The sequence below is a fragment of the Heterocephalus glaber genome, unplaced genomic scaffold (genome assembly GCF_053883595.1).
Source record: "Heterocephalus glaber isolate CG9 unplaced genomic scaffold, H.glaber_assembly_v1.0 deba00001564, whole genome shotgun sequence".
In the NCBI taxonomy this organism is placed as follows: Eukaryota; Metazoa; Chordata; class Mammalia; order Rodentia; family Bathyergidae; genus Heterocephalus; species Heterocephalus glaber.
This window is the reverse complement of record NW_028258351.1, coordinates 1,362,490-1,434,578: the sequence shown is the minus strand read 5'-3', so window position 1 is coordinate 1,434,578 and position 72,089 is coordinate 1,362,490. Positions and strand designations below refer to the sequence as shown.

At 38.5% G+C, this 72,089-nt stretch overlaps 2 protein-coding genes and 1 pseudogene across 3 annotated transcripts in view; 1 reads left to right on the top strand and 2 right to left on the bottom strand.

Annotated features, from left to right (window-relative positions):
- Nucleotides 1-6,355, bottom strand: part of Cltc (clathrin heavy chain) — a 67,043-nt gene extending 60,688 nt beyond the window's left edge. For both annotated transcript variants that reach the window (XM_013067688.3, XM_004870358.4), the window contains exon 1: nt 5,879-6,355. In XM_013067688.3, coding sequence (XP_012923142.1) covers nt 5,879-5,920 — 42 coding nt within the window. In that variant the 5' untranslated portion in view covers nt 5,921-6,355. The remainder of the gene's footprint in view (nt 1-5,878) is intronic.
- A 4,544-nt stretch (nt 6,356-10,899) lies between these two features.
- LOC147823771 (U2 spliceosomal RNA) lies at nt 10,900-11,040 on the top strand (annotated as a pseudogene).
- A 9,226-nt stretch (nt 11,041-20,266) lies between these two features.
- Dhx40 (DEAH-box helicase 40) lies at nt 20,267-61,501 on the bottom strand. Its single transcript, XM_004870356.4, has 18 exons — nt 61,305-61,501; nt 60,306-60,473; nt 57,996-58,141; nt 56,696-56,815; nt 56,276-56,503; nt 55,888-55,954; nt 52,205-52,336; nt 46,453-46,552; nt 44,601-44,687; nt 44,290-44,472; nt 36,686-36,766; nt 35,944-36,101; nt 26,557-26,671; nt 25,978-26,086; nt 24,199-24,293; nt 23,379-23,448; nt 22,924-23,152; nt 20,267-21,563 (listed from the first exon to the last, which is right to left on the bottom strand). Exons 1-18 carry the CDS (start codon nt 61,414-61,416, stop codon nt 21,424-21,426), a joined length of 2,340 nt encoding a protein of 779 aa, XP_004870413.1. The 5' UTR covers nt 61,417-61,501; the 3' UTR covers nt 20,267-21,423.
- Nucleotides 61,502-72,089: the final 10,588 nt, after the last annotated feature.

Sequence of the window (72,089 nt, the reverse complement as noted above, 5' to 3'; positions counted from 1 at the left end):
AAGTATTCCCAATAAAAAGTCTGTATGTGAAATCTTTAAAAAAAAGACATGAGGGGGTTGGAATTTAGCTCAGTGGAGCCACCCCTGCCTTGAAAGCTCAAAGTCCTGAGTTCAATTTCTGGTACCAAAAAAAAAACATGAGCTAGGCATGGTGGCACATGCCTGTAATCCCAGCACTCGAGAGGCTGAGGCAGGAGGATCACCAAGAGTTTGAGGCCAACCTGGGCTACACAGTAAGTTCAAGGCCAGACTGAACTACTGTAAATATCAAGACTCTGTCCCAAAAAACAGCAACAACAACAAAAGGTTAGAAGGTGGGTTATTAGATGAGAAGAGGGAGTAAGAGGAGAGATGATTAGATGTAAAGGATAATGAGGGGATGGAAATTATCAAAATGTTTATACATGTATGAAAAATGGCACAATGAAACCCAGTATTTTGTAATGTTATGTGCACTAATAAAAATACATATTGAAAAAGAAAACAGGAGTCAGGCATTGTGGTGCATGCCTATAATCCTATAAGCCTCGCATATGGGAGGCTGAGGCAAGAGGAGTACCATGAGCTCAAGGCCAGCCTGAACTACATACCAAAACCATGTCTCAGAAAACAGGGAGCTAGATGTGGTGGCACACACTTGTAATCCCAGCACTCAGGAGGCTGAGGCAGGAAGGTAACTGAGAGTTCAAGGCCAGCCTGAACTACATAGTGAAACTCTGTCTTAAAAAAAAAACCCAAAAAAAAAAGGGAATGAATTAAGATGTGTTCTAAATGTAAAATACACACCACATGTTGAAAATTTACTGCAAAAATCGTAAAAGAGCTCATTAATAAATGTTATACTGGGCCAGGGATTTAGCTCAGTGGTTTTGCCACCTGCTGCGCAAGCGCAAGGACCCGAGTTCAATCCCCAGTACCAAAAAAATAAAATAAAATAAATGTTATACTGATTCCATGTTGAAAGGATAACCTTTTTTGGCATAATGAATTTAATGAGATATATTAAAAAATTAATTCTACTTATATTTTACTTTTAGGATGTCCACTTCAAAATTCAAAATATTATGACTCATATAGCTTTTCTATTAGGCAGCACTGGTCTCCACAACACCCAAACTCCCACTCTGTCCACTAAATATCACATCATTAATCACATGTTAAGAAGTAGAGAGAAGCCTCCACTCTAGGCCAAAGTCCAAAAACACAAGAAAAAGCACACTTGGATGGAGAGCCATCTCTTCAAAATATTCTGTTACAAGCTCCAAGCATAAAACCCATCCTGACACTGTGGCCCCTGGGCACTGCATTGAGTCTTATTTTGTTAGGAAAGGTGTGGGGAGAGGGTGGATTAAGTAAAGATCTGAAAGTGCCCAGGCCACACGAAAAGCACTAAAAGGCTCCAGAGGTCTGCTCCTCTCTACACTCACCAGTCATCATTCATCACCATCTTCTCCCAAGAGACAGTATTCTGGAGTATGTTTTAATTTGGAGTATGTTTTAATTTTAGCTAACAAAATGATCTCAGTATATAAAATATGGGTAGTTTATAAATCTTCAGTTTTACAAAGCACATCAGTATTGCTTATAATTCATTGTGCAGTTTGATATTGTAGCCAGTAACTATATTTGACTACCTAACATTTAAATTAAAAAGAAAAGCAGGGCCAGGGATTTAGCTCAGTGGTTCTGCTGCCTGCCTCGCAAGCGGAAGGACCCAAGTTTGATCCCCGGTACCAAAACATAAAAAGAAAAAAAGAAGAAAGAAAATGAAAAGCAAAACTTTAGCTTCTTAGGCACACTAGCCAAATTTCAAGTGCTCAATATCCCTATATGGCTAGTAGACATTTCCATCATTGAAGAAAGTTCTGTCAAACAGTAATTCTCAAAATGCAAAAAGCCACATCACTGACAGAAAAAAAAAAGTATTATTTAAATGCCATATAGGGTTGAACATATGCATTTAAAAATAATTTTACAGTAGGGAATGCAACTCAGCAGCACTGCACCTGCCTGGCAACCACAAGGCCCTGAGTTTGATTCCGGGTACCAAAGAATAAATAAAAATAAACTAAATTAATTTTACAAAGAAGCTAAAGACTTTTAAAACCCAAGGTGTAAATTCCAAAAGTAGTGAGAAACAACTGTTCCTAGAGCAAACCCTCAAGGTTCCTGAAATCATAAATTTCACTGCACACTAAAAATGAAATGATTGTAGTTCTATACACAGTTCTGACTTGAGTTACAGTATTTCCTAACCAGGGTGAAAGTACTTTCATTAAAATTAGCCACACCCTGTAAAGATGAGTAAACTGACCATTATGAAAATTTTGAAAAATTTAAGCTTAGAAGCTACTACCAGACTGTAGCAGTTCTAGCTAGTACACCTCTTCCAGTCTAGCTACATATATATCATATACTTAACATTATTTCTCTGTGCAAACCAAAATAACCTTAGCAAGAATCCCTATTATTCAACTTAAAAAAAAAACATATCCCATGCCTGCATTTTGTTGTTTTGGTTTTTTAAGACAGGGTCTCACACTATGTAGTTCAAGTTGGCCTGGAACTATGTATCTCAAACTGGCCTTGAACTCAGGATCCTCCTGCTTCAGCCTCCTGAGTGCTGGGATTACAGGTATGCACCACACCTCACTCTACACCTCCATTTATGCAATGTAGGGAAAAGAACAGCATGGGGAAATTTATAGTTAAAAACCCAGGAGGGCCAGGGATTTAGCTCAGTGGTTCCGCCGCCTACCTTGCAAGGGGCAAGGTCCCGAGTTCGATCCCCAGTACCAAAACAAAACAAACAAACAAAAAAAAACCCCCAGGAATACAACCACTTAGCATAGTTAATATATCAAAAATTGAGATTTGTGAGCAATATTTTATATGTAGCCTAACATTTCTTCAGAATTTGCAACCCCCCCCCAAAAAAAGAATTTGCAACCCCAGAAACATCTTGTCCATACAGGTACTTTTTAAAAATGGTGCCAAAAAAGTTTATTTGAAAAGTGCGGGGGTAAATGGGTATGGGAGAAATTGGCTCTGCAGAGCAAACGGGCTGAACAGAGAAAAAGAGGGTAAAAGCAAAAATAAAAGTACACGCCGTGTCTAAGAACAGACTACGGTGGAAACCCATGATCAATAGCCAGGCATTCTTTGCTGACTGCTACCAGTCTAAAATCTAAAACAGGAAAAAAAAAATTTCTTTATAACTTAAAATATTAACATTCATTTGATGTAGCTCCAAGCCTTGATGATGAATCCTGCAATTGGACAACGGAGTTAAGGGGTACAAAATAAATTCATTTCCAGCTCACCATTTGAAGTTCCACAAGCTAATTCCATACCCAAGTTTCTCATTTCTTGTTTAAAGTTTTTATACCAAATGTTTCAGGATGTTTTCCGCTACTCAGCAAACTGGCAGAGGCTCAGAGACCTGTGGTGTCAATTAATTCTTTTTTGCCTGTTTTTGTTGAGACAGGGTCTCAGCATGTAGCACAGGATGGCCTTGATCCTGCAATTCTCCTGCCTCAGCCTTTTGAGTGCTAAAATAATCCCTGTTAATTTTTTTAAAATGAGGAGATAAAAATGTGAAGTCAGGAAATATATTACCCTGGAAGGCATTGGTAATTTGGGCTTTCTATGCAATTAATAAATATCTACTACAGCACAGTCATACAACATACAGTTTAGGTATGACACAGCACTCCAAAAAAAGATCAAAAATTTTCAAATATTTCTGCAAAGCTGATTTAGACTCAAAATCTTCAACTTATGTGAGAAGAAAATCATTCCACTCAAGTATTCCCAGAAACTTTGAATCACTTGGAAATCAGACGCATATCAATCTGCCATTAGTAAAAAGGTTGAATTGAAATCTTTGGAACCACTTAATATTTGTCTCCTCTTCAACAAAAATGAAAAGCAATGAATTAATGAAAATCAGCACTGGCCAACAAGATTTACCAGTGGTCTAGTCTTGCCATGTAAAATAAGCAGCTGCTGCCCATTTCTCTCGTGTCGCGTTTGTGTGCATCTGTTTGCAGAAAGCTATTTCAGGTACACTACAGTGTGAGGTCAAGCCCATGTTTCTCTTTACATCCAGGAACAGTACCCTTCTCAACCCTCCACATCCATTTACCATCCCACTGAAACACAGGTAATCACATGAATTGAGCATCAAAATAACTGGGCTATATTCACTATCACTTAACATTTTTTAACCTTTTGTAAAACTATTTTTACTGCCAAGGTCAGATAAGTAACAGTATTTGAAAACTAGAGATGAAGAAAGTTCCATTTATTCATTTTATAGGTAAAGATTTATTATTCTTCATAAGTTTTTTTGGTGGTGTTTTTTTTTTTTTTTTTGGCAGTGCTGGAGATTGAACCCAGGGCTTTGTGCATGCTAGGCAAGTACTCTACCACAGAGCTACATCCCTACCCCTCTTTATAAGTATTAAAGGAAAATAATTTCTTGCTGTTGCAAGCAAATGTGACAATACCTGTGAAGAAATATGAAATTATTTTACTCATAGCCTGGGTATTAAACTTTATTAGCAAGAATCCTTTATGTATGTTATACCAATGAGAGAAATCAAATAAACTGGCTTCAATAGTAAGTTCAATAGGTTACTAATATTAATACGTCAAACTACTGCATCTTGTATCATAAAATTAGCCCTCAGGCTTCTTTCAGGGATACTGGGGGTATTGATATGAATAAAATTTTCCAGCTAAAGTAAAAATCAGGATTGCTGAACCAAGAAAATCAGCAGCTCAGAAGCAGCTTAATTTAGAGAAGACCTTCCAATGGTCACCTGCCTATGCAGGCCACTGACACGCTGCATATCTTTAATTTTCCTTTATATTTCCTTTAATACTTATGAAGAGGCATATCCTGTTGCCTCCAGGATAAAACTCTCGGGGAAAGAACTCTAGAACCCACTAAAAAGCAGCCAATTACAGATCAACTAACCCCGCACGAATGCGCCGCAAGTGTGCTCTATTCCCAGGGCCCTTTTCAATTCCAGGCAGTCCTGAAGGGGGTACTCAGGCCACGATCCCACAACTACCTGCTAGACTCCAGAGGATCCCAAGAAAACCTCCAGAAAAGCTCTCCCTATCTTCTAGAATTGAAGAGGGATTAGGAGTCACACTACTCCCCAGGAAATCAAGAAAGGGAAAAAAATTAAGGAGTTCCCTTAGGGACCTTGATCCTACACACTCATGAGACTGACATGGCCCCGATAAAAGCGTTCCCCAATTCTATCCTCTTTCTGTTTCTTCACTGACCTGTTTCTACCGCCTCGGGAGAGGCCAGAGACAAACCACAGCCTTCCCCCCCTCCCCCCGGGGAAGGTGCCTTTCTCAGCTGCGAGCCATAGAGGGAGGAAGAAAAAAGGTTGCTCCTCCCCAACCCACCCGCCACACAACTCAGGGTGCAAACCTGAAGGGGAAAAGAGCAAGGGAAGGTGACAGCCCTGCACTGGCCCAGGGGCGTGAGGATAGTTCTTGCTCCAGGAGAAACGCTGGAGAATCTCCCCTCTTATCCCTCTACCCAAATGAATGAAGCGAGTAAAATGGGGAGGGAAGAAGTTAGTAAGCTCAGTTCTTGCCACCTAGGAAGCAAGACAGAGGCCCTCAGACCCAGGCCCGGCCTCGGCGCCGTCTGCACCCAACTTGTCACTTTCAACCAAGGCCCATATTATTTAACCCTTTAAGCTTTCAAGATAGTGCCCATTTCCTTCGTTTATGCCAAAAACCGACACCCCCCACCCCCAACCCGTTCCTACTCGAGCTCAGATTCCAGCTTCTTCATTCCTTCCCACCACCCTTACCAGAGCCCTCACCAGCCCGGGCCCAGCCGCACCTGGAGATGCTCCTGAAAACGAATTGGAAGAATCTGGGCCATGGCGCTGTCGGGGGTTATGGTCTCCTCCTGTCACTGGGGCTGCAGGGCAGTAGCTGCCCGGGCTCTCCAAGAGAGAGGAGGAGAAGGGGAAGGGGAGGCTGGGTTCGGCAGGATACTGTCTGGGGAGGCAGGAAGCTGGCGGACAGACGAAAAAGCTCAGGTCGGGGGCGGAGGCTCCAGGGGCCGAGAGAGCCGCAATGGCGGAACCGGGCGCAGCGCAGACTCCGGAAACGGCTGAGCCCTGCGGAAGGATCCTGGCGACAGAACTCCGCCCAGTCTCTTCACGCCCTCTGCCTTATGTACCCCTCCACGGGGCGCCGCGCTCGGGCGCAGGAATTCGGGGCGCAGTGCGCTGAGAGCCTCAGTGACTGCGGCGACACAAGGGAAATAGAGGAACCAAAGGGACTACTTTTTCAGACTCATCACTTTCCCCAATCTCCTCTTTTTCCCTACCCCCTCCTTTTTTTTTTTTTTTTTTTGCATTTTGCCACATCATGCGACTCGGGACGAAGGACGTCATTTCCGTAGGCGCCTGAGGTCCCACCCACGCACTTCCAGGTGCACGTGACGCTGCCGGGGAAGGGTCGGCCGGTGGCTGCCAGAATGGACAGCGGGTGCTAGGGAAGTGCTGCGTCTTCTGGGAGTTAAATTGGTGTCAGGCCGCCGGGAGGCACGGCTGGTGCTGCTTCTTTCGCCTGCGGGCCCTGTCTATTTCGACTGAGTCCCTGAGGAAGAGGACGTGGCTTGGGCAGATGGCCCTGCCTCCCGCCCTGTAGGTGACTCAGGGAAACGGCCTCGCCGCAGAGCGTGCCTCCCCCGCCTAGTTTCATGCAGTGGGTGGTTTCTTACATCCCAGGGAGAGGGAACGGAATGGGGTTTCAAATCGTCCCTGCCCTTACACACGCCTTTCTGATGGTTGGAGAACCTGACGCGCGGATTCTAAGTAGAACCAGCCTTCTCTTCGGATGGTACTTAATTAGCTCGAAGGACAGTGGAGGCCATTTGTAAGTTATCTCAAGCTGGCCTTGTGATAACCTTTTCCTAGGCTTTCTGCGGACATTTTGGTGGACTTGGCATCAGCCTAGCTGAGTGATCAGAATTTTGAGTATCATAAATAACGCTTAAAGATTGGTCCAAAATTGTAACAGGAGAAAGTTTTAGTCACATAAAATTATGAGTCTCAAAGATAATTAGGTTAAGGATGATTGGTTAAAAAACTGAATTCTTGGAGGAAAGGGATTATTAGATGTGTATCTCAGTGGGACCACCTCAACATTGCCTGTAGGTTAGCAGTGGGACTGTAAGCACTTCAAAGCCGGATCATCGTGTCGTCCACAGCATTAAGGTACCTACGGCATTCCTTATCGATTAATATCTCCAGTACTTTCTATGTGAGCTGTACTATGTCATCATTGCACCAATTCCATGAAAGAACATATTTCCGTGTCTTTCATCTTTATAAGAGATGTGGGTTTTTATTCTTCCCCAGAAAGCTCTTGAGAAAAAAAACTCTAAGTCCTCAATTATTTTCATTTAGAGAACATGATATCCTATTGAGTATAAAATAATTTTGTGTGTTAAGCAGTTTTGCTTGGATATGTTTGCTTAATCATCTTAGTTGCTTTTCGTGTATTTCCCAACATACTGTCATACAGAGGATGAGAAGAATCTGGCAGGTAAGAGGGCAGTTCGAGACTGTTCTGCAAAGAAATGCCTCGCCACCATGTTGTAGGAGTGAAGATTTATGCTTGCAGAATTTCATGTTTGTCAGACCAAATACATGAAAGTGTTCTGTGGGCGGCAACATTTGAATGACCTTTATAGTACCAGTCTAATAGTAGCTGCTTTAAATCCTTTTAGGAAGTGGACAAATTCTAAATTAAAATTCTAAAGGAATTAATGTTTTAATACAGTAATACATTGGCTTATCAAATTACATTTTCTTTTCTTTGGGGGGGGTACTGGGGATCGAACTCGGGAACTTGTGCTTGTGAGGCAGGCACCAGAACCACTGAGCTAAATTTCCAGCCCAATATTAGAACACCAGACACATTTCCCATATGTCTTTTTTTTGGTACCGGGGATCAAACTCGGGTCCTTGCGCTTGCGCTTGCGCAGCAGGCGGCAGAAACCACTGAGCTAAATCCCCGGCCCCCTCGAATTACATTTTCAATCTCAGAATTAAGGATACAGAGCCACATCATAAACAGAGCTACCAAAATGTAGTGTCTTGCATCTTCATATATACCATGTATTTTAAGTACATTTAGAATCCCAAAAACAACTTTTTTAGCTTAGCTATTTGATGTGGAATATCTAACCAAAACGTGCAGTGAGATTCTATTAAAGTGGCTGCTTGCTGTCTCATCACACATAAAAATCTAATGAATGCACTGTTTTCAGAAATCATTTAGAAAAAAAAGGTCTAGATGATAAAGTTAAAAAGCCCATATGCTTTTTGAAAATAAGTAATTTGGTGTGGGGTAATAAGCTTTTTATAGGAGTATATTAGCCTTGCTAAGGGGATAGAAGTGGAGAAAGGTTGTCAATGCATAATTTAGAAACCCCAAAGGATGAGGCACTGTCAAGTTTCCTAAGCTATACCTGAATGACATTGTTTTGGGGCACTACTTTAAGAGGAGTGAAAATATAACCTAATAAATTCAAAAAACAAAACCTGCTATCCAGAATGTTTTTTTTTTCTAACAGACTACTACAATGTATGAATCATCACCCTGGCTTTTAAGAAAATGTTTAAATAAGGTAGCCATGTTAATAAAACAAATGGTAAAGTTCTTTCAATCTGAAGGGTTTTTTTATCAGACTGTTCATCAATAGGTCCTTTGGGGCCAGGGATTTAGCTCATGCGCAAGCGCAAGGACCCGAGTTTGATCCCCGGTACCAAAAAAAAAAAAAAAATAGATCCTTGCAGTGAGTCATAGCACGTGCCATTAGCAAAAACGATGCTTGGTCTGTTTAGAAGTGCGTTTCTTAAATCTATACAAGAAACCTGTATTGTGCCATCAATTTTGTATTTTATGTCAATAACTATGGTGATGTGTTTATATGTGTATATTACCCCCAGTGGAATGATACCTCAAAAAAAAAAAAACTTTTATGGCAGGATTCTTCTGTAACTGTTTATCCTAAAGCAGACCTGGCACCAAGGTGTCCATTAAATTGACCTTTTAAAACAGCTTGAACTGAGTGCGCACACCCCTACATCATCCACTTGCAAGTCTGAGACGAGGATTACAAGTTTGAGGCAAGTGTGGGCATCATAAGGAGGGGAGACCCTATCTCAAAAACTGAAAAACAGTTTGAGCTAGCTGCCTTGCAAGTCATAAAGCAAAGTCATTTCTCAGATATTCAAAGGTTATTTTGAAGGCAGAATTTTAAAACTAATCCTTTCTACTAAATATTTACAATTTAGATTTTAATGAAGCTGCAAGAGATAGGGTTTAGCATTACCCATATAATATAACTGGTTTTGCCATTTAAACAACAGCTTTGAAATATCTCAGCCCCTGGGGGTACTGATATGAATCTTAGCAGGATTAGATCATGTCTATCTTTTCAAGCAAGATAAAGAGCACTATATCACACGCCAGTGACAAAATGAATATCCCTTGGATCTCAGCTGCTGGTCAGCTTACTTTGCCTCTGTATGAAGCAGATTATAGGTAAGGCTGCACACACAATATGAAAAAATACAAACATTTACTAAATACATAAAAAAACCTTTAGTGGCCTTTCTATTTTAGTATAAAATGGACCTCAGCTGTATACTTCTGACAGCTTTCACTTCTCAAGCTTGTTTTAAACCTTTTATCGTGGGTCACCATCCAGAACAATCCAAATGAAAAGTCTGTGGGGATCCACCCTGGAATCTAGTCACATTACACAGGTCCCTCCCATATTTTCTAAATCACATCCCAGCAGAGAATGAAGTGGCTCATGACATTATCTTAAAAGGGCATCTCGGGAAAGTTGGTTTAAATGCCGTGATTTACAGAACATTGTGGACAGAAAAATCTAGAAGCATTTTAATGTACTGATCAATCAATAGGGAGTGAGATGCCAAATCACAATATTCCTTTCCCATCCAAAAACAAGTCATAGGGAGCTTCAGAGGATCTATACAATGAAAAGGCAATGAGGGTAGGATTGTTACAGGCTTTTCCTCATTTCTAAATATGTAGAATTGTCTTTTTTTCATCCTCTGTAGTTACTAGTGCCACCAGCTCAAAGCAAAGCATGACCCACATGTGTGTTCAAGAATCTTAAAAATTCTGTCACACTCTAGGGATAGTTCTGCTGGCAGCAATGCACACACCTGATTAATGGTAGTAAACTCTCGACTTTCTGAGAAAAGAATGGTTAAGGACTAAGACTTGGTAAATACATTTTGGTTAAATCAGCAAAAAGGGCTCCATGAAGTGAGTAGCTTTCTTCTCCATGCCCTGATGCCATCTTTCTGAAAAGCCAGAGGCCTAAAAGCAATGTAGCCAGCTGACCATGAACTGAAGCCTTTAGGCAAAAGGAGCCTTTCTTTAAGCTGCGCTTTCCTCAGGTATCACTGGACGCGGAGAACCACTCATTTTAACCTGTCCTATCTCAAGGCACTGAAGCCAGGCATGGTGATGCAGGCCTGTAATCCTAGCTGAGGCAGGGGGATCACCAAGAATTTGAGGCCAGCCTGGGCTACATAGTGAGACCCTGTCTCCAAAAAAAAGGAAGTCACTGAAGTCCCAGCCTGTAGTCACAGTGGAGGTCAAAGGACATTTGAGTTCCAGCTTATGCCAGCACTGGCCAGCATGCTCAGAAGTGCTAATTTAGGTCTTTCAGTGGAATTTGGAACAATTCTAGTTTACACAAATGAGAAGAGTTGCTGGACTCAGAAACATCAGACTCTCACGGAAGAAACTTGTATTATACAAGAAGACCCAGATGATTTTATCTATACAAGTAGTTATTCAATCGCTTCTCGGCCTTTTGGCTAAGATCAAGTGTAGTACAAGTAGTTATTCAGACAAAACATTTTAATATACAAAATTCAGTTTTTAAAGTGTGAAGGAATTATTATTTATTCAACAAGTATTTTTCAATACCCACAATGTAAAAAATATTCTATGGTAAAGGCTTTTTTGGTACTGGAAATCAAACTTGGGACCTTGTGCTTGTGAGGCAGGCAGTGGGATCACTGAGCTAAATCTCCAGTCCCTGGTAAAGGTTGTTTGAAGAAAATTGATAGAATGCAGTTCTGGATCTTAAAGCCCTCATGTTCATCACAGTAAACAGTTTTTGTATAATATGCCTTACAAAGATAGCCCAATCTGAATCTATTCCAAACCTAAGACACACCAGGAATTACTTAAAAATGCCTTACCTTGTCCTGTCATTACTGATAAAAGTGGATTATGAAAAAACAAACCAAAATCCTGGTTATTTTTCCTTGTGGTCATGTTCCAAGTAACTGAATTTAGTGTTGTAGAGATACAGCCATGTAACTACTATTTACTCCCTAACACTTCAGTGATAAATATGTAGCACTCATATGAGTCCATCTTATATTTAATAAAAACCTGATAAAGATACTCTCTTATATTTTAGATACTGTCTAGTTGAGCCACCAAATCAGATATGAAGATGAGATTATACTCGTCATTATTGAGGAAGGCTTTTTCTTTACAAAGAATTAAATGGAGTAGCAGACTGGCACAGAGTGGCAGTCCACAAATGCTGTATACTAAATGAAAAACCCAGTCCAAGATGATTTTTTACTTTTTTCTATCTGTAAGAGTGGTATTCAAATTTTTCTTCATTTGACCTACTTCGTGATAACCTAAGATACAGACTGGCCATTGCAACAGCCTTCAGAAAAGCCCTTCTTAAGGTGATACAAATAATCTTTCCATTGTTTAACTGCTATCTCCAACTCCCCTTTTTGACTCACTCTAAGTCTTACTCTTCCTTGAAAACTCAAAGTCAACTTACTCTTCTAGCTATTATTTATTGGCTGTACTGGCATTCCTATAGGGCCTAAGGAGGTCCCCCCAAAAGGAGATGGAGAACTCAACTTATCCCACCCACAGGGTAGATTGTAGGTTCACAAACTTACATCACAGAAAAGAAATTGCAGGACGCGTCAGTGATGGCATGGAAAGATTTATTAAAAAGAAGTACACACTCAGAAAGGAGTGCAGGCACTCATTGAGTGGGCACTTCATGGTCTGGGACTAGGTGCTTTTCTGGAGACAGGCAATCTATTTTCCTTGGGGATAAATGTGGGATTTGTGAACCTGTAGTATCTAAAGGAAGTGCAGGCCCATTTACAGGCTTCTTGATATCTTTTTTTTTTTTTTTTGCTTGTTATCTTTAACTCCCTCCACTTTTTAGAATTCTTGGAAGGTAAAAAGGCAGTGTAACCTTGGATAACTGTGTCTTGAAGCCGTAATTTTTTTTTTTTTTTGAAGCAAAACATTTATTAGTACATTTTAGATATACACAATAACATTCATCATAGGGAATTTGTACCTGAACGTGATATATTTTGCTGCTGTTATTCCACCCCCTTTCCCTCATTTACAAAAGCTTTGTTTCTGATTTTTCCTTCTATTCTTTTTTCTTGTACCTTCTTTCCTTTCCCCCTTCCTTTCCCTTGTTCCCTTTCTCATTGGAACATTTTCTTCCCATTTCCCAGTATCTGTTACACATTTTGGTCCTTATTTACACTTTTTTTCCTCACACCAGAGAAACAATGTGGTATTTAACACGTGTGTCCAATTTATTACACTAAGAGTATGGTCTCAAGGCATCCATTTTGCTAGAAATGTCCCAAGCTTATCCTTCCTGGCAGAGTAGTGCCCCAATGTATAAAAAAACCACATCTTCTTTATCTATTCATCAGGTTGATGGACACTTGGGCTGTTTCCAAGATTTAGCTATTACAAACTGTGCCCCTATAAAAATGGGTGTGCATATATCACTGTGGTATGCTTGGGAAGATACCCAGAAAGGGAATAGCTGGGTCAAATGGAATCCCTAGTTTCAGTTTTTTTCAGGAATCTCCACACTGATTTTCACAGTGGTTGCACCAGTCTACACTGCCACCAACAATTCCTTTTTTCTCACAGCCCTACCAGCATGTGTTACTGGTTTTTTTTTTTTTGGTATCCGGGATCGAACTCAGGTCCTTGCGGTTGCACAGCAGGTGGCAAAACTAAATCCCCGAAAAAAATTTAGCAGGTGAGCTAAATCCCTGGCCCATATTGGTTCATTTTTTTGATAATAACCATTCTTTCTGGAGTGAGATGGAATCTCAGCATTAATTTGCATCTCTTAAATGACCAGTGATGTTGAACATTTTTTCATATTTATATTTGCCATTTCTACTTCATCTGAGAAGTGTCTATTCATTTCAGGTGCCAATTTTTGGATTGGGTCTTTTAACTTGTAGGGGTCTGATTTTTTTGAGTTCTTTATATATTCTAGATATTAGTCCTTTCTGAGGAATACCTGTCAAAAAGTTTTTTCCACATTCTGGTTGACTCTTAACTCTGGTGGTGGTTTCTTTTGCTGTGCAAAAGCTTTTTATTAAGATGAGATCCCAGTTGTTGATTCTTTGTGATATTTCCTGTGCGACTGCAGTTTTGTTCATAAAGTCTTTGCCTACACCAATGTCTTCAAGAGTTCTACCTATTGCATCTTCCAGCAGATTTAGTGTTTGTTTGGGTTTTTTTTTTTGGTACTAGGGATCGAACTCGGGACCTTGTGCTTGTGAGGCAGGTGGCGGCACCACTGAGCTAAATCCCCGGCCCAGCCATAAGTTTTGATATGTTGTGCTGGCATTAATTGTAGAAAATGTCTAATTTCTTCTTTTTCTTCTTTAATTTCATCTCTCACCCACTGGTTGTTCAGGAGGGTGTTAATTTCCATGTTTATGAAATTCTTGTTTCTTTTGCAGTTGATTTCCAATTTCATTGCACTATGGTCTGATAATATGCATGGGATAATTTCAATTCCTTTGCATTTACTTAAGCATATTTTATAAGCTAGTATGTTGTCTATTTTGGAGAATGTCCCATGTGCAGCTGAGAAGAATGTGTATTCTGATATTGTGGGATGGAACACTCTATAGACATCTCTAAGTCCACTTGTTCAAAAGTTTGGTTCAGTTCTGGTATTTGTTGATTTGTCTAGTTGACCTATTTGTAACATTGGGTTATTGAGGTCCCCATTACAATTTTATTAGTGCTTATTTGATTTTTCAGGTCCATATTTGTTTTATACAGTTGGTTGTGCTGGTATGTGGTGCATATATATTTAGAATTGTTATCTCTTCCTAGGGCTGGGGATGTAGCTCAGTGGCACCACACCTGCCTGGCAAGCACAAGGTCCTGAGTTTGATCCTAGGTACTGGAAAAATAACAAAACAAAACAAACCTCATCTCTTTTTCTTGGATTGTTTCCTTTACAAGGATATAGCGACCTTCTTTGTCTCTCTTAATCAGTCTTGGCTTGAAATCCACTTTGTCTGCAAATAAAATAGCTACTCCTGCTTTTTTCCGGTTTCCTGTCGCATAGAGTATTGTTTTCCATCCTTTGACTTTCAGTCTAGAAATTTCTTTTTTAATTAAATGTTTGTGTGCAGCATATTGTTGGATCTTGCTTCTTGATCCACTCTGGCAGTCTGTTTCTTTTGATTGGTGAATTGAGAACACTTATACTGATAGTTATAACTGGTATGTATTAACTTATCCTTGTCATGATATTTTCCTGTTGTTGGTTTCTCTTTTTTGTCCCTCCAATTGCTTCCCTTGCCTGGTACATTCATTCTGTTGGGGTTCATGGTGTTGTAGCCCTCATTATCTCTTTGTTGAATGTCCTTCAGAACATTTTGGTGGTCATTTTGGTTTGGTGATCATGAATTTCTTCAGGTGTTTTCTGTCACAGAAGTGTCTTATTTCTCCATAAATTTTGAAAGGTAGTTTTACAGGGTACATCAGTCTTGGCTGGAGGTTGTTTTTCTTTAGGGCTTGAAATTCCAAAGTTTCCTTGACTTGAGGGTTTGTGTTGAGAAGTCTGCTGTGATTCTGATGGGCTTTCCTTTTGATGATTTGTTTCTTTTCCCTAACAGCTTTTAATATTGTTCTTGTATTGAATTTCTGTGGAGTCTTGACTATTATGTGTCTTGGATCATAGCTAATTGGAGTACTATATACCTCAATTATCTGTATGCCAAATTCTTATTCCCTGGTTCAGAAGTTTTCTGCCATTACTTCTGTAAACAGGTTTTTTATGTCATTTGCACGATCTCCTGCATTTTCTCTGATCAATCTTGTTATTCTTCTTTGCATCATATGGCACCTGTTGATTTTTCATGGTCCCTTGCTTTATTAAATTTTTCTTTTCATGGTTACTTATCACAGTCCTGTCTTCTATATTTGATATTCTGTCCTCATATTGGCTCATTCTGCTGCATATACTTTCAATGGAATTTTTTTTGGTACTGGGGATCGAACTCGGGACCTTGTGCTTGCGCAGCAGGCGCAGCAACCACTGAGCTAAATCCCCGGCCCTGTTTCAATGGAATTTTTAATCTCCTGGATCTGTTTGAATCTGTTTCGTGGTTTCCAGCATTTTCCTAAGCTCCTCTGTATTTTTTTTATCTGGATCTGCTCTGAAGTCACTAACCATGTCTTTCATTATGGTCACCATCTCTGTAGTTATTTGAGAAACTATTTCTTTTTTTCTAGAGCCTCATCTTCTTTGTTACATCCACTGTTACTTCAGAGTCCAGGTGGGTGGGTTTCAAATTGTTCCACCTCACTGCCCACTGGGTATACCTTTAGTAGCTGGAAGTTTGGGGTTGCATCTTGCTTAAGTGTCATGTTTTGTTTTTGTGTTTAGTTTAATTCCTGGTTTGATGCTTGTAAATTGCTTATGGCAAGTAGTTTTATGGCTAGTATTTAGAACTCTTAGGAAATGACTACGTCTCAGATGTCTTCCAGCTTTTGGGTATTGAATCTGTTGCAAGATCTTACCTCTTCAATTTATTGAGGATGAGAAGTTGCTGCCTAGTTGGCCCAGCCCCTGGTTCTTTGGCACTGTTTATGACCGTTAGGCAATCTCAGTCTTGGCACACCTAGAAGAACAACTGATTAAAGCAACTATGTCACCTTGGCCAAAGTACAATCAGCAACAACGATAGCATCAAATACAGGTAGCCAATACAGTCTGCTGCATCCACGGCTCCATTCCACTGATGTGTTTCTCTGTGGAGGTCAGTAGTCATTGTGTGGCTGCAGGTTTCAGCTGCACCTCTCACACAGTGAGTCAGGGCTCAGCGAGAAAGCACCACTTGCCGCCTCCTCCTTCTTTGAAGTCTCTTTGCTCTCCCTGTGGGCTTCGACTCTTGCTTCAGATCCTTGCTAGGTTCCAGGGACCCACTTTCCTCCTTCTCTTCCTCCCACTGCTATATTCTGGCATCTGGACCCCAAATCTTGGAAAGGCTGCTTTCCTGCTGTTCACTCTGCCATCTTCCCAGAAGTCCTATAATTTTCTTAAATGTACAATTTAAAAATTACAATTTTCCTTCTCTTTTTTGAAAACCTATATTTCTGCTACCCTATCTCAGCACCATTTACTTAATTTGAAGCCCAGGCTAACTTAGATTGTTAATAATCACACCTTTAATTAGCATAACAATCATCTATAAATACTTCCCATAAACCAAGCATCAGCCTGGGCACAGGGCTATTATTTTGTTTAACCCATTTATTTCCTGTTTTAGCTATTGTTAGGGTTGGAAAAATATGTGGGTTTTATCTGGACAAGTAATTATTTTAAGAAATAGATTCACAGAGAATTCTGTATTCATATTTTAGGTCTGAAAGGACAGCTAACAAGTAAAGATTACTTTGCAAATCTTTGGGAGAATAAAAATTGTAATTTAAATTTATTTATCTTTAACATTACAGTCAGTCTCACCAGCTCTGCTATGAAGAAAAAGTAAAAGCCCCCCATCTGACATTTCATTCTTGCAAATGAAATGATCATTTAAATTAACAAGAATGTGAAAGGAAGTTTTACTGGAATCAAATACAGGGGGTAAAAAACTGAAATCAAAATAGTAGTTCCTGACATGAAAATTATATGCAATCTGTATTTAATTCTCCATAATAGTTTTATTGGAACATAGTAATATTATTTGTTATGTACTTTCTGTGGTTGTCACACTACCACAGAAGAGAAGTTAAAACAAAGTATGTGTGGCTGCAAAGTCTATAAAATATTTACTATCTGGGCTTACAAATTTTTAACCAGATACCTTTATTATTTCTTGTAGACAGTTTGAACATATGAAGTGTTTTAAATACCTAAATATTTAAATTAATATAATGAAGCACTGTTTTTGTTATTAGAATATTCATGAGAAACCTCAAGGGTTCAGTAACATAAACACATTTTGAATTGGTTCATCTATTTAGGAGTAGGTATCAAGAAGCTTGAAAAATAACTTGCACTGCTGTACAGAATTTAACCAGAAGAACACTGTTACAGTGTGTTCAACCATTCTCTATTGATAGCTATGCATACATGTACCGTTTTCAATTTTTTTCTTTTTTTGGTACCAGGGAATTGAACTCAGAACCTTGTGCTTGTGAGGCAGGTGAGCTAAATCCCCAGCCCATTTTCAAATTTTTACTGTTAGAAGCATTTTTATAGATGCTATATTTAACATCAATTGATGTTAAATCTATAAGAGTCAAAGCTTATGAGGAACAGAGTATTTTATTATAATCTCAAAAGTTCCTATGACAAATCTAGAGGTAGATTCACTGGGTCACAGGATAAACACATTTTCAACTTTGCTAGGTATTACCAAAATATTTTCTAAAATAAGAGAAATTCAAAATGTATTACACACATTGAAAGCCCGCCAAAAATATGAAAACTTGGGAGAGGGAGGGGCAAGGGCAATGAAGGAATGAAAATTATCAAAGTATGTTATGTGCACATATGAATCCACCAAAATAAAACCCATTAATCTGTATAACCAATATGCATCAATAAAAAAAGAAAAAAAATTAAAACCATTTATTCTCCCACACCAACACTTCTCAGGCATATTAACTGTTGACAATCTAATAGGAGGAATGGCATCTCCCTGTCATTTCCATCTGTATCTTCCTAATTATTTGGGGGTTTTTGGTACTGGGGATCAAACCCGGGTCCTTGCGCTTGTGCAGCAGGCGGCAAAACCACTGAGCTAAATCCCCAGCCCTGCATCTTCCTAATTATTAATGAGGTTCATTATGTTTCATTATTTACTGACCACTCATCTCCTTGTTTCATGAAATGTCTGACCATGTCCTTTGCCTAATTTTCTATTATAATATTTTTGTTTCTTTATTTCGCTTAGTAATTTGAAGAATTCCTATTTTAAGAAAAACTCCTCTTGGGCCAGGGATTTAGCTCAGAGGTTCCGCTGCCTGCCTTGAAACCGGAAGGACCCAAGTTCGATCCCCAGAACCAAAACCAAAAAACAAACAAGAAAAACTCCTCTAAAACCACCACCTTTGCTCCAAGGTTCTTTCTACCTTCTTTCCTTAACTAGATCCAACTTCCCTTAATGCTATATAACCCTCTCAGTGGAAAGTGAGAAATGGAATTTTTTTTTATTAATTGCCACAATTATCTCAAAGCTGTAATGTCATTCCCTTATATCAAATCCATATACTTCAAAAAATAATTTCAAAATCCACAGGTTGGTTTTCAAAACTTTCCATAACATGATCTCAACCAACATTTTCATCCTATTACTTTCCTATGTATACTCTGTGCACCAAAGAAACTGGACCCTCTCAAATACCCACTGAGCTTTCCAGTTCTGTCTTCATCCATGCTGTTCCTAGCATCCATCTGTTTACTGGAAATTGATTCTTTTTTTTGTTTGGTACCAGGCAATGAACTCAGGACCTTGTGTTTGCGAGGCTGGCGGCGGCACCACTGAGCTAAATCCCCAGCCTGGAAATTGATTCTTTGGGTTTTTTTTTTTTTGGAACCACTGAGCTAAATCCCTGGCCCTGGAAACTGATTCTTTAAGAATGCTCTCCCTTGTGATGTAATACTAACAAACACAGATTTAAAAAATCAATATGCAACCATAAGAATAAAATTGGTTCAGGCAAAAATCAACTGACAAATCACTATATCCCTCCTCAAACTGCTTATGAATTGTAAAAGCATGTAGGTTAGAGAAAGTTTTTTTAAAAACAACCCTATCCAGTATGGTGGCACACACCCCCTTGGGAAGCTGAGGCAGGAGGATGAGTTCATGGCCAGCTTTGAACTACATAGCAAGACCCTGTATCCTTAAATAAAAATAAAAAACACCCTAACCAGGGCTGGGGATTTAGCTCAGTGGTGCCGCTGCCTGCCTCACTAGCACAAGGTCCCGAGTTGGATCCCCGGTATCCAAACAAAAACATAAACAAACAAAACACCCTAACCAAAGTTATTATCTCCATTAAGGAGAAAATACCATATACCTCCAGATGTGATACCCTGGGAAAACCACTGTATCACTTACGCAGTATTCCAGTCAAAATACCTGTGAGGAGACAGAGAAATTCATATTGAGGGCATGCTATAAAATAAATAACAAGCCTGCATTATTTAAAAAAAGTTAATCCTATAAAAGACAAAGGAAGACTGAGGACCTTCTCCAAATTAAAACAGACTAATTGCAATACAGGATCCTTGACTGAATCTTGAACTAGAGAAAAATCCTATAAAAGATATTGGAAGCTGAGTGCGGTCGTGTATGCCTATAATACCAGCTATTTGGGAAGCTCAGTCAGGAGGATCACAAGTTTGAGGCCAGCCTGGGCAACTTAGTGAGACACCCCAATATCAAAAAGGGATGGGGATGTAGCTCAATGGTAGAGTGCCCCTCAGTTCAATCCCCAGTACTGGTAAAAACCAAACCAAACCAAAAAAACACTTTACAGAATTAAAAACTCCTTCCAAAAATCCACACCTTCCCCCTACATCAAGGGAAATGCACTGCATACACCGGAGAAGAACTGATAGGACTGAATGATTAATGTGCTGAAATCCTGTCTAGAGCACTAACAGTGAAAGTAAACAAATTAACAATTCTAGACATGTTCAGTGAGAAACCATCACCACTCACCTTCAAGGAAAAGTATATGGATTTGGATCCTATGATTTTTCAAGTTTTTAGTACGAAGGATAAAAATGTTTAGATGTCAAAGGAAAAACCTGGAGTTATTTAGGCTTAGTTTTTACACAAAATATCTAAAGCACATTATACTGTCTGTTTTAATGACACTAATAGCTTTATTTAACAAACATTGAGTGACTATTATGTGCAAAGCACTACGCTAGATGCCATGAAAGATACAAAAGTGAAAAAGACAATAGTCCCTGCCCACAAGGAGCGTATAATCTAGTGCGGGAGACAAATACATAAATAACTAGAATACAAGGCAGTAAGAATAGGCAAGTGCTGAGTGTGGCCTGAGTGTAATATTAACTAGCCTCAAGGTTCCAGTCTGAAACACTGGTGAAGTAGTGTCAGCTGCTTTGAAATCGCATCTCAAGACTGGCACTGTCTCAATGGGCCTACCCAACTGGCTGGAAGCAAGAGAATAGGCCAGGTGGAGGGGTTGTTTGAAAGCACTGTCACACCAACATACATGGTGCTGATACAAGTATGTAGGTACAGCTACAAAAGAACTTTTATATATATATACATAAATCTGTGTGTGTGTGTGTATATATATATATACACACATATATCTGTCCTTTGGTTAATGGCTATAGCTACTGTTTAAACAATATATTTTATATAAAAAGGAATTTATATAATCCCAGAAAAATCAATTTAAGGATTAATATTAACTCAAGAAAGAATCCTGCCATAGGCAACTTTATTTACTAATTGATTCTGTTTTCTAAATATCTATAAAGCTCTGTAGCAATTAAACAGACATCTAAGTATTGCTGAGTAAAAACCTCTTATGTCTTAGCTTTCTGAAGGAACTGGTTACATACCTGATATAACACTATTCTAAGAGCAACAAGAAGGCCTTAAAGAGATTTAAGGAAAATAGTTTTTAATGCTTTGATGCAAATGGAACACACGCTGATTAAATACAATTCAATGTTGTTTGAAAATACCTCAATGACAGCGTTTGACACCAGTTCAGGCCAGCACAACGGAAGTGAGGAAAATATTACATGTATTGTCTTTCACTGATTTCAAGTATCATTGCCTATGTCTATGCAACCCAGTCTTTTATTTCAGAATTCCATTTGTTGGTACTGATGAGCTTTGATTTACTTTAAGCTCATAAGCCAGTAACAACTCTTGACCACTTCCTCTTGATAGTGCTGTCTGAAATAACTGGCAAAGTAGAAGCACATTTCCTGGCTGCTTGTCCTACTTCCTGAATTGGACGCTTCACTGCTTAGCCTGTTTCTTTCAGTGTGTCACCGTGGTCCTGGATCCTCTGCTGTTTTCTCTCAAGGAAACGAGCCCGGGCATCTGATATGGATTTGTCATCATTTCTTCTTTGCATTTTCTTTAGGACTTCTTTTGATATCCCATCTGAAAACATTACAAATTAATCCAATGAAACTTTTTTTTTTTTTGGTACCGGGGATCGAACTCGAGACCTTGCGCTTTCAAGGCCGGCGGTGACACCACTGAGCTAAATCCCCAGCCCAATCCAATGAAACTTTGAGATTCAGCACTAGAAGTGTTAAGAGGAAGAGACGTCTTGATATTCAAATGTTAAGAAAAAGAATAAAGAGGAAATTAAATTTTGACCTGTCGAAAGAAGAGTCCATGGTTAAAAGTAAGATCACATGGGTGAGCTACATGGGAATGTAGCTCAGTGTGTGCATAGCATGCACAAGACCATGGAGTTCATCCCTAGCATGCACACATGCACACACACAGTGACAGCACTGAAGCCAAAGAGTCAAAAAAAACTGACCCTAATGCAAGCATGTAGGATGTTATAACTGCAACAAATCTAGTGGTTAACTTTTTTTTTTTGGTACTGGGGATCGAACTCGGGAACTTGTGCTTGTGAGGCAGGCACCAGAACCACTGAGCTAAATTCCCAGCCCAAGTGGTTAACATTTCTAAAGATCTTTCTTTGATTTCTTGGGTAAGCTTTTCACCATTCTATTTCAACAATGATGTTAAATAGGGATTGTTATGTCTTGTATCTAGATGTCCCCCCAAAGCCTCATGGTCTCATAGGTGACTAAAGTGGCTGGATCATGAGTGTGTGATACTGGATTAAAGACATGATAACTGGATTAGTCTACTGATTGGTTTAACATGGTTCTGGGTATGGCTGAATGGGTTTACTGAAGACAAAAGACCTACCCTAGTTGTGGGTAGCAACCAACCAACAGGCTTGTAGCTTGAATGGACTAAAAGGGAAAGGAAGGCTCCCTGCTGCTGCTGCTGCCTCCTGCCTGCCACACCATGAACTGTTTCTCCTCTGCCATGCTGCCCTGCCTTGGAGCCAGGAGACTATGAACTGAAACTTCTACAAAATGAGCTAAAATAAAACTCTGCTCCTTCAACTTGTAGGTGTCAGGTATTTTGTCCTATCAATGAAAAAGTAAGACAGGGATAATACATTCAGTCCCCTAGTATGGAAAAAAGAAAGGAAACAAAAAAATATTCAGTCTATCATTTAACCTCAAGAAGTTTTATTGAAAAGTTTCTTGTTCATATGAACTGATAATTACGCTTGCTGTCCTAGTTCAATACCACGTTATGCCTCTCATCTAGGGACCGAATATTTCAGGAAAAAGTTCCTTGAGAAAAAAAAAGAGGTTTTGGGGTAGTAATTCATAAAGTTTTAGAAAACATAACAAAGATAATAAATTACTGCTAAGAAACAATATGGCATAGTGGTTAGGGGTACAACAAATGATTCACTCACCCTTCAACTGCTTCACATTTTCCTTATTTGTCCATCTCCTCCTTGCATCTTCTCTCACTTCACGTCGGGCCACACTGCTCAAATCATGAGCATTAAATTCATGCAACTTGGGTAACAAGTCTCTCACCCATTCATAACGGATTGGACACACGATTCTTGCATAGACTTTGGTGGTAACTAATACCTCATGAAAAATGATCCATTCAAGTTTGGTTTCCTGTTCATGAAGCTATATAAAAGAAATCACTTAAGGAGGATAACTCAATAATTTGCTCTATTCCACATTAGATTAAGCAATGACGGCCCAGTCCTTCTGAAATCCTATTTTTTTCAATCAATCAGCTCTATGTAATAGAGGTACATGTAAATTTAACCTCAAGATGAAAAGTACAAGACATTTACTTATTCTCCCATCTTTATAAATATTTTCTCTTCATTAAAAATAAAGTACTTACTGCTGAGGAAGGATGAATGTGAACTGGGCTTCCACGTCCATCCATTGTGCAAAACGTCCTCCCAACAGATCTATAAAAAGAAAAACCAAATAAAACAATAAAACAATAAACTGAGTAGAGAATTAAATTTAAAAATGAACAATGACAATATGTTCTGCTACTACAAAGAGTGCAATAAGCAGAGGTTTACATTTTAGTGAGGAAGGGTGGACATCATTTCATTCTAAGTAACTCACAAACAAAATCACAACAGCTGGTTAAAAGAAGGCCATACGTGCTGCCATGCCCAGCCATATGTGCCATAATTTCACAATACCCTGAAATTCTAATCCAACACAGAAATCACTTTCACTTTCTCACTTTCAGTATTTCTCCCTTCCCCATTATACGTATTCATAGTTACAGAATCCCTTCCTCTGTATACAATAAATTTCACATTACCAATGTTACCCCTTTCCTTATGAAGATGCTTTCCTCACTACACTCAGACCCTGACCACCCCTTCCTGTTTGGCTTTCACACTCCACAAAAGGCCACCACTCTACACAAAAAAACCCTTGTCACTTGCCTTAGGTAATGATTACCCATGTCAAACCTGCCCTAAATCTGCTTTCTTCCTACCTTGTTTGACTCCAATACCCACTGTGGGTCACCATAGCTTCCCTGTACAGGTGATAATTATGAAAAGGTTCATCACAATTGAAATCATCGTAATGTTAGAGCTTAAATCAAACCTTCAATCTTTAATATTAAATAGTTTAGTATTGTGGTCAAATACAGTAATATTACTTAATCTATCCCTCAAGCTCATTTTGCTTACCTTCGAGCTACATTTTTGAAATAGCCTGCACAAAGACATCTTCGTAGTACTTCATGTTTAGGGCCTTCAAAGGTCTCTCGTGGGAAATCACTTTGCTGTAGAAAGAATATGTATTCAGTGGTAAATCTCACAGAACAATCTGAAATAATCTCTTCTTTAAAATTCACATTCCTGGGGCCAGGGATTTAGTTCAGTGGTTCCACTGCCTGCCTTCCAAGCACAAGGTCCCAAGTTCAATCCCCGATACCAAAAAAAAAACCCAAAAAACCTCACATTCCTAAAGACTTCTCCTTCAGGGCAATATGGAATAAAAAAGTATTATGGAGAGATCTGACAATTTTTGTTGTTGGTTTAAGAGACTCAAATTTAACATCTAGAGGTGAAAAATATAGTAGGTGGGATTACCATCAGGTTAAACATTGTAGACTAATGAATGTAAAGATAAAGAACACAGGCTTGTGTTCACAGCACTACACATACACACAAAAGATAAATTTTAGGGCCGGGGATTTAGCTCAGTGGTTTTGCCGCCTGCTGCCCAAGCGCAAGGACCCGAGTTTGATCCTCAGTACCAAAAAAAAAAAAGATAAATTTTATATGTATTTTACCATAATAAAAATATAAATTTGAAAAAAAGGATATACTAAATTAAAAATCCATACCCATACCAAATAGTTTCTCTAGTGTGAGAAACTGAAAGTGTAAATAAGGATTAAAATGATTAAAATGAATAACTGATAATTTGAAATAGGAAAAGGTCCAAAGGTGTTGGGGTGGTGGGAGGGGAAGGGGAAAGGAAAAATTATGAGCAAAGAAAAAAAATGGAAATGAAATCTATGTAAATAGGGAAGAGTGGAGGGGTGAAGGGCACACAGGTAATGGGGAAAAAAATAAGAACCAAGATACATCATGTACAGGTACAAGCACCCAATGATAAATGTAAATCTACTGTATACCTAAAATGTACCAATAGAAGAATTTTTTAAAAAATAAATAAAAATCCCTACCCCCCCCCAAAAAAACAAGTACATATTACATGAGTCCACATACATAAAATACTAGGAAATGCAAACTCATCTGTGGTGACAAAAGGCAGAAGAGCAGCTGCTGGGTAAAGAAAGAAGGGGGAGCCTCTGAAATGAGATGGATGGATTACAAAAGAACGTGATATAGTGATGGTTGCATAGGTTTATACAGATGTCAAAACTCATGAAATTTTACACTTCAAATGTGTAATCTGTTTCATGTCAATTTACCTCAGTAAAGTGTTTTTTCTTTTTTTGTACTGGGGATCAAACTCAGGACCTTGTGCTTGTGAGGCAGGTATGGTGCCACTGAGCTAAACCCCTGGCCCAAGGCTATTTTTTAAATATCCTCATTTCTGCCAGTAAATTTCTTTATTATTAGTAGGAATCACTCATGGGGTCAAGGAAATGGCTATTTGTAGAAGTAAGCAGAAAAGAGAAGGCAGTAGACTAGAAAGAGTGGTAAGAGGTTACTATATGTTAGAGAAAATTCAATATAAAATATCTAGGCCCAAATTGCTACTCAAGAATAAAGAAAGGGGGCCAGGGATTTAGCTCAGTGGTTCTGCTGCCTCCTTTGCAAGCACAAGGTCCCGAGTTCAACCCCTGGTACCAAAAAATAAAAAAGGATAAAGAAAGGGCCAGGGATTTAGCTCAGTGGTTCCGCTGCCTGCCTCAAAAGTGCAAGGTCCCAAGTTCGATCTCCGTGCCAAAAAAAAAAATTAAAGTTAAAAAATAACATCAGAGCAATCACCTGTTTCAGTTTCCTGATTAGTTCTCGAAGCTGAGCTTCCACACGAAATGCAGAAAATAAGCATCTCCAATGAATCCAATGTTTTTGACACCATGAAGCTGGAGCTCCACTACAAACCAAAAATACTGGTGTCTGGAAAATATCTTCTACAAGTAAAAGACATTCTAACAGTCTCATTTTTACTGTAAAAGTGGAAATCCATAAGTAACTGTCAGCTCTTTAATGAATCCTGTCCAAGTACTAATAAAGCACTTTAGGATATTTGAAAAAACAATTGTCAATTAAATTAAAAATAATTTTATAATAGTTTTCTTTTTACATATATGCATTAACAAGTATTGAGTCATTTTCTCATCTAAATGATCAATACAGAAAGCAAATTCTCTAAGATTGCTTTCAGAAAAGGTTTGAGAAGAGGACTAATATTATCCAGTAAATGCCTACCAAGTTAGAAGTTACTTGACATATGGCAAAAAAAAAAAAGAAGTTACCTGACATAACCTCACTGATGTCCAACATCATTCCCACTAACTATAGATCAAACTGGCATTTTCTTGTACAAACAACTACCTCACATACCTCGATTTGCACTGTTCGAAGATGACAGCTAAAGTTGCAAAGTCATTAAATCCTCCAGCTTTAGCTGCCAATTCGCGATGTCTCTGTTCTGCTTCCTTCTGGTACTCTGGATCAACTAAGGAGAATTGGAGAGGCAATTTAGTTCTACTTTATATTAAGTGCTCACACTCACTTTGTTTTCTTCACATTCATCAATATCTGCCTCACTTTCTGGGTGTAATATAGTAGAACCATGTTAGTGCTTCTTGGGGGCTCTAATTTCTTCCACAACTCTTTTTCTTCTACTTCTTTGTGTGCATGTATAGGGTTAGAAATTGAACCCAGGCCTTTCACAGTGAGCTACATCCCCATCCCTTTTTTAGTTTTTTATTTTGAGACAGGGTATCACTAAGTTGTTCAGATTGGGCTTAAACTCACAATCCTCTGGTCTCAGCCTCTCAGTGTGCTAGGATTTTAGGCATGTACCACCATGCCTGGCTTGTTTTCAACCTTTATATAAATGTAATCATACACTCAATGCATCTAGTTTCTTTTGCTCAACATTATGTTTTGAGATTTATCTGTTACTGTCTTTGATACCACTTCTCCAGATCCCATTCAGGACTGACATGCTCTCTGACCGACCAAGTCCTCCATACAGCACTTTACCCAGGCTAATCTTTCAAGAGTCTCATTTTTTAAAAAACTACCTAGGGATTTTTCTTTTTGGTACCGGGGATCGAATTCAGATCCTTCTGCTTGCAAGGCAGGCGGCAGAACCACTGAGCTAAATCCCCGGCCCCTAGGGATTTTTATTTTATAGCAACACATTATACCAAATTCCTGTTCCTCTGGTAGACTCACCACAGCTGGATTTAACAAAGGCATAATGTTGCCTGATTCCCGGAAACAGCATTTAAATAGACTACAACGTAAATATGCAAAGTAGCAGTTTCTGATATTATAAAGATAACTGATTGAAAAAAAACTTTCATGGGCCAGGGATTTAGCTCGGTAGTTCTGCCGCCTACCTCGCAAGCATAAGGCCCCAAGTTTGATCCCCAGTACCAAAAAAAAAAACTTTCATGAAAGTATAAATTCTTCTACCTCAGGCTCTAAGTAGTTCCCAACTGTTATCTAATTAACCTTAGAAGGAAGCAGCTAGAGACAAAAGAATAGATCTCAGACCATTTAAAATGGTCTTGCTAAGGTAAAGATATAATTATTAATACCCATTTCTTACCAAAATTCCAATTGCACTAGATCCACCACTGGCCCTACTCTGGGTCTCAACCCTAGGAGACTAGCCTAGGCATAAAGCCACGGGCTCCTGAAATCCCTACACTGAAGAGTTTTCTCATGCAGAATTGTGGAGCTGCTGCAATTTCTGAATTGTAGTGGTTTTTCCTACAGAAATGTAGAAGCCCTGGGTTCAATCACCAGCATCACAAAATGAATGAATGAATGAATGAATGAGAAATAGAGAAAGGAAAAAGAAAAAGGAAAGAAAACAGCAATGAAAAAGAAAAGGGAAGCGAAGGGAGCCTTAACTGTCTGGGTCTTCAAGGTTATGAAGCCTCAGAGAAAGCTTCCAACTATGGCCCAGTTCTTCCCTTCCTTGCCTCTAAGCTGACTCTCTGGCTGTAATAACGACAACACTAATTTACACACATGGTTCAACATCCCTTATGAAGATGTAGCATAACTTTGCAATAAATTTTAGTGGATTAAAATTTAAATCTCAGCTCCTGTTTTTTGGGTTTTTTTGGTACCAGGAATTGAACTTGAGACCTTGCGCTTGCAAGGCAGCGGCTAGAACCACTGAGCTAAATCCCCGGCCCTCAGCTCCTGTTTTGTGAAGATAACCTGAGACGAAAAGTGTAGGTCTTTGTTGTTTAAAGTGACTACCTGCTCAGACTTTTAAAAAAGTAGAGAACAGAGTGCTTCTCTGGATCTCCTTTTCAACTGCTACATTCTCTCTTTCTGTCTCATTATGTACTTCTACCTCCCACCATTATTCTCAAAGGGAAAACAGAACATAATCTTGTTCCTTTTCCCAACCTCTTTCCTTAAAAATAACCTAATTCATTAATTAAAATTAAAACTGGCAATAGTCCTGGAGTAAATTCAGGGTAGGTATAGGAAAGTCTAAACCCAGATTACACATGGTTTCTATAATCTTAGCAAGTTTATCCCCTAACTAAACAATAGTTTGATTATCCATTTCATTTTTTTTTTAGTAGACTTGTCATTCAGTTTATTAGCTTTCTCCAGATGAGATTCCATGATCAGCTTTACTTTGTGCACATAGATATATGCCACTGGGCAAAAAATACAAGTAAGGTGAAGCTGCAAACAAGGCTATGTCAGGTGAACCTTTCCTTTGGGCAGATAATCCAATACTTTTCTGTACAGCAATCAATCAGAAAACAAAACTTTTTTTTGCCCATGCAGTGCTGGGGTTTGATCTCAGGGCTGTGCACACACAAGGCAAGTACTCTATCACTGAGCAACATTCCAGCCTAAGAAAACAAAACTCTTACATAGAAAGGGTTTCAATAACAGTCTTCATATTGTGATCAGGGGAATAAGGCTATTAAGTGCCATACACATGATATGTCCTTTGTTTCTAAACATCACAGTTAAAACATTTAAAATAAAATATTTAGAACCAACAAAAAGCTATTATTTTAAATTTACTATTAAATTTAAACTATTATTTAAAATTTGAAATTTACTCTATTTTAAGGCAATGCTATTTACCACCTAAAAAATATTTAACATCTCTCACTCCAGTGCCTGGTATGTAAAGCAATAGCTACATTAGCCAATACTACATACATACTTTACCATAGCAAATGAGCAAGATGCTGGTATATACTGAAACAATCATATTCATGTTTAAAGCCTTAATTCAATATTCAGGACTGAGACTACTAGACAACTGACCAATAAGAAATACACAGTAAACTAAATTAGGTGGTTTACAATGATTAGCCCCAAGCCAGAAAGGTCTGCTTAACAAATAAAAACTTTAATGGCAGGCAGAAAGCCAGTGTACATTCTAGGTGTAACAAGATCTCATGCTTAAAACCTGAGGTTGCATGTACAGTAGCTGAAGTTCTTGTTGACCCAGGTTTTAAAACCTAGGTCATTTAGGTAGGTAGCAAAAGTATCTTTTTTTTTTAAGTACTGCTAGTAGTTGATGCTCTCAGAAATCAGACCTTAGGATGTGTTTAGGAGACAGACTTACTCCTTTTGTAGTATTTGAATTTTTAATTACACACCTATTTGGGGAGGAGTGGTGTGTTATGGTTTAGATCTAAACTGCCCCACTGAAGGACTAAGATGTGACATGTGTATGTACCAACTCCCACAATGAATGTATTCATTACGGACTGCAAACATGTACTAATAAGAGAGAGAAAGAAAGAGAGAGAGAGAGAGAGGGAGAAAGAAAGGCAGAAAGACAGACAGAAAGGCGGAAAGGCAGAAAGAAAGACGCCAATCACAACAACAGAGGCTATCAGACAAAAATTTAACAGAGAGACCAGTAAGAGAGATAGAAAAACCCGCTAAAACCTGGTGCCCTGGCAGACTGTGCACCTGCCCATGCTCTGTCTTCCAAGGCACAAAGGCAGAGGGACGCAGGAGCATCTGGGCCTGAGCTAAACGTGGACAAACTCAAAAACTCCCTCAACCATGAAAACAGTCTCCAAATCACATGACACAGTCTACTGTAAAAGGCAAAAATATCATTGATCTACGAGGTGTAGTAGGTACAACCTCTGACCAATGATCAAATCAACCAGCAGAGGTGACAAGCATAATTAGCAAAATGAAAACTTCATGAGAGGGGCTCTGAGAGGCTGAGGCACAAGGAACACAAATTCAAACTCAGCCTAGGCAAGTTAGTGATTTACTGAGACTAAATAAATAATAATAATAAATGGATTGCATATGTAGCTCATCCAAAGTTCCTGGGTTTAACCCCCAGGACACACACACACACACACACACACACACACACACACACACACACACGAATGTATATAATGAAAATTACTGGCAATACCAAATGTTGAAGAAGACATGTAGTACAAGCTGTACTCTCAAACACTTGGCAGGATGTTTAAAATGGTACAACTACTTTGGGAAAAGGTTTAGCAGCTTCTTAAACATATACTTACTCAACTGCATAATTTCTTTCCTAGGTATTTGCTTTACCTAAGAGAAGTAAAAAGAGACATCTATACAAAACTCAAGAATGTTCAAAATAGCTTACTCATAAATAACACTAAGGAAGAAACAATTCAAATGTCCATCAACAGGACATTGAAGAAATCATCCAATGGAATACTATTCAACAATAAAAGAGGGCCGGGGATTTAGCTCGGTGGTTCCGCCGCCTGCCTCACTAGCGCAAGGTCCCGAGTTTGATCCCCAGTACCAAAAAAAAATAAAAATAAAAGAGCAAAAGACTGATACATACAACAATATGAACCTCACATATATTAAAGGAAAAGAAAACACAAAGTATAAGGGCCAGGGATTTAGCTCAGTGGTTCTGCTGCCTGCCTCACAAGCACAAAGTCCCCAGTTTGATTCCTGGTACCAAAAAACAAAGAAAAAGAAAACAAAAAGTATACACTATATAAATTCTATTTATATGAAATTTCAGGCGTGGCAAAAAAAAGAGCTGACTGGGGGAACATGGGATGACACCACTGGAGAACAACACCAAAGCAACTTTCTGGGATGATAAAAATATTCTACATCTTGACGGGGAGCTGGCTTATATGGGTGTATCCATTTCACAAAATTAATTGAATTATATATTTAAGACTTACGCATTTCACTTCGCAAATTCTACCTTAAAAATATGAACAAATAGTGAACCTAGTTATACAGGGCTGCCTTTCACAGTAGTACAGCTAAGCAACTCTGAAAATACTTCCTATATATTCTAGGGAAATGGACAATTTCAACACAGTCTCTATATTAGATTATAGTATCAATGCTGTTTCCAAATTCCGACAAAAATACTATGCTTAAATAAGAGACTGTCCCCTTGTTCTTAGTAAATATACATTTAAATATTTTATGGTAAGGAAGCACAATTTTTCCACTTTATTCTTACTTGATTCAGGAAAAAAAAGATGCATGCAAGTTACTCAATGCGGTGGTGCACACCTGCAATCCCAGCTACTTGGAAGGCTGAGGCTGGAGGATCACAAGTTTGAGCCCAGCCTAGGCAATTTAGGGAGACCCTGTTTTTTTGTTGTTGTTTTTTTTTTTTTAGTACCAGGGATCGAACTCAGGTCCTTGTGCTTGCGCAGCAGGCAGTGAAAACACTGAGCTAAATCCCCGGCCCCAGGGAGACCCTGTTATAAAAATAAAATAAAAAGGGCTAGAGTTTTAGTATATGTGCTGCTGAAGCGAGCACAAAAAGGGCTAGAGTTATAGCTCAGTGGCAGAGCACAAGGTCCTAGGTTGAATCCACAGTAACACACACACACACACACACACACACACACACGAGACAGAATAATAATAAAGCTAAAGGAGAAAAATATAAAAACTAAAACTAGATAGAAGATATAAAAGAGTTCCTTTACTATTCTTATAATATTTCTGCTCAAGTTGAAAACTGTACTGTAATAAAATGTTACCTGAAAAAGAGAAACTGGGGCTGTAGATGTGGCTCTGTGGTAGACTATTTCTGTACCATGTGAAAAGTCCTGAGTTCAATTCCCACCAGAGGGAGAGAGGGGAGAACGAACTATCTCCACTACTTCGCAGGCTGAGGTTGGAGGAATGCTTAAGCCCAGGGGTTGAAAGTCAGCATGGGTAACATGAGACACACACACACAAAAAACCAAAAAAACCCACAGAGAAAGATACTAACACCACACTGGCTTTATCTATTTATATTTCTAACAGAAAAAAAAAATTTCTTTTGCTGTCCTTAATTATTAGAGTTAGATCACTGTAATCCAATTCCCTGGTTTTACAAATGAAAAAATGATCTCCAGAAAAGCTAGGACCACAGTCTCAAGACACAGAAGTAGAGCTGGATAAAACCCTACACTCCTGGCTCCTGCTTCAATACTCTATAATAGTTTCTGGAGTATGTTTGGCTTTGAAACTACTTAATGAAAACCAGTCAACTTTATGTATTATTTTACTAAAAAAAATTGCAATTGGGTGTTATTAGAATAAAAATTCTGACACTTAAGACTGTGATCTATTTGGTGCAAGAAGCACAGATTAGGGCCGGGGATTTAGCTCAGTGGTTTTGCTGCCTGCTGCGCAGCCCAAGGACCCAAGTTCGATGCCCAGTACCAAAAAAGAAAAAAGAGGCCTGAGATTATTTAGCTCAGTGGTTTCGCCGCCTGGTGCACAAACACAAGGACCCGAATTCAATCCCCGGTACCAAAACAAAACAAAACAAAAAGCACAGATAAAATGATAGAGTATTTTTATAGAACAATATATTCTCCATTATGATCATGGCAATGATAAAGCAGTCTGGACCAGTCATTAGAACCTACAACTGATAAAGCCAGTAAGATGGCATACTCTATTAGTCTTCGCTGTAGGCAAAGTATAGTTTCTACTCAGACAATCTTTGGGGGAGAAATAAATTACTCCACAAGATGAAAGCAAAGCCAATATGTGGCAAATTAATTTGTGTCCCACACTGCTATACCAAGACAGGAAAAAAGCAAAAATTTAAAAACACAGAAACTTCAAAAGACTCTAAGGACATAAAACCTGAACTACTTTCTTTTTTTCTAGAGGGAAAAGGTTAATATTTTACTAACGTACCACAGAAGGACAAGGTTCACCTTATTCTCTTCCTTTACCAGTCAAAGGAAATTCTAACACTTAAGACTGCAATCTATTTGGTGTAGGCAGCACAGGAACATTATATACTCCCCATCCCAAACAACTAAGTTAAAGGGTAACAAAATATAAAAATTATTTATCCTTCCTTTCCTGTCCCAGGGCTAGGCATATAGTAAACGCTGAACAAACGCTCAGTCAACTATTGGAGACCTAAAAAAAAGGGAGAGATAGTCCATGTATGTAGACAGAAAGCCTCAATGCTGTCATAATGTCTGTTTGTCACAACTTGATCTACTGGACTCAACATAAGCTGAGGGAATTATCTGTGGATTTCAACTAACTGGTTCTAACATAGGTATGGAAAGAGAAAAGACCCACAATAGCCAAAACAACACTGAAGAGGAAGCACAAAGTTGAAGAATTGATCCTACTTACAGTCAAGAATTACTATAAAACTCCAATAATTAAGAAAGCGTGGTAGGCCGGGGATTTAGCTCAGTGGTTCTGCCACCTGCCTTGCAAGCACAAGGACCCGAGTTCAATCCCCAGTACAAGAAAAAGAAAGTGTGACTGTGGACAAATGAATTAATGGAACAGACTACAGAGGCCCGAAAAAGAACCATACAAATATAGTCATCTTAACTTTGAGAAAGGAACAAAGGCATTTCAATTAAAAAAGAAAATGACAGTGTTTTAAACAAAGGGTGCTGAAACAACTGGACATCCAACTCTTATAAGGCAACACAAGAGAAAATCCAGAAGCTGGGTATGGGAATGTTTTAGATACAACACCAAAGGCAAGATTCATGAAAAATAATTGATGAGCTGGATTTCATTAAATTCAGAACTTCTCTCTGCAAAAGGCATATTTGATAAAGGACTGTTGTCCAAAATACACAGAGAACTTTTTAAACTCAACAATACAAAAACAACAAAATTAAAAAGACCTAGGGCCAGGGATTTAGCTGAGTGGTGCCGCACCTGCTTTGCAAGCACAAGGTCCTGAGTTTGATCCCTGGCACTGCAAAAATAAAATAAAATAAAATAAAGAGCTAAACATGCTGGGGATGCAGCTCAGTGGTGCAGCGCCTGCCTGGAAAGCGCAAAGTCCTGAGTTTGATTCCTAGTACCAGAAAAAAAAAAAAGACCTGAACAGATATCTCAGCAAAGATTATTTACAGATAGCAAATAAATACAAAAAGGTAACATCTGATGTTACAGAGAACAAGTTGAAACTCATCAACTGTTAACAAAAGTACTCCACAAATAAAAGATACTGGTACTAGGAATCAAACTCAGGACTTCGTGCTTTTCACAAAAAGATAAAGAGGATTTTTTTTTTGGTACTGGGGATTGAACTCAGGACCTTGAGCTTGCGAGGCAGGCACAGTGCCACTGAGCTAAATCCCCGGCCCTAAAGAGGAATCTTAAATGCATGTTCCTAAGTGAAATAAAATAACCTGAAAACGTTACATATTATATGATTCCAAATATATGGCATTCTGGAAAAGGTTAGACTATAAAGACAATAAAAAAATTAGCAGTTGCCAAGGTTTTGTTGGAAGGGATATAGGGACGAACTAAGTGGTGCATACAGGATGTTTAAGGGAGTAAAATTATTCTTTTGTTTTGTTTTGTTTTTCAAGACAGGGTCTCGCTATGTAGTTCAGGCTGGCCTTGAAGTCACTATGTAGCCCAGGCTGGCCTCAAAGTTACAGCGATCCTCCCGCCTCAGCCTCCTGAGTGCTGGGACTACAGGTGTGTGCACCACCAAGCCTGGTGGGAGTAAAATTATTCTGTAGGATACTATTAATTACAGATACATGTCATCACACATTTTTCAAAGCCTATAACACATACAACACAATGAATAATCCTGTTAATGTTATTAATATTGGCTCATCAATTGTAATAAAAGTACTCCATAAATAAAAAATGTTAGGGGAAACTGCCTATGAAGACTAGAAAGGATAAATGTGAAGCTCTGTACTCTCTACTCAATTTTTTTTCTTTTTTTTTCTGGTACAGGGGATTGAACTCAGGACCTTGTGCTTACAAGGCAGGCGTGGTGCCACTGAGCTAAATCCCCAGCCCTCTACTCAATTTTTTTGTGAACCTTAAAGTACTCTAAAGAAGTCTGTAAATTAATGCTAGGTATGGTGAGGTACACCTGTAAACCCAGCATTCTGGGAAGTTGAGGCAGGAGGATCACAAGTTCAAGCCCAGCTTGTGCAACTTAGTGACTTAGGGAAACCCTGTCTCAAAATAAAAAATAAAAAGCCAGGTGTGGTACATATGCCTGTAATCCCAGTACTTGGGAGGCTGAAGCAGGAAGATCACCCCAAGTTTGAGGCCAGTCTGGGCTCCACAGTGAGTTCAAGGCCAGCCTGAACTACACGGTACATAGTGAGACCCTGCCTCAAAAAACAAAACAAAATTAAATTAAGGGCTGGAGGTGTATCTCAGTACGAAGGCCCTGGGTTGAATCCACAGTGTTAACCCCGACAAAAGACTCTATAAATTAAATTTTTATATACTTATCAATAAACTTCTTACCAGGTCTAATGAAGACATTTTCCACAGACAACATTGCCGCTATTGGAAGCAGTAGGTCTTCACAATCTAAAGAAGCAGCCTTGATTACTGCACACGTCAGGTGTGGAGGGAGGGGAAACTCCACCATTGACAAACCCAATCTGGTTACATGGCCACTCCTAATAGAAAGAAAAACTTCTTAGCTTTTTCCACTTTGGGAGAAATAAATGTCACGTTCATCATTCAGAACAAATCACATATTTAGATGATCTTAAATCACCTCCAGAAATACAATTAAAGGAAATAAAACAATTAAGGTCACTGACAAGAGAAACATAAAGATGCACAACTTCTACTGTCAAAAGCCTTAGTATATCCAAAACAATAAGTGACAAAGCAGAAGACAGTAGTGTAATAGATACAAACATGCTGCAGAAGTGTAGAGGATATCTCGGAAGAAATCAGGAAATGAAATGAGCAACTCTTCCCCCATCACAGGCATAAGAACAAAGACTCGGGCTCTGTTGTTATTTTTATGTACCCAGCATAGTGCTCGGCACTGAAATGGTACTCAGAAATTACTGGTTAAATTACAACAATATTAAACAAAAATGGTTTTATAGTTTGTAGTTAAATCAGAATTATGAAGACTGAGGATAAATTCTGATGTCAAGTAAACAATCCATCAAATCAAATCAAATTATTTTCTACTGATAAAGAAAGGTAGTTAAACATGTTTAAAGAGAAATCAACCTGTTTTTACCTGTCAATAGCATCACACTGGTAAAGTTGTTTAAGAGCTTCTAAAATAAGTCTCTCATTAGGTGGATCCAAATAGGGAAACCTGTGTGTTTAAATGAGATATGAGAGACCACTCTCTGAGCATGCCAGGACTTTATACAGACTGGATTAAAATTTTTGTAAAAGGTTTAACTTTTTCTGTTTTTTTAGCACCCTCTCCCTTTTTCTTTCACAATTGATCAGCACTCAGCAAAAGACAAAATAATTTTTTCTGGACCACACTCATCTCATCCAAGACATACTCTCTGGTACCCCTGGGCGGACCGCTCTCATTATTTCTCAGTACCTATTTTTTTCTTTCCCAGTACCAGGGATCAAACTCAAGACCTTGCGCTTGGCAGGCAGGTGCAGCACCAATGAGCCACATCCCCGGTGTTTTGTTTTTTTCAATACCAGGGATCAAATTCAGGACCTTGCACTTGGGGGGCAGGCACGGCGCCACTGAGCTAAATCCCCGGTACCTATCTGAACCCTACAACATCCCTTACAACCAATGCCAAGTCTACTCTCCTCTGCATGACACAATCTTATTAACTTAATTTTATTTTTTGGTACCCAAGATCGAACTCGGGACCTTTCGCTTGCGAGGCAGGTGGCGGCACCACTGAGCTAAATCCCTGGCCCCTTATTAACTTAATTTTTATAAACAGTGGAGAAAAATTAATTGAAAGTAGTCAAAACTTACAAATTATTGACTAGGACCTCAAATACTTTTTTTAAATGGAGAAGTACTGGGGCCGGGGATTTGGCTCAGTGGTTCCACCACCTGCCTCACAAGCAGAAGGTCCGGAGTTTAAATCCCGGGACTCAAAAAAAAGGAGAAAAGTATTAGGCCTGGGGATGTGGGGGCTGGGGATTCAGCTCAGTGGCAATCCTGCCTCACAAGAACAAGGTCCTGAGTTCAGTCCCTGGTACCAAGAAAAAAAAAAGGATAGGGCCGGGGATTTAGCTCAGTGGCACCGCACCTGCCTTGCAGGTGCAAGGTCCTGAGTTTGATCCCCAGTACCAAAAAAAAAAAAAGGACTGGGCTATACATGAAATGTACCAATAAACTAAATGAAAAAAAAAAAAAAAGGTCTGGGCTATACATGAAATGTACCAATAAACTAAATGAAAAAAAAAAAAAAAGGACTGGGCTATACATGAAATGTACCAATAAACTAAATAAAAAAAAAAAAAAAAGGACTGGGCTATACATGAAATGTACCAATAAACTAAATGAAAAAAAAAAAAAAGGACTGGGCTATACATGAAATGTACCAATAAACTAAATGAAAAAAAAAAAAAAGGACTGGGGATGTGACTCAGTGGTAAAGCACTGGCCTAGCATACAAAAGGCCCTGGGTTCTATCCTAAGCACCAAAAACAGGTGTGTATGTATTATAATTTTTGTACTATTTTCTGCTCAACTATCTGAAAATAAGTTGCAAATACACCATTTTACTCATAAAATACTTCAGTGTGCTCTCCTGAAGATAAGGACATTCTGTCACATTTATAGTATCACATGATACTATAAATGAACATAAAATTAACAAAGAAAATAATAAAGGATGTACAGAAGGAAACAAGAGGTTAGATCTCTTGTAAATAGGAAGGAGTTCAGGAGAGTGAAGGGGAGGGGAGAGGGGGAATGGAGGATTTAAGTAGAGTTAAGATATGCCCTGTACAGGAAACTAATAATCTCAACAAGAACAAAAATGGGGACAGGGGCTTTAGAGGCAGAAGGAGGAAGGTGGGTGGGAAGGGAAAGGGGACTAAAAAAGGAAATGACCTGTGTCATGTACATGTGCCCACTCCCCAAGATGAATGTAAACATCATGTACTGCTAATAAAGAAAAAAAAGGACATTAACCAAAAATTTAATAATATTCACATGGAGAGCGGAGTAGCACAGAACTAAGTATGAATATATAGTTTTAAAAATAGTAAAATAATTACTTATTATTACTTTATTAAAAATAATAATTACTTATCACTTGCCCTGGGTTTTTTTTACTTGAAATTTTTTTTTTTGTTTTTGGAAGCAGGGTCTCATTATGTAATACAGGCTGGGTATGAACTCGCGATGTAGCCCAAGATGGCCTTGAACTCTCAGTGATGCTCCTACCTCAGCCTCCCAAGTGCTGGGATTATAGGCACTGTGCCACCATTCCCAGCTCCACCTGAAATCTTGAGATGAAAAATCACCTAGTCCAATTTCTCACCTTGAAAAAGGTCTAATAAGGACAAAAGTCTATTCCAGCACTGACAACTCTATTTAAAAATAAATAAGTAAAGGGGCCGGGGATTTAGCTCAGTGGTTTTGCCACCTGCTGCGCAAGCGCAAGAACCTGAGTTCGATCCCTGGTGCCAAAAATAAAAAATAAATAAATAAGTAAGTCTCTTAGACTGTTCTGTCAGCTTTCCTACAACTTGTACCAACAGATCTTGATATCTTCAAAGGCAAGAGCCAGCAAATACTTTCTGTAAAGGGTCAGATACTTTAAGATTCCAAACCATATATGGTGTCTTTCCCAGTTATTAAATACTGCTGTTGGGCTGAAAGACATCATACAAAAATGAAAGAGAAGCTAGGCGTGGTAGCACACACCTGTGATCCCAGCACTCAGGAGGCTGAGGCAGGAGGATCACTGCAAGTTTGAGGCCAGCCTGGGCTACACAGTAAGTTCAGGGCCAGCCTGAACTATAAAGGGAGACACCCCCCCCCCAAAAAAGAAGAAGAATGAGAGGCTGAGGCAGTTGCTGAGCAACTCATCAAGACTCTATCTCAAAAAAGGAAATAAAAAAACCAGAAAGGGCTAGAGATGTAGCTCAGTGGGAAGGCCCTGAGTTCAATTTCCAGTACTGTTAGGAAAAACACATGAGAGACAGAGAGACAGAGAGAGAGAAAGACAGAGAGAGAGAGAGAAAGAGATAAAATGCACTTGGCTGTGTTAACAAAATTTTACTTACAAAAACAGCAAGACCGACTCCTATGTTAGAATAGTTGTGTTAGGGTGATAGCAAACTAGCCAGTTTTCTCTTCTATGTATCAGTGCTTACAAATTTTTAAAACTGCAAATATTTTTCTTCTTTGATTTTAGTAATTACCAATTCCGTTGAGCATTCTTTGTAAATTCCTTAGTTTCTATGAGACTCAATATACCCAGGTACCATCCCTTAGAAACACTCTAGTTTGTCTAACTCCTCATAAAATGTGATGATATCCAACTATACACTTCAAATGTTCAGTGCCTTATCATGCTATAATTCACTATAATCTTGCAGTTTATTAATATAACCAAAGTCTACACCAGTGGAATTAAAAAAAAAAATTTTGTGGGGCTGGAGATGGAAGCCAGGATCTTGTGCATGCTAGGCAAGCACTCTGTCACTAAGGTACACCTCCAGTCCCACATGTTTTTTTAAAAAACAAATCATAACTGCAAGCTTGTATTAAACTTGTGGTGATCTAAAAATTTCAAATCCTTTCCTCTTGAGTTTAATTACTGTATATCTAAAACACAGGAGGGCCCAAGATTTAGCTCAGTGGTTCCGCCGCCTGCCCTGCAAGTGCAAGGACCCGAGTTTGATCCCCAGTACCAAAAAAAGGAAGGAAAAAAAAATAAAATAAAACACAGGATGTAAGATATATCCTAACAGATTCATGCCTTGTTGAATTTTGTCTAAGGTTCTGGCCTGTTGAGATCACTCTAAAATTTTGATTCACACAGACAATTATAAATCACCACTAAATTCTCTTAAGCCATTTTTTCAAAAAACTTTGCTAGAATGTACTAGGAATCAATGTTAAACCTACTGAATAGTTATTTCCAGAATTTGCCCTATTTCTGAAATGAAAAACATTCAATTGGGCCAGGGATTTAGCTCAGTGGTTTCGCCACCTGCTGCCTAAGCGCAGGGACCCGGAGTTCAATCTCCGGCACCAAAACAAAAACAAAAACAAAAACCATTCAATCAGTTCCCTTTTGCATAATTTTCTGGCAACCTATTCTGTACAATTTAATTTCTAACAGATGATCCAGAATGGTTCTGACATTAACACGCTCACCACAGGGCCATAATTCATATGTCTTGCTGACTGGCAGCTTGTACTACCAGTGAAACATGCATGACTGTACCACTTGTACCACCAGCTGTACAAGCTGCCCGATGGGTCAGTTGTGCATGTACGGCCAGTGGCAATACTGGTGGGAAAGGGTTAAATCTTCAAGTTCTTTTGGTACCATGGGAATAATGTCTAAAATCCTCCCCAAAACTGATTTATGGTAGTTTTTTCTCATTATCTCCTAACCAGTTTTGGTCATCAATTACTTCTTCTCAGACTTATTCTACCTTTATTCTTTCCAGTTTTAAAATCATTCTTCAATTTAAAATATTTATTTACTTATTTATTTTTGGTGCTGGGGATTGAACCCAAGGCTTTGAACATACAAAGCATACATTCTACTGGGCTACACCTCCAGCCAAAACCATTCTTGATGGAGAGAAAAAAGGAAAACAAAATAATGAAAAAGTGTAGTTTTTTTCCCGCCATCTATGAATATTATACCATCTATCTCAAATATTGGGTCTAACCCTCCTTATAGAATCTCTAAAAAGGGAGGATAGAAGGGCTGGGGATTTAGCTCAGTGGTTCCGCTGCCTACCCTGCAAACATAAGGACCCGAATTTGATCCCCGGTACCAAAAAAAAAAAAGAAGGAAGATAGAAGCTTTTTTCCCCCATCTCTAGCATTCTGGTGACTTAAGACTTCAAGTGGAAAATAACCCCATGAAGATATTAGGTAATCAAAATTAATCATTATTAATTTTTTTTTCAAATATATACTGTATTCATTTTTGGTTATATGCTGCCTTGCTACTCTTAGTGAATACTCTAAGAATTAATATCAAGCTTACTGCGTACTTGTTTCGAGAATCTATACTTTCTCCTAAATGAAAAAAAGAAGAATTCTTTTTTGAGACAGAGTCTTGCTATATGGTTCAGGTTGGCCTTGAACTCATTATGGAGCCCAGGCTGGCCTCAAACTCACAGTGATTCTTTTGCCTCAGCCTCCTGAATGCAAGGATTACAGGCATGAGCCACCACATCTGACAAAGAAGAATCTTTTAAAGACTTTTTTTTTCTTACAGGGGATTGGACCTAGAGGCTTTACACTGAGTTGTATCTCCATCCCTTTTTAAATTTTTCGTTTCAAGACAGGGTTTTGGTGGTATCACTCATGACTACAGTTAAATTTCATTTATTAGATGCTTTCCTCTTCTAGGATCTACATTCTCATTCTCAATCTCTAGTATTAAGATAACTATCCAAACCATTTTAAAATTGGTTTTCCAGGAGTGTATAGTATATTTTTAGATCCACCTAATAATCACTTTCCCTCTTATTATGAATTTATTTTTTATTTTTTTTGGTACTGGGGATCAAACTCGGGTCCTTACGCTTGTGCACCAGGCAGCGAAACCACTGAGCTAAATCCCTGACCCTTTATTATGAATTTAAAGAATGCATGGTTTGCTTCTCTAAAGGTTCCTGGAACATTCCCAGTCAATTAAGCCCAAAGTGAAAAACAAGACAGAACTTTCCCTCATTACTTTCTCTACCATATGAAATTGCAAGCCCCTACAACATTCTGTCCTATGGCAATACTTTATATAGTTTAACATCTGACTAATTTGACACAGTTGTTCCATTCTTGGCTTTATGAGTCTGAACCCTGTTTCTCCAGAAAAACTTTGTGAACACAAAAAGCTACTAGAGTATTATCACTCTATCTCTATCTTTCATAGTATGTAGTATAATGCTGGCCATACAAAAGAAGCTATTAAAAAACACTTCTTGATTGGAATTAGAATTACTATATGGCTTTCATTACAAAAAACAGTGGTTCACTAAGTGAACCAAATAAACATCACATAAAGTCCTCCAAGAAATCAAAGTTAAACCAGTAAATCAATGCAAATATCTACTATAGCATAAATCAGAAATATATGGTGTGATCAAAACATGTGAATGTTTAAGTTTTTTTAAAAACACTCACTACAGTAAAAGACACACTGCCATTAATCTCCTTTGAAATACTCCCCCCCTCACTTAGAACACATTTATCCCATTATTCTTGCTACTTTCTGAAGCAGTTCTGGACAAACTTATGAGCGTCTCTGGTTGCTCTGTCTTGGCTCCCTTGATATTTCGATCAACTCAAAATGTTAACAGTGGTGAAGAACCAGAAGTTGCACAGTGCCAGATATGGTGAATAAGGTACTTGAGGACACAGAGAAATATTTTACCTGACAGAAATTGCGATAAACATTTGATCAACAAGGGATGATCATAAAATACTGTGAGTACTCAAATTAAAAAAAAAAAGTATTACAGAAAAAGACACATTGCCATTAACTCCTCTCAAAATACTCAAATACCTCTCAATTCAGACACATTTATTACATCATTATTGGCAGTATCCTTACTGTAATAAATTTTTTGGTAACTTAAACATTTACTGCATTTTTTTGAAAATCCCTTGTCATCAAAATTTCAGAAATTTCAAAGCCAAGTAAGATTACAACACCACTTAATTCTGGGTTACTCTAATCTTAAATTACAGTAGTTTTGGGAGTAATGAAAAAGTTCTGAAATTAGACAGTGCTAGTAATTGTGTAACACTCTGAGTCTACGAAAACCCAGTTGAACTGTACTGTTTTTTTGACACTGGGCATTGAACGCAGGGCCTTCATACTGAGCTATACTTCTACCCGGCTATACTCCCATCCCCTTTTTATTTTTTGAGACAAGACCTTACCAAATCACCAAGTTGCCCAGGCTGGGCTCAAACTTGCAATCCTCCTGCCTCAGCCTCCCAAGAGTACTAGGATTCAGGCATGCACTACCATGCTTGGCTTTAAACTCACTATTTAGATCAGGGTGGCCTCAAACTCACAATCTCCTGCCTCACCCTCCCCAAGTGCTAGGATTACAGGAATAAGCCACTGTGTTCAGCCTGAATTGTATACTTCAAAATGACTAAAATGGTGAATTTTATGTTAAGTGAAATAACCTTTTTTGGTTTTGCTGAGAAGCAACTAATATGAGGCAGGCACAGTGACACAAGCCTGTAATCCCGGCTACCTCAGAAAGTGATGAAGGAGAATCACCAGTCTTGGCAAGCCTGGACAATTTAGCAAGACCTTTTCTCAAAATAAAATTAAAAGGTACAGGGGTATCAAGATATAGCTCAGTGGGGCCGGGGATTTAGCTCAGTGGTTTTGCCACCTGCTGCACAAGCACAAGGACCCAAGTTCGATCCCTGGTACCAAAAAAAAAAAAAAAAGCAATATAGCTCAGTGGTAGGGCCCTTACCTGTTATGTGGCCAGCCTGGGTTCGATGCCCAGTACTGAGGGAGGAGGAGAGAGAGGAAGGGAAGCAACCAACAAGAAATCAATCATGAAAATCAGCCTGCATTCCCAGGGACAGATGAATCACATATTGCAAAACAACTTTTGAGGAAGAATCTGGCTTCACCCTGACAAATCTGTCTTTCTTTCAAGTTGCCCACATACCTTATGACATCATGTATAGCAAGGCACTTTAAGGTCAGAACTACAGATGTCAGACTAGTTCTTTTAATCTCAGGGATCACATGATCAGGCATACACTGGTTCCAAAAATCTTTACTATATATCCGAAAGCATTTTCCTGAGGAAGTCCTGCCAGCTCGGCCACTTCGCTGTAATGCCTCACTCCTACAAAAGGAAAAACACAGTTCCCAAAATGTTTTGTGGCTTTCCCAAGTAACTTACTTCCTCTTCTCAAATCAATCCAAAATTATCTTATCAACTGCTGTGTTAACAAAAAGACTTGAGAGACTTACTTTGAAATTGGAACCACCTCCAGGATGTCCAACCCTAATCTGGGGTTGTGATTTAACTGCTTCACAAAGCCCCCATCCACCACATATCTAAGTAGAATGAAAACAAGTTAAGTTTCTAGAAAATAAAGGAAGGCTTGTTAATTGTTAACACTTCCTTTGCTGACAAATTAACTACTACTTTTCATGTTAACTGTAAAACTTGAAAGGCAAGAAAATGGAACCCTTATATATTTCTGGTGGAAAAATAACATTCAATCAATATGGAAATCAGTCTGGCAGTTCTCCAAAAAGTTAAACATAGAATAACCAACCATAGGACCCAGCAATTTCACTCCTATACTTACAACCACAATAATAAACAAGTGCTCAAATATTTGTAGGTAAGTGTTCATATTAACACTATTAACAAGAGCAAAAAGATAGAAGCCACCCAAATGCTCATTAACAGCTGATAAATGCATGAACGAACTGGGATATATAGGCAATGGAATATTATTTGACCATAAAATAGAATGATACATGCTACAAAATGTATAAATTTCCAAAACGTTATGCAAATGAAAGAAACCAGCCACAAAAGGCCACATCTTGTGCAATTTTCTTTGAACTATTCAGAATAGGAAATTCACAGAAACAAAAAGTAAACTGGTGGTCGGTTGCCAGGGGTTAGGGTGGAGAGGGAAATACAAGCTACTTGCTTAATGGGATGGGGTTTTATCTGGGGGTCATGAAATATTTAGAACTAGAGTTAATGATTACACATTACTATAAATGTACTAAGGATCACTTAACTGTTCACTTTCAAATCTTAATTCTGCCTCAATAAAAAACACTTCAAAGTCAGCTCTAAATATTAATGGTTAAAAATCTAATTCAAAGTAGCCTTTAACATGCCATTTTAAACCAATAAAATGGAGAACAAATGAGGTAAAAAACTAAGTTACTAGTAGTATCATTCACTAAAGATATATTTTGAACCATGTTGTCTCTGTCTTTTGCCTGTGGTACAAACAGAAAATTACAGTGGTCAATTTACTCCAGAGAGCTGTTCTCACAATTCCTTTAGAAAAAACCCTATTTTTAAAGTCAAGGAGATGTAAAGGATATTAGACTCCTCAGATCTAAGTGATTATTTTACCCAGACTACATAGAACTCTTAGGATTCTAGTCCAGCCTTCCTATGGCAGTCAGATTTAGCTAAGGACATAAAACAAAAATACAATGTGTGGAGGGGGGGAGTGCCAAAAGGGTTTTGGTTTAAAAGAAAGCATTTCCAATTTTAGTATATGGGCTGCCGAACTGAGCACAGAAAGCATTTCATATTACTTATCAGTCCAGACTTAAAATATCCAAATGTTACACTACTAACTGACTGTATTAAAAAATATGATGGTACCATTTGCTTATAACCAAAAATAATAAGAGGCTTGTATCACAGCTGAATTTCACAAGAAAGTAAAAAGTGAGAGACAATACCTCCACGTAAACATTGGATGAACAAAGTTACTCTACCAAGTGGGGCTGCAAGGAGAAGGGAATATCAGATCATGTGAGGAATACGCTACCAATGATAGTACAGAAAAACTGGTCTGGCTGAAACCCATGAAGCATTACAGAAAATCTTAAATTTAGAGAAAAAGGTTCAAATTGCCAAGAAGTTAAAAAGGTAAACAGGAACACAGTGTGCACCTTCTACTCCATTTCACATTCAAAGTAGTCAAGAATGAAAGGTGAATCATGTTAAGAGCACTAAAAAGTAAGTAACAAGGGAGTTAGCTGAGAAACAAATTCAGTAATGTTCTATGATTAGCTAATTGGCTTCTTGTGACTTTAAAACTTTCAAAAGTTGTACCTGATCCCATCTATTGTCAAAGATGTTGCAGAAATATTGGTGGATATGACACATTTTCTAATTCCAGGTGGAGGTGGCAAAAATATTCTCCTCTGTTGATCTAAAATTAAATGTAAAGTGAAAATACTAATTTGCAACATATATTTGTCAAACTCAAGTTTTAAAGCCCTCATTTCATTAAAATTGTTTTCTTCATCTTTTTAATAATCTTGAATACAAAAGCAAAAATTTTTTTCTTTACCTGTCACTGTTATGATTTCTAAATCCAAAGAATCAGCAATATTACTAAAAGAATTCCTACAACAGAGTTCTTTATTTTAGATCATAGCTCTATTTGAGAATACTTATAACTAGTGACTTCCTCTCCATTAAAATATACATTTACACATAAAAAAAACTTTCAATTTTAGGGTATTCAGAGACACCCTGGAGCCTAGGTATGGACGACTGAGGACTTCTCTCTGTCTTGGAGACTAATTAGCTAAATAGTTTTTACTTTTGGGAATATATGCCTAACTAATGATTATCTCTTGAAAGACGTAATACCACACACCACACTCATTTCTACTACTAGAACTTACTTGTTCCTTTGGCCATAGTTTTTTTGGTACTGGGAGTCGAACTCAGGACCTCACACTTTCGAGGCAGGCGTGGTGCCACTGAGCTAAATCCCAGGCCCTCTCTGGCCATAGTTTACAGCACCACTAATAAACATTTTCCTCAAGTTGTACCAATCTAATTCTGGTGAATTTAGAATAAGACCCAAGAGATGTCAAATTTGATTAGGCTCGTACATTGCACAAAGGAAAAACAAATTTAACTAATGTACATGGAAAGAGAGTCAGCCTAAAAAAAAAAGGATGAAACAGTCATGAGAGTAGACAAGAGAGTATATCTAGGTTCCTGGCACTTCCCAGGCCTTTAAAGGCATGATTGCGAACAAAGAAAGATAAACTGGGACAGACTTGCCCTCTATCAGGCTAATTACAAAAGAGAACTAGGAACAGTGACAAGGAAATCACAACCTGGGGTGAAGGAGGTAAGTAGAAGTGGTAAGTAGTAAAGGATAAGTCTAAATGTGTTCTGAAAATTGTTGAAGGAACAATAGAATGAATTTGTAGACACAAGAAAACATCAGAGAGCAGATGCTGAAAACTGAGATTCCAGAAACAATGGTAATGACAAATTCTACAATGTAAGTATCTGAATGGGTAGCTAATTTGTGATGAAAGAAAAGATCAAGAAACTTCTAAGCAAGGGAGATGGATAGATCATCTATGTCAATCATATCCAAAAATCAGGAGTTGTGCTTGCTTCGGAAGCACATATACAAAAATCAGGAGTAATCATTATAGAAAGGACACAAGCAAAACTACTGGGATATGAAAATAAATTTTTAGTATTTATACTTTTCATAGTATCCTTTTAAACATTTTACTTTATGTTTACTATTATGTATTTATTTTTTATTATTTTTTTTTTGGTATCAGGGATCAAACTCAGGACCTTGAGCTTATGAGGCAGGCACAGTGCCACTGAGCTAAATCCCCAGCCATATATATTTCTTTTAAATGCCTACCATTTGTTTTTCAAAAAATCAGCAGCTAAGAAAATACTAAAAAGAAGTAAAAAATTGTTTCCTACGAAAATACTGTAAATACCATGTATTCTCAATAGATAAAGCAGACCAAAGTTGATCTAATACAAAGGAGAAAAGGAGTGGCAAGATGAGCATGATTTTAAAATCATAAAACTAGGGGGCCAGGGATTTAGCTCAGTGGTTCCGCCACCTGCCTTGCAAGCACAAGGTCCTGAGTCCAATCCCCAGTACGAAAAAAAAAAAAAAAATCATAAAACTAGGCTAACCACCTCATTTTATAGATGAGAAAGCTAAAGCCCAGAGAGGTCAAGTGGTTTACACATTGACAGCCAAATTTATTTCATGTTATGTAATGTTGCTATCCCTCCACATCTTTCCAAGATTAATTTCTCAGGGCAAAAAGTGTTAGAAAGGTTAACTTATAAAAGATAACCAGCAGGGCGCAGTGGTACATTCCTGCAGTCCCAGCTACTCAGGAGATGGAGGCAGGAAGATCTCTTAAGCCCACGAGTTCAAGGACAGCCTAGGCAATGTGAGACTCCATCTTTAAAAAGAAGAAAAGAGGGCTGGGGATTTAGCTCAGTGGTGCCGCCGCCTGCCTGGCAAGTGCAAGGTCCTGAGTTTGATCATATATTCCCTTTGCTATATAAGCAACCAGTTATCAAGAATAAATTTACCATATTATTTCAGGAATATCACTTAGCCATTTTCTGTAAAATAAAGAAGTTCGATTATGCAAAAACCACCTACGTGGGTACATGTGCACTTTTACAGGAAAAAACTCACGTGGTTTTTATAACCTTTTTATAGGAATCTGAGACCCACCCCTCCCACCTCCCCAAAAAAGGGCTTAGCCTTAGAAGTACCAGATAATTGTTCTCAGTGCTACAATTCTCTAATTCCATGCAAATATAAAATAGGTACATTTCAGTTCATTATCTTTGTGAGGTTTAGCTTTCCCTACATGCATGAGAAAATAGAAAAAACTCCAAGAATCTGAACAAAACAAAGGAAGTTACAAAAAGGGAAAAATGTGAAGAAAACAAGAATTGGGTGCTAGATACAGCATTTGATGTAAGACATAAAAGGATGTCATCAGAAAGCAAAGAGTCTGGAAGTCAGTTTAACATATATCTAAGCAAGACACAGTACAGTGTGTATAGTATGGTGTACACGCCCTCAAGAAGTTCACAATTTCATAGAGGCTAACAACTGTAACACAAAGTAGAATGTGTAAGAAGTGTGACAGAGGTACAGCAAACCACGAGGAGGTTCAAATAAGAGCAAAGCTGGGCTGGGGATTTAGCTCAGTGGTTCCTCTGCCTGCCTTGCAAGCTCAAGGTCCGAGTTTTATCCTCAGTCCCCAAAAAAATAAGAGCAAAGCCAGTTATGAGGGAATGCAAGAAAGGTTTTGATGGAACTGGCTACGCTAGTAAAACCAAATGGCAGGATGTCAGTGAGTGGGGAGGAGTGTGAAAAGGAGGAGTTCAAGTTAAGGAAATAGTAAACACAGAATCACAAAAAAGATGAAGGAGGAAAAGAAATTACCAAAAAAAGTCTCTTACACTGAGTGTGCAAGAACAACCACACAGGGCCGGGGATTTAGCTCAGTGGTTCCACTGCTTGCCTCACACCTGCAAGGACCTGACCGAGTTTGATCCCCAGTACCAAAAACAAAACAAAATAAAAAACAACACCACAAAGGGTCAAGGCTAGAGGTAGGTCATACGATCCTGAGAATTCTGGATGCCAGGGAGATGTTCTTTTTACTTTTTATTTTTTGGAGACAGGGTCTCACTATGTAGTTCAGGCTGGCCTTGAACTCACTGTATAGTCCAGGGTGGCCTTGAACTCTCGGTGATCCTTCTGCCTCAACCTCTGGGGTACTGGGATTATAGTGTGCACCACGTCAGGCAAGATGTTTCTTTAATATAGGGACTCATTCACATGGCTAGCCTAGGAAAAAAGCAAATATAAAATATCCACATCCTACCTTTTACCTACTAAGCCCAGCAGTGGGTCATTGCTGAATCCCTAGGCAACAAGAAACCCTTCTTCTTCCCTAGCCACACTCCCAATTGCAAGTTTTATGTCCCATAGGCATAAAAAGGAATAATGAAAATAATATTATAAAGTGTCTCTCATCACCTAAATAATAGAAAAAATAAATGCTGTGCTGCACTAACCAGGCTATAAAAGGCTGTCACTCTCCCTACTTCATCCAACTCCACCTCACCCATTACTCAGTACCTCTCATGAGTACCCTCTGAATGCCTCTTTGCACTGTTATAAACTGCTACAATTATTATCATTATACTCATAATGGATCACCAGTAGCTCACCTCTTGAAATCAGAAGAGAAACTAAAGTTAACAGAACTACAACAGTTCTTTGTACACCTAGTCACACATCTTTACCAATTTTTACATATAAGCCAACCAAGAAAATTACATATGATGGGAAATAAGGCTGAAAGCAGATTGTAGTCATGGTGGAAGGATAATGAATGCCAGATTATTAGGTTGCCATTTTAGTCCAGTGGCAATAGAGAATGGCTGAAGGTACAGAACAGAGGACTGACAAATCCCTGCTATGCTTCTGGAAGATTATATTTATCAGTGCGAGGAGGACAGTACATTAAACTAGGAAAAATGAGTTAGCAGGTCATGTAAACAACTAAGATCCCAAGTCTAGCAATGGATGAAAAAATAAGAAATAATCTGGACAAAACAAAAGTAAAAATAACACCTGTGAGTTCTCACTTGCTCAGAATGAATTATCTAGGATGCAGTGACACGCACAACTTTTAGGGTACCCAGGAGGTTTACAGCACAGAAGTGACACAGAATTAGAAACCGATCTCAGGAATCATTTTTGGAAGTGACAGGTGAGTCCTAGAAATCCACCTCTCCAAAATAGAGACTGCTAAAAAAAAAAAAAAAAAGCTAAAGATGAAACAGTCACATTTCACAGGGAATAAAGATGGTGAAAAGATATCCAGTAATGATCCTAAGAATTCTCATGAAGATATAAAAATCTAAAATAGAGATCTGTGCTTCAATATTGAGAGAAAAGAGCCTAAAACCATCACAAAAGAAATTTCCAGCTGGGCGTGGTGGCACATGTCTGTAATCCCAGAACTCAGGAGGCTAAGGGGGAAAAATCATCATGAGTTCAAGGCCAGCCTGGGTTCCATAGTGAGTTCAAGGCCAGCCTGAACTATACAGTGAGACTCTGTCTCAAAAAAAAAAAAGAGATTCCCAAAATAACCACGGTCTGTTTCTTAACCAACATACAGATTCCAAAACATTTTTAGTACTATATAAAGAATCACTTACTCAATAAAATCAATAATACACATAATAATAAAAAAACATTAAAATTTTAATTTTAATCATAAGGTTAACTTCCTTTTAATAAATCATACTGCATAATAAGTTTTACCATATTCTTTCATTCAACAACATTTATTACCAAATATCAGAAAAAGAGTTTGCATTTGCTCTTCAAATTCTCAACAAACAAATACAACAACAACAAAACAGGATCATGCCCGAAAAGCTGACCAACAATTCATTCCTTATACATATCTGAATACAGTATGATTTCTAGAAATTCTGGGGCAGTGGTAAATTAAGTGTGATTTACCACACTATATCAAGAAATTCAGTGCTGCCTCAATTCACAAACTTAATTCTTTGCAAGATTCTGGGTGCAAACCAAATTGGACAAGGACAGAATCAAATTAAATGTTTAGGTTCAATGTTTACCTCATGGGGAAATTTGATTCAGTTCTCATCCAATTCAGAGTGTGACCAGAATCGTGGAAAGAATATGGTTTGTGAACTGAGGTACCACTTTATGTCCCTGCTTCAAAGAATCTTCACCAATATTTTTGTTTTGTTGAGAGAGGACATAGCCCACTCTTAATATTAAAAAATATTTTAAAAGTTAATATGAAAATATTCAAGTAAAACAAATCACTTCTCTCGAGGGATGATGGTTCCCTTGGTATTCTGTTTCATGATCAGAGGGTTAGTTGCAAAAGTGAGGTCAGGTGGTAAAATTTATCCACCTAAAGTTATATATATATAACAATTCAATAAAATTTTTTATAAAACAGTCATGTTTTTTATCTTAATGAGGAATTACCTGTTGTCATAGATCCATAACAGGGCAATACCAACAAGCCATCTAGGGTGGTATCTTGAACATCATAATCATAATCAACAGATTCTGCCATTTGAAAAAGTAACTCACAACTTTTTTCAATTTCAAACTGGCCTGAAATGAGAGGGAAAAATAATTTCAACAGTTAAACATCCAAATTAACTTAAGGATAAAATAAAAGACTAGATTAAAATTACTTTGGTCTAATAGTTATTTTAAATCTCTTATTTCATCAATAAGAGATAAATACGTAAGTTGTACCAAAACTCAACAATAAAATTCAAAAGAGAAGAAACACTAGTATCCTAGGAATTTAATTTCTAAAACAATGAAAATGTTTATCATCTTCATGCTTTTTATCTTGTTAAAGAATTTGAGGAAGACTCACTAAATTGTTCAGATTGGGGAAGCTAAACCAGGAGATACTGAATTTAAGTATTGTTATGGTTTAGATCTAAAATCTCCTCCAACATGTTCAGAGATGGAGCCTGGGTGAAAGGGGAAGGGCCAGAAATGTAGCTCAGTGGCACAGCGCCTGCCTGGCAAGTGTGAGGCCCTGAGTTTGATTCCTGGTACTAAAAAAAAAAAAAAAAACGGGGGGAGAGCATTACTGGGGCCATGACCTTGAAGGATATACTGTTGTCTCTGGCTCCTCCATGCTCTGCTTCCTGGCCACAGTGCACAGAACAGCTCTCCTCCACTATGCCACTTCTGCCTTGGAGCCAGGCAATCAATCCTCAGTTTATGAAAACTGCGAGCCAAAATAAACTTCTCCTCTTTAAGATGCAGGTGTTAGATATGTTGTCCCAGTAACAGCAAAGTGACTAATGCAGAAAATCAGTGTGAGGAGCGAGGCCACAGCTGTGAATTTACTTGACCATGTGACTTAGAAGCTGTTGGAATTAGTTCACAGGATTTTGGAAAGGTCTGAAGATGCAGGCTACAGAAGCCCTAGAATGTTGTGAGCAGTGCTTGACTGCAATACTGGTCAGCTCAGACCAGAAGGGTGATTTGAATGTGGAAAGCAAAGGACAGGCTCAGGAGTTTTCAGCTGGGAACAAAGAATTCATTGCCAGCTGGACTACAGGCCACATGGAGAATAGCTATCTCTATTTTCCCTAAGTCCTGAGACTGAGACCCTGAGATTAAGGCCAGAGGACTAATTGATCCAGCATAGGAAATTTTAAGCCCAACAGTTCAGACTGCTGCATCAGCACTGCTGGCTGCTTTCAGTCCTATGTATATTGAGAATCTGAAGTAAAGAGCAGAGCTGAATGATTTGAAAGTTTATTTATTTTTTTGTTTGTTTGGTTTTGGTTTGGGGGGGGGGGGTTTGGTACCGGGGATCGAACTTGGGTCCTTGCGCTTGCACAGCAGGCAGCGAAACCACCGAGCTAAATCCTCGGCCCTTATTTTCTTTTTTTAAAGTTTACAGTTTTGTCAGAAAGAAAGCACTTGCAAAGTTAGGGCAAAGTGGAGTTTAGATGCTGAACAGATTACCATGAAAAAGGACCCAAGTACTCTGCATCAAGACACTCTATTGAAGGCTCTAGGGTACAAAACTGTTAATCTTTCTTTTGAGGATAGTCCACAGGATGCCTACTCAAAAAAGGGCTACAGGGAATTGGTTCCCTGGGATTCATTTCACTGCGCTCAGCCATCAAGCACTTGAGAGGCCTCTGCAGCTATGTCCAAGGGAGTCCAATACAACCTGAGCTGATGACAGACCTTGGCATCATCTATGTGGTGTTGGTTTTCAGGCATGCAGAATGGAAGACTTACGGGGTCACAGAAGCTTCCACCTAGATTTAATAAGAAAGCTGGAAAGCCAGGCAAAAATGTGTGACAGGGTCACAGTCCCTGCCAGGTGCCCTGGGAAGGTGACAGGGGAAGCTCTGAGAGTGAAGCCAAAGGTATAGTGGAGGACCAGGAAGTTGGAGATGCTAGGAACACAGACTGTTATTTATGAAAGCTACAGGCACAGAGCAGAGCCAGCTAAAGAGAGAGGCAATTTGGGCTGCAACCGAAATGCTGTAGGAGTGGAACCGCCCAAGCCCTTTGAAGCTTACATCTCACCAGAACTTGCCCCAGGTGCTGGACATGGAACTACTAGATATAATGTTAGCCCGACTAAGGCTTCAGTCTTGCTTTGGGTCTATTCTTTTCTATCCTAGTATTTCTCTTTTGGAATAGGAATGTTTATGTCATTGTATGCTGAAAGTATTTAACTTTCTTTTGATTTTTGTAGAGGCTCACAGATAAGAGTTTGCCTTGAGTCTCAGAGCAATCTTAGAACAGTTAAGACTTTGGTGACTCTTAGAGATGGACTAAATGCATTTTGTATAATAAGATGAAGTGAGCTTTATAAGGGTGAGGGGTGGAATGTTATGATTTCGTTCTAAAAGGTGCCCCAAAAGTCTCATGTGTTCACAGGTGGGGCCTGGCTGGAAGGAGCAGATCGCTGAGGGCATGACCTGAAACAGCATATTCTTGTCTCTGGCTCCTCTCCTTTCTTGGCTTCCTGGCCACCATGTGGTGAATTGATTTTCTCAGTCATATGTTTTTCCCTTTTCCAACCAACTATGGACTAAGTCTTCTGAAAACTATGAGCCAAAATAAAGCTCTCCTTTGACTTGTGGTACTGAATATTTTGTCCCAGTGACAGGAAAGCCATTAATATAGGTATATTTCAAAATAGTTACATATCTAAAATATACTTAGTACGATGCAGAATAGAAGCAATCAAATGATTCATTTCTGCTAATAGGATGCTGCTACTTTAAAAGTCAGAGTATTCTGATACTTAACTGTTCTAATTTTGACCTCCAAATAATCTGTCTACAATGCACAGATTCCATACCTTATGTACTGCTATCACACAGTACCAACTAAGAAAAGAAAGAACTGCCGCCTGCCTCACAAGCACAAGGTCCCAAGTTCGATCCCGGGCACCAAAAAAAGGAACTGGTGTGATGTCTTTTGAAACAGAATTAATCATTCAGATCTGATCCAGAACTGTTTTAGGCAGGTTGCAAGTCTATTTAAAACAGACCAATAAAAAAATACCTTACCACTTAATTTCTTTCTCCTAAAGGAGCCAGTGTGTTTTATATGCATTTACTAACATGCCTGACACATTTTTTTTTTTTTTTTTTTTTTTTTGGTTGAGACAGGGTCTCATTATGTAGTTCAGGCTGGCCTTGAACTCACAACAATCCTCCTGCCTCAGCCTCCAGAGTGCTAGGATTACAGTCGTGCACCACTATGCCCAGTGATGCCTGATATCTTTTATCTAAAATTATTCAGATGATCATAAAAAGGGCAGCTGCTGAGAAGAGTTCAGATGGCCAAATAAGAGGTAAGACTCTACTCTGGTTGCACATTCCAACTTACAAATGGTAGATATTAGCTGGACTCAGTAACCCATGCCTGTATTCCCAACTACTTACGAGGCTGAGGCGGAGGATCACCTGAGCCCAAGAGTTCAAGAGTAGCTTGGGAACCATAGTAAGAACCTGTCTCAAAACAAACAAAAGTCGGGCTGGGGATTTAGCTCAGTGGTTCCACTGCCTGCTTCAAAAGCACAAGGTCCCGAGTTCGATCCCCAGTACAAAAAAAAAGTCCACAAATACTAGACATTTTTAAACCTGGTACAGGATGCTCACCAGTCAGAAAAACCAAGATGTCGCCAGCCATTTCATTCAAATGGATGTCCATGGTCACTTTCACAATCTAGGGCAAAAAACACAACCATAATATGTGAGTGGAAATACAGTAATTCTCATACCTTCCTTTGCTCTTGCAAAAAACTATATTTGGGGTTGGGTCTTTAGCTCAGTTGTTCTGCTACCTGCCTCACAAGCGCAAGGTCCCGAGTTCAATCCCTGGTACCAAAAAAAACAAACAAACTATATTTGGTTCTCAAAAGCCCTAGGACTCATGAAGACTAAAATAATAGAGAACAAACAAATTTGTCAAACTACCCAATTAACAAGAATCACACAGATTAAAAAAAAAAAAAAAAAAAGACATAAAAAGGATGGTAAGTAATACCGCTTGAATATATGCAGTATTTTCTCTGTCTCGTGGCCCAATCAAATTGCAGAATTTCTCTCTGACTGGATAAAGCCTTCCAGGTATATCAAATATGGGGCAATTTCCAAAGAATGCAGAGAGCTTGGCTAACTCCATAGTTGCTGACATTACCACCACCTTTAAATGTTCCTTCCTGTTAGGAGACTTCTCCTGAAATAGCTTCTTCAATAAGCCAAATAAAATGTCCTGAAAGAAAAGTAAATTCTAGTAAGTCACAAGTGTGTCTATTTTAAATACATGGCTATCCTAACCAAGGAATTCCTATTTCAACAGACAAAATGTGAGTAAGAGGAGGCAATTCTCTATATAGTAAAAGCTACCCCCAAATAAGTACTGTATACTATTTGTTAATTAAAAAGAAAAAATTAAAATACTCACTGTAGTTAAAGTTCTCTCGTGGGCTTCATCCAAAATAATAACACTGAATTTGGTAAGATTTGGATCTCCCAGAATATGTTTCAGTAAACATCCATCAGTCATATATTTGATTGCTGTTTCCTAACGTTTAAAGCAGAGTATATCAACATACAGCATCACACAAATTTACCACTATATCTTCAATTAAATTTCTTCCCAAAATGCAGACATTAAATGATTGAACCAATGTACTAAAACTTAAAATAGCCTAATAAGCAACTAAATTTTGAAACATGTGATCTATACAGATGAAGAACGTGGGTATTCTGGAATAAAGTAGCAAAAATCACCAGTAAGGAGCTACAAAGAAGTCAGTGGAAAGTGGCAAGAAAATGCAATGGCTTCAGGTGAGCAAACTGTAGGTACAATAAGAAAATTGGATTCATCTCCTCCCTCAACCACTGTTATAGAGGATTCAAGGAAAAAGGTAGAAGAAATGCTAAGTACATATGTACTTCCTACTCATTTTCTTCTCTTCCCTGCTCATTCTCATATTAAAAAAAAAATGGTATCACTTTATTAGGATAAAAATAATTGTACCTTCTAATTGGTTACAAATGATTAAAATGGTAAATTTTGTTATATAAATGTTATACAGTAAGAAAATTTTTAAATACAAAGGTAATCAACATGTCAATGACTTTTAAGGCTAAAAATATAAGACTCCTAGCTGAGCATGGGGGCACATGCCTGTAATCCCAGCACTTGGGAAGCCGAGGCAGGAGGATCCCCCAGAGTTCAAGACCAGCCTGAACTACATAGCAAATCCTTGACTCAAAAAATACATAAATAAAATAAAAATATGAGACTCCTAAGAAAAATGAACATAACTGTCATTTATAAACTATCAGGAGGAAGAAAATGGCAGAAAGATCAGGTACTTCAAAGCTAAAGAATTAACAACAGGCAATCAAAAATTAATATTAACCTGGGCCGGGGATTTAGCTCAGTGGTTTCACCGCCTGCTGCGCAAGCGCAAGGACCCGAGTTCGATCCCTGGTACCAAAAAACAAAAAAAAAAACCCAAAAAAACCCCCACTAATATTAACCTGAAGCTTTGTTTCTTTAAAATATGTATGTTTTGAAGTTACAAGTCAGAATTTTCTCCACTTTTTCTATAAGCTTATGGTACTTAAATGCCAACAAAACTTTTACACATGTGCTGGGGATTTGGGTCAGTGGTAGAGTGCTTGCCTAGCATGCATGAAGCCCGAGTTTGATGCCCAACAACAGCCCCTCCCCGCAAAAAACCTTTTCCTACCTTAGAGCTGCAATCATCAAAACGAACTTGATATCCTACTTTGGATCCCAAAGAGCACTTCATTTCTTCAGCAACCCTCTGGGCAACTGATATGGCAGCTACTTTTCGTGGTTGAGTTACACCAATCATACCATGTTGTGAAAACCCTATCAACATCAGAGGTGAAAAACACAACGTTAGCAGCTGCTTCTTCCTATTACAGCTAAATTGTTTCCGGTCAGTCAATACAAACCTGGTTGGATGTTTCCAAAAGATACCCTATAAATTAACAACATACTATATGTTCCCACCATGGAAATTTAAGTACATGTAGAAAGCCCCCAACTTACGGACATTTCAAGTTGCAAATTTTCACAGATACTGACAGATGTGAACAAATGACAAAGTGCCTCACAGGTCTGCTGGACAGTGTCACAGTTGTGCTGCTGTGTGCTTATTGCACAGTGCAATAGTGTACAGTAGTACAGTACAGTCAGAGACTTACTGTATTTTTGTGTGTGGATTTGGGTTTTTTAATGCATTACACTGTATATTTGTGTCAAAGGTAAGGCTCACTTTGTTGGACTTACAAACGTTCTCCTGGAACACAACTCATGCATAAGTTGGGGGCTTACTTTATTAATTAAAAATAAGAATATATATTCAGAGCCATTCTAAATTTTTACATTTTAATTAGGCTTGAGAGTTTCAGTGAGCTTTTTTTTTCAACTTCTTTTTTTGGGGTTTTTTTTTTTTGTGACAAGATCTCACTCTGTAGTTCAGACTAGCCTCGAACTTGCAGTGCTCCTCCTGCCGTAACCTCCCAAGTGCTAGGATTACAGGTATGAACCACAACATCCAGCTTTTTTTTCAACTTCTATCTAAACACTTAGTCTACAGAGTAAGCCAAGAATTTTAGGTTTTGTTTTGCTTTTTAGACAGGATCTCACTATGTGTCCATGAACTCCTAAATTCATGCAATCCACCTGCCTCAGCCTCCCAAGTATCTGGGACTACAGATACGCACAACTGCACCTGGCTTAAGCCAAGAATTTTTAAACCTAGGAATCCATAAAATTCCACACACTGCCTAAAATAAATTTACCTTTGTCACCAAAGTAAAACTAGATTTAAATATGCCACGTTTTCTAGATTCTTGCAGGCATAAATTATACCATTTAAAAACCTCTAGAAATGAAGATGCACCTTTATAATTTATAGCACTTTTTTCTTCTTAATAGCCAGCTGTAGTGGTGCACGCCTGTAATCCCAATACCTGGGAGGCTGAGGCAGGAGGATTGCTATGAGTTTGAGGCCAGTCCGAACTACAGAGTGATACCCTGTCTCAAAACAAAACAAAATAAGCTGAGTGTGGTGGCACACACCTGTAATCCCAGCACTCGGGAGACTGAAGCAGGAGGACTGCTCCAAGTTCGAGACCAGCCTGGGCTACATAGTGAGCTCAAGGATAGCCTGAACAACAGAGCAAGACCCTGTCTCAAAAAAAATTTTTTTTTAATGAAAACAGTACATAAAATAGTGGTACATCTTGATACCATCTTAGATTTGTTGCATTAGAATAAACTAATACAAATTAAGATATTTTAGTTTTGAAACGTCTCTCTATATTGCCCAGGCTGACCTTGAACTCACTATATAATAATACCTGTTATCCTCAAACTCAGCAATCCTCCTGCTTTAGCCTCCCAAATAAGGAAATATCAGCCCAGGGATTTAGCTCAGTGGTTCCAGCGCCTGCTTTGCAAGCATAAGGTCCCGAGTTCGATCCCCGGTACCAAAAAAAACAAAAACCAAATAAGGAAATATTTTTTAACGTGAATCACATTCAATATAATTTTGCTCTTTATCAAGTTCATGATACAAAGTTTGGTCATATTGAAAGGAAATATACTTTATGGGTAATTTGTTAGTTGGTTTCGTGCTGCCAGAGTCAAGGAATGAATATTTACCTGATAATGCTTTGGAGAAAGAACCAAGAAATACTAATGTCAACAACAGATATCAACATATCCCTTCCCTCTCAAAATTATTTCAATCCCAAATAGTTAACAGCCTACGAGAAAATAGCCTTAGTCTATAAAAAGATTAACATCTACTTAGCATTCTATTATGATTATGGTGGTTAAAAGTGGAAACCCTTTGTCATCCCAACAAATTTATGAATTGGAAATAAGGTCATAAAGAAGCAAATACAACACAGGGAGAGTGCACAAAAAGAAGGGGAACTATAAAACAAATAATCGACATTTATGCAGCACAGAACTACTATTAGGCTCAAATACTTCCAATATTATCCTAGAATAAAATTACCTGCTTCGTATAGATATTTTGGTAGTTGAGTTGTTTTGCCACTTCCTGTATTTCCAGTAACAATAAGGAATGAATTGTCCCTCACAGCTTGAATAAGCTTTTTTCTTTGTTTCTGAATAGGAAAAGTTGGAGTAGTTCCTCCCTCTTGTGATGTGCATCCTTTCTCTTCTGTAATAACAGAAACACAATTGTGCAATTAAAAGGCCTGTAAAGACATCTCTTACAATGTCTCAGAACTGAAAAAAAGACAACAGAATTCTAGGGCTAGAAGGGATCAATCTGTGATTTTTTTTTTCAGTTAAATCACCTATGTATAATTAAAGTAAAGGTTTATAAACCCAGAATAACTTTTTTGATGAAATCTAACAACTTCAGTATTTGTTAAAGCATAACAAAGTACAGTACCTGACAGAGTAGGTCTAGTATAAAGCAATGAATGCGCATGCTTACCTACACCGAAGCACAACACCCAATTTTACTAAACAATAGACTAGAAACTGGGACACGGCAGAAAACTCTGAGTTGAATTAGAAGCCACCTGTATTTCCTTCTGATTCATGGTTCAAGTTAGGTCCTCGTTCAGAGTGACTGATATCCCAGAAGGCCAAGTGGTGGGTAACCATGGAAACTGGCTCCTAGAAACTGGCTCCCTTCATACCATACCCAAAGGCAGGCTGGCGGCCCGAAGAAAAGGGTGGGGGGTGGGGGGAATGGGTAGAGAACAAAGGCTTTATGAGCCTGTTTAATAGCAGAACGCATTTCGACCTGGAGGTTCACTTTTTTGCCCCCAGCAAGATTTTTACCTAACTTGGGTTTGGGATCGAACCCCTCTGAGCCAAAGTGCTCACTGGACACAAAGTTCGCCTCAGGCTTGGAGGACCAGGAAAAAGCCGCAGCGTCCTCCTCCACGCTACTCTGCCTGCCAAAGGCGTACTTTTATCCCTCCAAAACCCCCTGCCGTAACTCCCGCTGGCTTCCGGAGCGTCCCGCGGACCCCACCTCTATCAGCGATGGAAACAGCCGAAGGCCGCTCTTCCTGGAGCTCTCTTGACCGCTCACCCTCCTCCTGCCGCCTTGGCGCCCTGCCCGCGACGGCGGGAAACCGGGACATAGACCTGGCCCGGAGGGGAGGTGAGCACGTCCACGGATCTGGAGAGATGGGAGGGGAAAGGCGAAGACGCACCCTGATGACGTCAAGGTGTTTACTTCCGCGTGTGCGACTCCCAGCGAGGGGAGGGGGAGTGGCTGGATGACGTATGCGAGTCGGCCGGAGAGGTGCCAGCCCCGCCCACTGGACGCGAGCCGAGGCCCCGCCCCCAGGGTTTCCCGCTCGCTGCCACGTGCACTCTTGCCTCGGGCCTCGAAGCCATCCCTAGCCCCCAAAGGCCCTCCCCTAGTTTTTCATTTTGGGAACCACAGAGGTCAGCGATACCCCTTTTCTCTGCAACTGTGGTCACTGCAGCCTATTCTACCTTCAAATGATAAGACCCTTTGCCAAGGAGCTGGAGCCATCCTGCTGTATTGCCTGGTGCAATGCAGTCTCAGACTTCCCAATCTGAAATGACCTATTTAAGACACACAGCTACTGAATTACCGAGCTAAAATTCTAGTTCTGCAGTTTCCAAAACATAGGTCTCCCATGCTGTTTCATTTCCTTCCTAGAACCCCACATTTTAATTTATCTGCATCTTTTCCCTTCTGTCCAACAAGACAGTAAAGTCCCACAAGAACCAGAACTTGTAGCACATCCAAGCCTTGAGTTCAATCTCCAGCACTAAGCAAAAAGAGATGAGAGAGACAGAGAGACCTTTAGAATCCCACTGTATACCCAGAAAACAACACAGAGTCACAGTGGGCAGTCAATATTTGTTGTGTATAATTTGCTGCATAGAATGATGAATAATTGATCTCCTTAGGAATTAAGTTTGCTTTTTTTTTTGGTATGGGGGATCAAACTCAGGACCTTGAGCTTGCGAGGCAGGCCGGGCTAAATCCCCGGCCCCCTAAATTTGCTTTTAATAGATGTACATTCCTTGGAAACCACAATAGATGAAAAGTTGTGTTGAGTGACTTTTTTTTAAAAGTACTTTGCGGAGCAGGTCTTTCTGTTATGGATCTTGCCAGTTTTGTAAATATTGTCAGCTGTACTTGTAACAACACAATGGGAAGACTGTTCCCCCAGACTGTTCAACTGTTCCTGGTGTTAGAATTAAGCAATCCTTAAGTACCAAAGAAGGCAACTCGAAGTTGTCACTTCATCATCAACACAAGGTCCCTACTTTCTTACCAGACTTCAAAGACACCCTATAAGTCATGTTCTCCAAGCCTTTGCTGTGATTTAAAATGTACTCTACCAACTCCTTTCAAATGAAACTTAGCAATAACCCGTAACATGCAGGTTTTCCAGATTTGGAATGATACCAAATCAAGTACAACTTTCTAACATCCTGAATACTGCAGGGATGCAGATCTGGTAATACAGAATATGTTAGGTTTCTCTCATCCATTAAGGGCAGCTCCCAACCTTCTGGTTTGTGTTAATAATTCAAAATATTACAAATCAGGGAAAAAGCAAAAATATTCTTATATGAGAGGCAAGGAAGGTATTGATGACCTAAATATTTCAATACTGGATCAGCTACATCAATGACGTAATAAAGTCACACTCAAAAATGAGCAGAATTATTGCAGACCAATGATAGTTACCATTTACTGAGTAGTTAGTCATCAAATATTTAATGTAAATCATCTCTTTTATCCCGCACAAAAACTCAGAGGTAGGTTATTGCTATTTCTAATTTTCACACATGAAAAAAAAGTCTTAGAAACTTTCCCCTAGTGACAAAACAGTGAGTTAAGGGGAACAGGTTTGAGTCGCACTACTAACAACTGTACTATGATGGGAAATGGAATTATCTGGATCTTGTGATCTAAATAATGTATCTTCTTCCAGTGTTTGTAACTCATAGTACTGACTCCATTCTTATAAGAGAACCACCTAGAGAATACCCAGAATAAAACCTGCAACCCAGGAACGAAGGAAAATAAAAATGTGAAACTCAAATGGTGTTTAATGTTGTTCTTTTTACAACCAAGGATGTTTAAAACATGTTACCACTGATAACCGTATGCTTGGGGCTGTTCCAAATTGAAAGATTAACAATTGTTTCCTGCCCAGTAAGCTTACAAATTACAATGGCAAACAAGACACAGACTAAAAATAGAAAATACATGGGTTGGATTTGGGAAGAAAGGTCAGTGTCCCTAACAACATTGAATCTAGTTCTTATTATTTGGGATCACAAGAGAAATCTGAAAGAAATGATATTTAAAGAAGTGTAAGAAGTATGAATTGCACAGTGCTGCTAATTGCTTTATGAGCAGTTTCAAAATGTTCTTGATTCCAAGCAACTTGTTTTTGAACATTCAAAAGAGAAAGGGGACTCAATGTTAAACATTTATAAAAACCAAGTAGAATTATTTTCATTCTCAGGAAAGAAAGTGTAGGGCCACAATTATGATGGTTAAAAGTAATATATGGAGAAGAAAAGAAAATTATCAAAGATAGTAACACAATAATGTCAAGAAAGTTAAAAACATTAGACAAGTGATATGTAAAAACCTAATAACTGAAAGTGAGAAATGGTTCCAAAGTACATGGATTTTTTAACTTGTGAAGTTGACCATAACAGGAGCTGTTTTGGTAAGGAGAAGCTGACAGAAATCAGATGAAAAGAGAATTAGAGAGCAAACTAAAAATGTGCTTAATGTATTTGGAGATGTCTGGTTAGAATCAATAAAGGTAAATGAAAGGGAGAGAAAAGGATAGCTGGAAAAAGATACTGCTGCTACAATGTATATTTATATTAAGTGTATATTAAGAAAAGATGTAGTCAATGAAATTATTGGGTACAATTAAAAGATGCACTTAAGGGCCGGGGATTTAGCTCAGTGGCACAGCACCTGCCTCCCAAGTGTAAGGTCCTGAGTTCGATCCCTCATACCAAAAAAAAAAAAAAAAAAGATGCACTTAAGAGAATTGAAACATAAGCATTGATAAAGGACAAATAGTTCACATTTTCAGAAAGGATACAGAATTCAAGGAAAATGAACTTTTAGTCAAGATTGGTATTATAAGATTGCATTTGTGGCACATTTATACCCCGAAATATGAATCTGATTGTTTCTCTGTGCTCTCTTTCCCTTTTTCTACCTCACTAGTAAATCATGGGCCATTCTTCTTCCACAACCCTCAACACAGCAGAAACAAAGATCCAAGGACACTGTTGACCACGGGGCCAAACTCAAGCCTCCCGTGCTTGCTGGAAGTGCTGGTTACTTCCTCTCCCTGTTGGAAAAAGTTGGATCTTGGAGAAGGCAGAGAGAGGAGAGGCTATAATCAGAAAGGAAGGATCAGCAGAAGGAAAAAAGCCCTCAAGGGGACAAGAGAAAGGGATTTTTGGTTAGAAAATTTTAATGGAAGGGATTCAAGAAAATGAACCATCTTCAAATGTAGACTCCTTCCCCTTTAACAGTAAATCAAAAACCTATATATATAAGCAGTTGTCATTTGCTAATCCTAGATATATGTACACCTTTAGAGAGAGGAAGATGACCTTGTACTTTCTACAGAGAATACAGGCAAAAAGAACATCATTGTCTAACCAGGTGGAACTAGACAACCCCACGCCACTGTGACATATTCTATTAATTTGTCTATAGAGTATTAGCAACTTGGGGATTTGGAGGAAAATAATTAGATGGCTGGATTACAGAAATGAAGAGACATTTTTCACTTTTTTGTCCAAAAGCAAAAGATATCATTCTCAATCACACAGTTTTCTTTGTAAAAAAAAATTATGTTTCAGGTGTACAGATATTAACATTTGAGTAAAGTACCACAGGGCTAATCATGCAGCAAATATTAAATTATTAATCAATATTATTAATTGATTGATAGATTAATAGAAATTGAGATAATCATTGAATGAAAATTGATATTTTACTGGTATGCATCAAATCTTTAACAAATATTTGAAACTCTCATTAATCTACTGGTAAAGCCTCTACCAAATGAAACCTTCGTGCTTCCTCTAGCTTCCTATTTATTCATTCATGTATTTATTCAACAAATATTAAAATGTGCAACCACTGTATGCACCCTTTTAGTAGCCATAGGGAAACATTAAAATACGGGTCGGTCATACATCGTTATTACCTTCAGCAAGTCTACACATAAGGAGGTAAGATATTTTGAGGATGAAAAACTAGGTGGGATGATCAGGTAAGGCTTCATGGAATTAGTGGCATTTGAACTGAGCTTTGAAAGTTGGGAAGAGTCCAGTAAGTGCTAGGGAATAAGTCTAGATAGAGAAAATTTCAAAAAGACACTAGTAAAGTGATCGAGATATTATTAATTATGAATTTTTTGTTTGGTTTTGTGAGACAAGGTCTTGCTGTGTAGTTCAGGCTGGCCTTGAATTCATGATGTAGCCCAGGCTGGCCTTGATCTCCTGGTGATCCTCCTGCTTCAGCCTCCCAAGTGCTGGAATTACAGATGTGGGCCACCATGCCTGCCTAATAATGAATTATTGAGAAACATGCAAAATTGATATTCTATCTCTAGCTATGGTCTCTGTAAATCTTTCAGTTGCCTGAAGGTGGCAAGCTGGGTTTATTTGAGAAACTGCAGTATCAACATTATTTGATGAAAAATGAAACAATACTATCTCTATAAAAAGAAAAACCTTCATCGACATTTAGATCATAAAATCAAAAAATGAAAAAGATAGAAGCATAAATAATCATTTAAACACTACACATACTTGATACTTAAGGCACATAGGTTGTATATAGCAACTATTTTTCATTTTAATATTTTACTTTTATTGTCCTTATTGATGTCTCAGTTAAATTTTATAAGAGAAAAAAGGAACTTATGCTTATATTACCATTAAAATTGATGATGAACATTGTGAAAAGTCTTTTAGAGGTACTCAGATTTATTGAGACATAATTTCCAGATAGTATCATTTTATTGTACAGTTTTATGAATTTGGACAAGTGTGCCTGACTGTGTAGCCACCACCATAATTAACATAGAAAACTCTTTCATGATTCTGACAAATTCCCTTGTTCGTCTTTGTGATTGATCCATTCCTTCACCTCCAGGCCCTGACAACCACTGATTTACTGTATTTTCTATCTTTATAGTCGGCCTCTCCCAAAATGTCATATATTTGAACTCATAAATATAGTGTGTACTCTTTTGCAGTCTGACTTCTTTTACTCTGCATAATTGCTTTGAGATTCATCTGTGCTACAGTGTGCACCAATAGTTTAATTCTTTTGTTGACTATATTTCGGTGTCTAGATATATCACAGTTTATTTATCGGTTCATTAGTTGAGAGACATTTATATTGCTTCCAGATTTTGGTGACTATGCATAAAGTTACTATAAACATTCATATAGATGCTTCTGAGCAAGCCATAAGTTTTCACTTCCTTTGAGTAAATACCTAGGAATGAAAATGGATATTTATATTTGTAAGAAATTAACAAGGGCTGGGAATGTAGGTAAATGGTAGAGTGCTTGCCTGGCATGCACAAAGTCCAGTGTCCATACCTCAGTATGAAAAGAACAGAATCAATCAGGCTTGGTGGTGCATGCTTGTAATTCCAGCACTCTGGGATGCTGAGTCAGGAGGATCTCAAGCCCAGCCTAGAACCTGACCCTGTTCAAAATGAAAAATAAATAAAAGGCCTGGGAATGTAGCTCAGTACAAAGGCTTGTTTCAATCGCCAGTACCACAATGAATGAATGAATAAATGAATAAATAAATACATATCTGGATGATCCTATCCTGCTTGATGCATCAAAAATATAGACATATTTCATGAAATATAAGAAAGAAGCTGAGCACAGCGATGCACCACTTATAATCCCAGCTACACAGAAGGCAAAGGCAGGAGGATAGCAAGTTCAAGGCCAGCCTGGGCAGCTTAACAAGACTTTGTGTCAAAATAAAATAAAGAAGGGTGTGGTGATGTAGCTCAATGGGAAAACCCTTGCCTGTCATGTGTGAGGCCCTAGGTTTGACTCTCAGTACCACCAAAAAAAAAAAATAAAATTACCTATGGAAGGGAAGTCACCAGCTGCCAGAAACAAAAACAATGCAAACCCATAAGAAAAGCTGAGATTCTGTGGGATAGCCTCTTATGAAGACATGTCAGGGTAAAAGGAATTCCCACAGAGTGAATTTGACATGAGCTCACAGCAAAACTATACACTGTATCACATGAAGAAACAAATGATCATGAGAGAGATCAGGAAACCCAACAGACAGGAAAATTGTACTTCTACAAACTAGAAATAATAGGAAAACCTGAGACTATCAAATAAATGTATTTCACTTTATTAAAAATATAAAAGAGTTGAGCCGGGCATGGTGGCCCATGCCTGTAATCCCAGCATTCAGGAGGGTGAACCAGGAAGGTCGCCAGGAGATGGAGACCAGCATGTGCTACATAGTGAGTTCAAGGCCAGCCTGAGGTAAATAGCAAGACCTTGTCTCAAAAAACAAAACAAAACAAAAAAAGTAAAAGAATAGAAACCAACTTAAAACAGAATATTACAAAATCAGGCAGGTCTGAGAAATAATAAAATTAACATTAATCTTCAAAAGTAGTTAAAACATCAATGGACAGTTTAAATAAATGAACAGAAAATTATAAGGAGAAGTCAGAGCTAAGAAAATGATCATTAATGTAGCTTGTAGTTTTGAAGACATGAAAATATGAAAAAGAAGTTAAGAGTTGGGTTGAGGATGTAGCTCAGTGGCAGAGTGTTGACCTACCATGTGTGAGGCCATGGGTTCAATCCCCAGCACCACCAACAACAAAAAAAAAAGGATGGGAGAAGACAAGCTAAGAATTACGGGAATTATGGAGGACAGAATGAGAATACCTAATATACATCTAGAAGGAGCTGTACAGAGATGGAATAGACAGAATGAGAAGGAGGCAATAGTTGAGTAGTCACTGATCCTAGGCAGGGAAAAATTTAAAATCATGTACAGCTAAACAGTACCAAAGAACATAATGGAAAGATCTTAAATGCATCAGGACTTTTAAAAAATCTACAAAGGAACAATACCATATTATAGGCAGACTTCTCATCAATAAAAATAAGAAGAGGCCAGAGATTTAGCTCCGTGGTTCCACCGCTTGCCTTGCAGGTACAAGGACCACCCCCCCCCAAAAAAAAGAAAGAAAGAAAAGACAATAGAATGATATGCATCTCTACCTTGTGAAAGGAAAATACCCAAGAAATCTAGTCTCAAACCATCGTCATTCAAATATGAGTGAAATCGAGATACCTTCAGATAAATACTAAAATATGTTTATAGCAACAAATCATTGCTTTAAAAATTACTTTAATATACACTTGAAGATAAAGAAAAGTGAGTCTAGGAAAAAAGATTCGGTGTAAAAGTTAGTAAAAAGTACTGGTTAAGTATGTATATTAATACTGACTATTAAAAACAACAATGATTGAAACTGATAAGAGAAAACATAGAGGAGGCCCCGGGATTTAGCTCGGTGGTTCCGCCGCCTGCCTCACTAGCGCAAGGTCCCGAGTTTGATCCCCAGTACCAAAAAAAAATCCAAAAAAACATAGAGGAAACACTTGAAGCCATAGACACAGGCAAAGACTCCCTGAATAGGATTCCAATAGAGCGCGGGGGGGGGGGGGGGGGGGGGACAAGAATCAACAAATGAAACTACATAAAATTAAAATGTTTCTAAAAAAAATTAAAACCTTTCTTACAGCAAGGGAAACAACTAATAATGAAGAGACAGCCTGTAGAATGGGAGAAAATCTTTGCCAGCTACTCTTTTACTTTTTTTGTGTGTTTTTTTGAGACAGAGTCTCACTATACAGTCCAGGGTGGCCTCAACCTCCTGGTGATCTTCCTGCCCCAGCTTCCCTAGAGCTAGGATTATAGGCATGCACCATCACACCTGGTTGCCAGCTATCTTTTATATAGAATTGGTAAAGAACCTAAAAAATTTAACATCAAAAAATAAAAATCAAATGGCCCGCTGGACATGATAGCGCATGCCTGTAATCTCAGCACTTGGGAGGCTGAGGCTGGAGGATTGCTGTGAGTTTGAGGCCAACCTGGGCTACATAGTGAGTTCAGGGCCAGCCTGAACTACAAAGTGAGACCCTGTCTCAAAAAGCAAAAAACAAACGGGCAAGGATTTAGCTCAGTGGTTACCCCGCCTGCCTCGCAAGCGCAAGGTCCCAAGTTTGGTCCGTGGTACCAAAAACAAAACAAAACAACCTAAACAGAGAGCTACCGTTAGTTATGCCACTCCTTGGTATACACCTGAAGCAATTAAAAATCTAGCATTGTAACATCACAATGTTTTGTTGTACCAATTCTATAAACTTTACAATGTAATACTTTTTATTTTTCTGAGGCAAACCAAGTGTTTCTCAAGGTTTTTGCTGCCTTCTTTAGCAGCATTTGATGGAGGATCTTCGATTACATTTGTAATAGATAAAAATAAACCATGTTGCAAATCCTTTTAAATATCTTAAACCAAGTACCATGTTTTTGGTTGAAATTGTATAGGATAAGATAAATTGCATTCTATGAGTGTATTTCTGTAAGCACTGTTGTGTTGAAATAAAGTTTTAAAGAGAAAAAGCATAGTATTCGGATGCTGCAATACCTATGTTTGTTGGAGACTGATTCACAATAGCCAAGATATGAAACCAGCCCAGGCGCCCAGAGTAAAGAAAACAGGGCATGTAAACACAATAGAGTGTTATTCCATATGAAGAAGAAGGAAATTCTGTCATTTGCAGGAAAATAGATAGATCTGGAGATTATCATATTGAATGAAATAAGCCAGATTCAGAAAGACAAATATCACATATTTTCCCTAATGCTCTATGTGAAATCTAACAAGAAAAAAGAGGAGGAAAAAAGACATGAAAGCAGAAAGGAGACAATTATTAGACAAGAGGAAGGGAATAAGGGCAGGGAGTACAAGGATGAGTGATAGGGGATGAATATGATTAGAATATACACATTGAAACCCAGTATTTTGTAAAATTATTAGACACTAGTAATAAAGGGGAGAAATGAAAACGTATTTTGAAAAGCAATAGTGATAAGTATTTCCAAGTTTGCTTTTTTTTCATGAGACAGGGCCTCACCTTGTAGTTCAGGCTGGCCCTAAACTCGCTATGTAGCCCAGGCTGGCCTCAGACTCGGGTGATCCTCCTGGTTCAGCCTTCTGAGTGCTGGGATTACAGGAGTGTGCCAACATGCCCAGCAGTATTTCTAAATTTAGAGGTATTTTGAAATGGTAAACTAATCTAGATAATGACATGGAGAATGGGAGGGGTCAAATTTCTAGAATTGTATATTGTTCAAAAGAGACTGAAAATATATCACACCCAGTTCAGTGAGCATATTATAAATTTGAGAATAAACAATGAACAAATAATAAGAAAGTAATACTGTTTCTCTAAATGGAAAAGAAGCAACAAATTAGTTCTTATTGATTTTACCATTGGTGAAGAAAATAAACTTGATAACCATGAACTTTGCACTAGAGAAAAAGCTTTGAAGGACAAATGGATAAAATTTAAAAATTTTAAAAGTTAAACTGGAGCCAGGTGTGCTGGTGCATGCCTGGAATCCTAGCACTTGGCAGGCTGAGGCAGGAGGATTGCTGCGAGTTCAAGACCAGCCTGGGCTTCATAGTGAGTTCACGGCCAGATGGGACCACAGAGCGAGACTCTGTCTCAACCACCCCCACCCTGGCCCAAAGTTAAGCTTATATATAATCATAACAACTAAAAGACATATTTCAAAATTGTGTAAACCTATAGGAAAAGAGCAAGTTTTGTTTACTGACATTTTTTCTTACTGAAGAACTCCTTTTTAATTTCATATTAAATAATGGTTAATATTTTTAAACATAACTTCCAAGCTAGTAGAGGTGGAGGAAAAATGAATCAATAGCTTAATAGAAAGCAGGAAATATAAAAAGGAAGAAAAAGCATGGTAAATAGAAAACAAAATAAGATAGTAGAAATAAATTCTACTATATCCGCCAAATTACAAAAGTATACTTACAGCATGATAATATTTAACTATTCAAACACAAAAAAACATTCATAGACAGAAACTTTTGTGGCAAAATTTTTTTTTTTTTGGTACCGGGGATCAAACTCGGGACCTTGCACTTGTGAGGCAGGCAGCGGAACCACTGAACTACATCCCTGGCCCAATGTGGCAAAATTTTAAAAAGCATATGCTGAGTGTGGTGGCACACAGCTATAATCCCAGCACTTGGGAGGCTGAGGCAGGAGGATTTCCACAAGTTCAAGGCCAGCCTGGGCCACATAGTGAAACCCTGTCTCAAAACCCAAATAATAATAATAATTTTAAAAAATAATAATAAAAATTAAAAAGTATGAAATATACACTAATCTCTGGGTTATGGTAACCTGTGATGGGGGGGAGAGTGAGGAATTTTATTCCACTCCATTTGCCATTTTTATTTCTTTCAAAATAGTCTGACATAAATAAGGCAACATGTTAAGATTTGCTAGTGGGCATATAGATGTTTACAAGGTTATTTTTATACTTTTCTGTGACCTGAAGAATTGATTATGTATTTAAAGCTCCAAAAACCAGCCAGGCATGATGGAGCATGCTTGTAGTCCCAGCTACTCAGAAGGCTGAGGCAGGAAA

Coding starts and splice junctions, on each gene's coding strand:
- Dhx40 (XM_004870356.4), bottom strand. CDS start 61,416: ATGTCCCGGTTTCCCGCCGTCGCGGGCAGGGCGCCAAGGCGGCAGGAG. Junction 56,504..56,695: donor ACGAGAGAACTTTAACTACA/GTGAGTATTTTA, acceptor CTTTTCTTTCAG/GACATTTTATTTGGCTTATT. Junction 46,553..52,204: donor TTATGGATCTATGACAACAG/GTAATTCCTCAT, acceptor ATTTAATTTTAG/ATCAACAGAGGAGAATATTT.